The 67,209-nt window shown below is 37.0% G+C and overlaps 3 protein-coding genes across 8 annotated transcripts in view; all 3 read right to left on the bottom strand.

Annotated features, from left to right (window-relative positions):
- LOC306843079 (mortality factor 4-like protein 1) overlaps window positions 1–3,109 on the bottom strand; it is a 5,424-nt gene extending 2,315 nt beyond the window's left edge. For 2 of the 4 annotated variants that reach the window (XM_079374333.1, XM_079374334.1), the window contains exons 1-8: window positions 2,955–3,109; window positions 1,911–1,957; window positions 1,533–1,600; window positions 1,282–1,368; window positions 1,035–1,115; window positions 842–867; window positions 489–577; window positions 277–378 (exon numbers count right to left, since the gene is read on the bottom strand). In XM_079374333.1, coding sequence (XP_079230459.1) covers window positions 277–378; window positions 489–577; window positions 842–867; window positions 1,035–1,115; window positions 1,282–1,368; window positions 1,533–1,600; window positions 1,911–1,957; window positions 2,955–2,994 — 540 coding nt within the window. In that variant the 5' untranslated portion in view covers window positions 2,995–3,109. Of the gene's footprint in view, window positions 1–276; window positions 379–488; window positions 578–841; window positions 868–1,034; window positions 1,116–1,281; window positions 1,369–1,532; window positions 1,601–1,910; window positions 1,958–2,303; window positions 2,879–2,954 lie in introns of those variants that run through there. The other 2 variants (XM_079374336.1, XM_079374335.1) reach the window with 2 other exon arrangements.
- A 4,010-nt stretch (window positions 3,110–7,119) lies between these two features.
- Window positions 7,120–31,584, bottom strand: LOC306842854 (E3 SUMO-protein ligase PIAS1-like). 3 transcript variants are annotated; one of them, XM_079373995.1, is made up of 14 exons: window positions 31,545–31,584; window positions 20,584–21,028; window positions 15,243–15,327; window positions 14,865–14,912; window positions 14,439–14,529; window positions 13,979–14,113; window positions 13,776–13,881; window positions 13,435–13,508; window positions 12,991–13,151; window positions 12,505–12,635; window positions 12,162–12,342; window positions 11,199–11,338; window positions 9,756–9,796; window positions 7,120–9,555 (listed from the first exon to the last, which is right to left on the bottom strand). In XM_079373995.1, exons 1-14 carry the CDS (start codon window positions 31,566–31,568, stop codon window positions 9,238–9,240), a joined length of 1,980 nt encoding a protein of 659 aa, XP_079230121.1. In that variant the 5' UTR covers window positions 31,569–31,584; the 3' UTR covers window positions 7,120–9,237. The 3 variants fall into 3 exon arrangements, with proteins under 3 accessions (XP_079230121.1, XP_079230120.1, XP_079230122.1); XM_079373994.1 differs by having other exon boundaries at window positions 13,970–14,113; XM_079373996.1 differs by having other exon boundaries at window positions 7,131–9,555; window positions 11,199–11,316.
- Window positions 31,585–33,841: 2,257 nt separating this feature from the next.
- LOC306842532 (SKI family transcriptional corepressor 1 homolog-B) lies at window positions 33,842–39,719 on the bottom strand. Its single transcript, XM_079373462.1, has 8 exons — window positions 39,642–39,719; window positions 37,057–38,803; window positions 36,340–36,427; window positions 36,132–36,242; window positions 35,978–36,052; window positions 35,710–35,784; window positions 34,876–34,950; window positions 33,842–34,207 (listed from the first exon to the last, which is right to left on the bottom strand). The coding sequence occupies exons 2-8, from the start codon at window positions 38,791–38,793 to the stop codon at window positions 34,110–34,112; spliced, it is 2,259 nt and encodes a 752-aa protein (XP_079229588.1). The 5' UTR covers window positions 38,794–38,803; window positions 39,642–39,719; the 3' UTR covers window positions 33,842–34,109.
- Window positions 39,720–67,209: the final 27,490 nt, after the last annotated feature.

A 67,209-nucleotide genomic window follows, 5' to 3' on the forward strand; every position in this document is an offset into this window, starting at 1 on the left:
CACAGATTGTCATCTAGCAATTACGCTAATTACGACATGGTGTGAAGTTGAACTTACCATTATATTTCAAAACTCAATTTAATTGTACGACCAATTTATGCAGATATCCAGGAAATTTTCTGCAAATGTGCAGTTGGAAAAATTGTTCATTATCATATAACTGTCTAGTTGCTGCTTTAGACAGCATTCTGTAGTTTAATTATTACGCAATATAGTTGAATGAAGCGAAATGCAGGAGTTGGATTAGGTTGAGCATGGGAGGATGTTTGTCGTTACCTGCTTCTGTCTAGTGATCAGGTCCCAGTCATCTACCAGCCACGGTTTTAACTCTTCAGGAATTTTTACCTTCACTTCTACTCTGTTAATGAAAGTCTCCTCCTGCATACAAAACCAGTTTGGGAGTCAAAAACAGCCTCACTTTTAACTTCTGTTAAAACACCAACTCAGAGAAACTCTAAATAATTTAAATGGGCTTTGAACTGACATACACTCTCCACAGTTGGGTCAACACGTGCCCTCTTCTTGCGTGGGGGGTGAGGCATGTCCCCAGTGCTAGTGCCCTCTCCACCACCTGGTGCTGAGGAGCAAACAAGACAAGAGATTGTTATCAATTAATAATCAATGACCCCTATCCACAATGTATAATAAGGTATGAATTTTATTGCATCTGCAACTACTTAAACGTTTTGACAAATACAACTTTGAGAACAACATGACATGTGTAAACTAACTGTGACACTCTTTAAATGGTTATTTAAATACATCTATACTCAGAAGGTTCAATCAAACTGCTTTGGCAGGTCAAAATACATCAGTATTTGCATAGCGAATAGGAACTTACTCTTTTGCTTGTTCTTCTTTGTTTTTCTAGAGAAATGAATAGAAAGCCTGTGGTTAACTACGCACCAGTAAACATGAGTTTGCAGTTTTGACAGTTCATTTAAAAAAAAAAAAAAAAAAAATCTAGGTGAGGCAAGAAGCAGAATTCATTTGAGGGCACTTCAAACAGTAAAAGCTGACAAAGTAACACTCACACATCTACATTTTTTTGCTGCACAGCAGCGATTTTCTTGCTCGGTGCGACACCCCTCATCCTTCCCTCAACATAATGGTCTCTGAAAAACAATATTTTGCATTAAAACCTCTCTCATCAAAAGATAAACATACATCACATTTCTTGATAAAATATAATAGGGACATAGAAGCGTTGTGCATTAATGAATTGATTTCTTTGAAAGATCTGTTTTATGCCACGTGTTCTTTCTAAACTTTATTACTCACTGATTTGCCTTCTGAAGCTCTTTCTGTTTCTGCAGGTTACTGTCCACATATTTGAGCACACGGCTTTCAGGAACCCATTCGTCCCAACTAGAAAGACATTGTCCACGCATTCTTAGAATTAGGTGATCAAATCACATAGTAATTGGCAGAAAATACATTGTAACTTATATAACATGGGGATTTTAAAATGTGTCCTAACTACCACGGCATTTTCATCCATTCAAAACAGCATCTAGAATACATAGACTTACTTCTTATTCCATCCACTGTAATGAATAAAGTATTTCACTTGTTTGTCCTTGATATTGATTCTTACACACTGTGAGGAAAGACAAAATACGTATAAACATCCAAATAATTAAATCTAAACAGCCCATTCACATGAAAATAAATGAGGATGACAAAACATCTTATGCTCTGAGATTTAAAAAAAAAAAAAAAAGTTAAATGGTTGCTGAGCCTATTATATTCAACTTAATACAGAAAACAATATCAAAGGCATAAATCCTTATCCACAAAATGACAACATTTACACTAAAAAACGAAATTCCCTTCATGTCATTGCTACCAAAAAATATCAAACAGGCCTTTGAAGGATGCAAAATGACATGGATGATTCAGACAGATACCTTAGCTTCGTATAGCAATGGCCCATGAAAGCACAGCACTCGTTCACCTGAAATACATCAGAAACATTAAGGTGTACTGACGACCACAGGTAGATAGGTAAATAAAGAGCATTTAATTACATGAAAACGTGTATAAGCAGATTAAGCACATGATCACATGTGCACGAAATAAGTCATAACACACAAAAATTCATTTAAAAATACATAAATATAAAGGTTTATGCTATTTTCCCAATTTCTGCCTGCATATTTAAAATCGAAACATAATTTGCATTTCTATTAAATAATTCCAAATGAAGTCTTATCTTAAAATGTTTCCGCAAGTTTTAATAAAATGCTATTTAGTCAACTAAACAGGTTTCCTGTGTGTATATAAAAAAAAAAAAATCGTACAATCAAGTTTGATTTGTTCACATTTTAGCTAATAAACTCGCCCCATCAGTCAAATCCGCGTTACACATCGAAAGACTCGGTCCTTTGTTCAATGAATCGAAGCAATTAATTCATAAACTAATCATTTTAGACGGTCACTGTATTCCGTTCAGTAACCGGACCTCTCTAGTGGTTGTTTAATGAGTTGAAGCCTGACTCCATAGTCTCATTAGCAACATAAATCATTTAAAACCGCTCTAAGCTGACATGCCTAGCATTATGTTATGAATGGCAATATATAACCATTCCCGCCAGGACTTCAATGTTATAACGTGAGCTTCCTGTAAACAAGGCCTGCTACAAGCTAATGGGCTACATAGACAACAGCTAATGTTTTGTTCCAGAAACACGCAGCTGTGCGCATGCATAAAGACTGCTACGTATAACAGAAAACACTAACGTGCAGTCGTGCGTGCGCTTGACTGCTGATAAACAAATCTGCACAATTTATAGCAAGCAATTAGCACTGCTCGGCTAAAACTGCTTTTCTATACACATCTTGCTGTGTACACGCGCCATTGTGCGGTGGCAGCGCCCGCTTCCTTTGCGCGGCTGAATGAGAGGATACGCCGAACAACCGAGGAGACAAAGCTTCCCTATAGCGAATCTCACCTTCTTGAAATTTAGGTTTAGGGTCCTGTTTAGGCGCCATTCACAGATTAAACAATAAAAATAGCTGGAAAATCAAATCCAGGCATTGCCAGCTCCGATTTAATTCACACAGGGTGAAGGCGCCGCGCTGCGTTTCTATGACGCACTTTTTTGGCGCCCCTGTCAGGTGACTCCCATCTATGACTCCCATAATAAACGCTGTTTAACCAGCAGACCCTGTCGCAGCGTCACAAATTTTGTACACTGCTCACGGAAAATCATTTAGAGCAGTAGCCTGTCAAATTTAAAGCAGTATTTTTCGGATACTTATTTGTGTGTTGAATCCCATCTCTTACAGTCTTACATGTGCAATGTAAAATATAAATGTAAAATAATTTTTTTTATTGTAGGCTATATTTTTGGGCCATTTTATACATATAAAAAAGTTGTTTTAATTAGTAAAAAATGGGCATGAATGTTTTTGAGTGTCTGTGTGTGGTGCAATGAATTTATATTATTACAAAATTATTTAAACATCCCTTTGAATTTAGTTAATAGGTCCATATTCATAAATCTGTTCCATTTTATCTGATGGTCTTTCAACAAAATAGTCTTATATAGCTTGGTTTTATAATTATTAGGACAATTATTAGGCACTATAAAAAGTCTAAACTTTTTAAAACTTTAAACCTTACAAATGAAAAGTTGAATTAATTTTTTTTTTCTGTCCATCCTCTTTAAAATTATTTGCTATGTTTTGCACATGGCGTCTCCAAACGGCCAGCTGAAATCCAGAGCGGTATCCACCGCCCAAAACGGCAAAGTCAGGATGAACCGGAGGTCTGTGACAGCTAAATTAATGATGAAAGCATTAATGGTGGTGCTCTGTCTGCAGTGTTTCACTATCATGATGAAAAGGACGAGCGAATTCCCAACTAAGCCTATTGCGCATACGAGAATGTACACCACTGAGATCATGATCCTCAGGACCGGGCTCCCCTGATAGCACACGTACATCTTGGAGACGTCTATATGATGTCTGCATTTACATCTGCAAGACATATTTTTTAGGATGTTTGCTCATCTCCAATACGTCTGTAGGACATCTTTTAGATGTCAAATAGACGTCTATTAGATGTCTTTAAGATGTTTATGATTTAGAATGCATGTAAAACTGACATCTTACAGACGCCAGATGTTTGTAGACAGCAGATGCTTTCCAGATCAAGAGATCTTTAACAGACGTCTTGCAGACGTACGTGTGCTATCTGAGCCTGTCCGCGGTCAAGTCTATGTCCTCCAGATTTACAAATGTGACATGACCCTGAGGGGTTCGGTTAAACACCCTGCTGCTGCTGTAAGGGTCACCCATGGTTAAGCATCCAATAGCGCGTTCAGCAGTGTTGAACAGGCTTTCTCAGCGGTTTGCCCACCAGCCGTGCGCTTCTACATATATATTCATACATACACACGTTTTGGTATTACCCGCCCTTGCAGAGCAAAGATTGGTTTGGAGAGTTTTGACATGTATGTCAGCTGGTGGGAATTGTGGGGATTTAAACCCTTGGAATTCTTCTTCTTCTTCCGCCGGAAAATGAATGGCAGCCCATAGAACCGATTGCGGGGAAGTTGTCAAATTTGGCACACTGATAGTTGATAGTGTCAATAGTAACCACAGCAAATTTGGAGTCTCTAACTCAAACTCTCTAGCGCCACCACTTGTCCAAAAATTAAATTTTGAAATGCTAATAACTTTTGAACCGTAAGCCACAAAATGAAAATTCTTCTTTCCTCTCAATCCTTGGCTCAAGCCGAGTTCAAAAATCGTAAGGTTTAGTTTTTTCGCTATCTTCAATTGTTTGTAAAACCTACTTTGTCGAACTTGTCCTAGACGGTTCGTCCGATTCTCACCAAAATTGGTTCAGATCATCTACAGACCATGCTGGCAAAAAGTTATGGAATTCAAGTCGATTCGTCCAAGCATTCTCGAATACTACACGCAAAAATGGATGTGAGGCTATATCTCCGCAAGGGTTTGACGGATTGACACGAAACTTGGTGTGTCTTATAACAAGCATGACCTGAGGTGACCTGAAGTGTTTCGGCGCTGTGCCACCTAGTGCTCAGGAGATATGAAAAATGCATATTTTTGCTTATAACTTGTGAATGGTTTTAAAAATGGTCTCTTTAGATTCGGTACATCACGCCGAGTCCAACCATATCCAATTTTCCCACGTCAGCCATTTTGGGCGTCAGCCATGTTGAATTTTGTAGTAAAATGCTATATTTCACGAACGCATTAACGTATCGTTACGAAACTTGGTATGTGTCATCAGCACGATGCCCTGAAGGAGCCTGAGAAGTTTCGAAACAGCGCCACCTAGTGGTACAGTCAAATATTCAAATGCTTATAACTTTGGGTGGGGTTGACTTATTTTCACAAGAGTGACCTTTTTAGACTCCTGAATCCTTGCCGAGTCCAGGGATACCAAACTTGCCCGATTTTGCCTTATGGCTTGTGCTAAGTTGCATTTTAGCGCTTAAAAACATTTGCCAATATCTTAGAAACCGTTACTCTGATCGACACGAAACCACCGTGGGACGTTCGGAAACACAGCGTCCCGGCTACACACCAATGCCCAATTGCCAAAATTAGTAAGTGGATAGTAAGTGGCACAAAAATGCAAACAAAGTCAACAAGTAAAATTTAAGTATGGAATTAAGTAAATCTTCTCAACTAAGTTATGTAAAGTTAAAGGAAATAAGTAAATGTAACCTGGCCAGTTAGAGTTTGATGAGTAATTTTTTCTTAGTTATAAGTGTACTCTGTCTGCAATACTCAAGTACATTTCACATTGTCACGGTTAACGCTACTCAAATAATGTAGCACTGCAAAAACATATTATTGCAGCATGTGGTTCAGTTACAAACATGCAAGTAAGCAAGTAGACAGCTTATTATCCTTTTGAAGATAATATATCTATTCAATAGAGTAATTACCCAAATAAACACGGAGACCTCATTACTTTCTACACAATACACAATGATGCTAACAATCAGTGGGTAGTGTTTGAGTATGAATGGGTCATTCTGAATGGAGTCACAAAGCAGCACTAAACCTAACAACAAAATCAACCTTAAAACAGGGTAAATTCAACTTGAAAAACCTTAATTATTCATGCCCCAGTGCATGATGGGAACAACGGGATGATAACTTTGATATTTATTTAAAGATTAAACAAACATTTCCAAATAAAATTTACTTATGTTCAAATTTTATTTCTACAAGCTTAAATTGAGTACTAATATAGAATTTACTATTTTTGTTTTATTCTTGGCTGAACTAAATTATTTAATAGAAATTACATTTGTTTTTCCATAGTATTTACTTCACTACAAAATAATTTTTATCAGTGTAGCACAAATATATAACACAAAACTGAAACATAACAAAACATATTCTGCATTTATTCTTTACCTAAACTCAGATGAAACTCAACAGTACCCCGAAAATATAGAAATAATAGAATATCAGAAAAATACGCTGTTAAAAAACCCTCTAAAACGCAATGCACTACAAAATTCAAATTACAAGTAAAACATCTGCCCTATTTTTATGGATTTCTTTCAACTGAAAAATACACAGTATAACCTTGTATGACTTTGACAATATTGTCATATTTATTTGTTTGAAAGTAGTTTAGAAATCTACTGGTCCAGAAACTTTTTATAAAACATCAAATGTATTTCTATACATATAATTAAAAATATAAATTTAATTATTAGTAGAAATCAATATTATATGAATACATAATACATAATATAAATATATCAAAAAGTGACCGTGCTCACTGTAGTTGTAACATTTTGCATTTCGTGATGAACAAATACTCATAATTAATATCAAATGAATCAAGAAAATCTGCTGATTTAAATACCAGCTTTTCACAAATCAAATTATAACCCACAAGTGAAAAGTAATTTTAAACACAGGCTACTTTTCATTTCTGTGTGTTAGCGATTTAGCACTTGTAACATTTCTAACAGTTTAAAATATTTAATAACTCACCCCATGCACACCTGAGAAATAACCCTTTTTTCTCATTGTTAGAGCTGATTTCATTACACCCTGAAAATAACCTTCATTCTGCAACCAGAGGTCAAACAAAAAGACCAAAATACAGATAAGACAGAAATAGAAAAGATTTAATGTATTTGTTTTATTACAGCTAAACCGCTCTCTACATAAACAAGTAACATTCATTAAGTAAACAATGTATCCCAATTCAAATAATAAATAATTCATATATTTTGTACAAACTGGTATTGGTTTCCTGTACATTATGATTTCTCTCATAGCGTACCATACAGTAAGAGAAGAACTTAAGGCAGAGAGTTCATACTTGCCAGTTACTGGTACAGCTATAACAGACTGACTGTCTAGTGGTATATTTCAAGGATGTAGCGGATCAGTGGGCACATGAAATGTATGATTTCAGTGCAATGTTGAATGGGAGATTTATGTAGAATGACGGCGGTCTAAATTTTGTGTGCTATCAAGTAACTCAGTGCAAAGGTAAAAATATATAAATTAAACAAGCATGGGTTCGAATCAATCCAATTGTTAATTTGCAACACTGAAGACAAAAATCACTCATTTAGAAAGGTTAGTGGACTCTTTTGTGTACTGGCTGTCATCAAGAGATTAAAAGTGTGCTAACTTTCATCCAGGCCTAACATTAAGCTGTTCCACAACCTTTTTTTTCCTAATGCACGAAAACAGCTGTCACATTACAATGCAGCCAGAGGATGTGCACAGGCAGCTGGCTTTTATCCTGTTTAAATTTCAACCAAAGTTGAATGTGACACAGCAAGTATGATTGTGGAATTAATGCCTCAGATGTCTCATATAGTACAAATATGAGAGAAAGAGAGACAAGGACATGTAATTAGCTACTTTTACAATGCAAAGCAAGTGTTAAGAGCTCTTGAAAGAATTACCAAATAAATGCATGAAAGTAATGCGTGATCAAACGAATAGTAAAAATATAATAGATCAAATAAATAAATTCAATTTTAAACAGACGAAAACAGACAGCACAGATTATGTTGCAATAAGGTCACCTTCCAAGCACTTTGAAAATCTATAAATCGTAGCCCACCTAAAGCCCAAACCACACAGACCTCAAGAAAATGACACTTCGTACATGCCGTTCTCGACATTTAAAATGGAATAACGACATTCACTGGAGGAGACACCAAATTGAAATGGCAAGTGCGTTTAGCCATTTTTACACAAAGCTGTCAACTGCCGTTCGATAGCTGGAATCTTGGGACCAAATTTGGATCCTAAGGTCTGCTGGCGAGGGATATTACACTTCTGTAAGGTTCCTGTCTTGAGGAAATAATTAACATCTGCACTACGGCTACTGCAACATCGTTCTGGTTATTTTTCTGTCATATCTGCAACAAACTAAATGAGGTATGCTATAGCGTCTGATACCCTCAGCACTGTTTTTGCGAACCACACCTCGTCTTTTGAGGTTTAGTTCAGACAAACAACATCAAAGGATATGAGATCGTGAAAAAAGTACAAGAGTTTACCTCAGGTACTGACCAGCAAATCTGGGCACTGAAAGCGAACTCCACTTCTTACATACTTAATGTGGTGATAGATGAGAAAGAATGTGCAACTGGAATAAGACGTGACCTCTGTCGACTCTTCAAGCATGTTGTGGCTAGATTCTGTATTGGCATAAGGGAATGCTTCTGTACAGCATACATCCTACATAACTTAAAAGCAATAATAAATTACCTGCACAGGATAATGGCATTAAATAACTTGATGCTCCCTCGCTGATCAAACAATGGCTGAGGGAAAGAGTCTTAGAAAATAAAATGATAACAATGACTGCCAATTCTATTACTTTGACTGAAATAATTATTGGAAGTGAAATAAAATAGCAAAAAGTATAAAAGGTACAGAATAAGATAATCAAGGAACAACACACAGAGCAGTGAAAAACATCTTCAGTATCCATGGAGAAAATACCAACTGAAGTCACTCACTGGGTAGGCAGCGTCCTATTGTTTATATACAAAAGTAAAACTGAAAATAGATTTTTCTTCTCTGTACACAGCAATTTTATTCTTCTCTTTACAAAAGTCTTTGTTCTCTTTTTTTTTTTCTCCCCACCTTCCATCTCATTCACATCTAAATCCGATCACGAGTGCACAAAGCTCCTTCAGTGTCCTCCTGTTGTTTGTGATAAAGGCTTGTCCGTTTGAGGGACCCCCGGCGTGGTCAGTCCAGTGAAATAACGTCGGGGATGGAGCCGTATATTACGGATGCAGCAGCGTCGGAGCGCGAGCGGGACACGTTGCTGTGTGGGTGGCTGTCTCTCAGACTGCTGGAGGACACCAGACTGCTGCTGCTTCCGCTGCTGCTGCCCCCGCTGCCATTGGCTGGCACTAGCGAGCTGCTCGCCGGCGTCCCCGACTGCTCCAGGAAGAGCTGAGAGGAACCGTAGGGCATGAAGCGGTTCAGCAGCAGCTCGTGGTCTTCTGACGCTGATGCAGAAGCTGAGGCAGCGGCGGCAGCGGCCATGACCATGTTATAATGCTGCGGAGAGGTAGAGATGAACAACTTAAGGCTATGCTGATGTTTAATTAAAATACATTTTTTTAAAAAAGTTCTCTCTCAGTCAGATAGAGGCCCTAGTGTATCTAATCCATTTAGTTTGGCACCAGATGTGGTTAAACATAGACGTTTGTTTGAGCACAATGCTGCCCTCTAGCTGCTGTTTCAGAGACTAAACGTACCTGGTGATTGTCCCCTTGTAAAAATGAGAAGAAATTCAGATCTGTAGAACAAGGAAAAAAATAGTTTGCCATAAAAATTTTTTTTTACATTTTTAAAATCACAATATATTTTAAAATCCTTAAACTTTGAAATAACAGATTGGATATATAAAGATTACATGAACAAATTGTCTTTTTAAATTATGCAAAGCAAATATTGGATTACAATCAATGACAACTACACTATCTTTCAAAAGTTTGGGGTTAGTCATTTTTTTAAAGAAATACATACTTTTATTTAGCAAGAATGTATTAAATGCAGACGTAAAGCCTTTTATAACTTTCCAAAAGATTTCCATTTCAAATACATGCTGTTCTTCTGAACGTTTTATTCAAAGAATCCTGAAAAAGTAATGTATCAGTTTCCACAAAGACATTAAGCAGCACGACTGTTTTCAACACTGATAATAAGAAATGTTTCTTGAGTACCAAATCAACATATTAAAATGACTTCTGCCATCACAGAAGTATATTCCATTTTAAAGTATATTTAAATAGAATATTATTTCAAACTACGGTGTTTACTGTTTTTGTGATTTTAAAAAAGCAGCCTTGGAAGCATAAAAGAAATTTGAAATTCTTACAAAATGTTACAGACCCCAAGCTTTTGAACGGTAGTGACAATGCACAGTTACGTCACAGCGCTAGCTGGAGGCAAAACAAAGGGAAAACTGGAGGCAGTCAATTCAAAACAGCGCAGATTCCGCTACACAAAGAGCTTAAAATATCATCTTGTTGTGATGTTGGGTGTCAGAATCGATGTAGTAGAGCCTTCAATTGGAAATTTTAACGCATACCTGCTGCCTCTGCCAGGCCAAAAAAAAAAAAAAAACGACAACATCTGTGGTTAAACGAGATCAAATGAACGGACTGGACAGAAACGATCGTCAAAAATACTCACGTTTGCAGTACACTTCTTATCAGAAAAGGTTAAATAAAGAATTGTCTTTTATTGTTATGGGCGCATCTAAAAATTTCTTATGCATCTCACCACTATGTCGAGTATGAAATAATGTCTGTGTGCATGTGTGTAAAACAAAAAACAACAAACTTAATCATTTGCAATTGTATTCATTCTTGTGATTAATTGTAGCTGAAATAATAGCTGTAAAATATATACATACATATACACACACACACACATCTTCATGACTAGATAGACACGGTGAGTTTGTCTTAACTATACAGGTTAGATGTGAGTCACTCAACCAGAGGGAATCCTGTCAGAAAACAAGCTAACAAACTCCATAGCTAGCATTAGTGAAGCAGTCAGGGGACTCTTTTTGCCTCCAGCTAAGCTCCGCCCACAGAAAAACATGTCACAATGTTTACTAACAGAAAAAGGGTCTATACATAATATTATCCATACATAATAATATTTTAGTACTGAAATGATGACCGTACCTGAGAGGTCATTGGTTGTGTGGTAATAGTGACGGTAGTCCTGGATGAGAGGAGGCGGCGGAGGGATATAGTTTGTCTCCATTGCTGGCATGCTGGGAGCTCGTGCCAGTGGAGACGCCTGATGATGCAGATTTAACACCCTATAATAAAATAATATTTTAGGTAACAAATACAATGGCTCCAAATATTATCAAAACAAATATAAATTTACATGTACAAGTGTGGTTTTATAAGACAAAAATATAAATCAAACTGGCATTTATAATAACTCATTCACAAATACACTTAACCTCTTGAGACCCTGCGTCCTCATATGAGGACATTATATTTTAGTGAATTTCTCTGAGACTATATATGCCACAGTTTTAAGTCTGGATCTGCTGTACAGAGCACATTCAGAGCTTTTCAGAGATACTAAATGTTTGGATGTTTCACCATGACTACTCCCCTCTCCTTGGTTTTCAAAAATGACTGATATTAATTTAGTGACACTCTTATGGAAATATGATAATATTCTGTAATTATAATTTAAATCGGTCTAATTTTAAAACGGTGTGTCATAAACCAACATCTCAGGAAAATGTTATGGGGTTTCAAATCAAAATATGACTTTCTGTTGATTGATTTCACACGTCCTCATATGAGGACACAGGGACTAAAAGCATGTTTATTACGCATTTTGGGAGACACAACAAATGAATAGGGAAATAAATTATACTTCAATATTCTATGAAAAATTATATATGAAAATCTTGTCAATTATTACTCCATTATTATACTTCTTTTTTCATTACATGTTGCCCCCAAAACACATTAATATGCATATTAGATTTAGTTTATAGATACGCTGTATATAATGAGAAAACCATTTCACAAGCAAGCATTTCACAAAAACATTTGTTGGGTTTTAAATGTTAAAACAATAGACATGCTATTCAAAATAAAAGAAAAATAAATTTTCACCCTTTGTTGACAGGCGGGGAGGTTGGTGATAGAGATGGACAGGCTCTTTTAGGTGGAGGCTCGTCATCATCTTCCTCATCTGAGGAGCTGTCCAGCGTCAGGTCAATCACCTCCACTTTCTTACCGCTACTGCTGTGGGACGAACTGTTTCTGTGGTCTGACATAACTGACCGACACGAGTCTTAAAGACAGAAGCATAAAAAACAAACCTTGAATCACTATGTACTTTACTATGTTTAATACTGTGCCATGCAAATGTGTACAATTTTTACTACAGGACTGAGACACAACTGTCTATTGTCTCCATAACTCACAACAAATATAACAGTCTTTGTTGTAATACCTTCAATGCCATTTGACGAGGCTGATACTTCCTGTACCACCTTCTTGGATCTCATAGGAGCCCAACTACCATCTTCTTTAAACTGAATCTCATCACAGTCCACACAACTGCTCAGGATCTCCATGAACAACCTATACAGAAACACACATACATTTAAAAAAACCAAAAAAACACAACTTTCCCAAGACTATTCCAACTTTGCCAGCATACACTAACGCAAGGTTTTTTTTTCTTAAAGAAAATAATACTTTTTTCCAGTAAGGATGCATTAAATTGATTGTGAATTGATATTGAAGATGTTTATGAAAAAATTATAATTTTACCAGCTCCAAACTTTTGAATGATAGTGATAAATGCTCATACACATTAGGAAATAACTGGTACTTCAAAAGAAAAAAACAACAACAACAAAAAACAATAACAGAAGTGTTTGTAGATTTCAGATGGCCCACAATCACAGGTATAAAGGGCGAGAGCAGCACTGACCCATCAATAATTAGGTGCTCATATGGCGCTTTCTTGTCGCAGACCGGACACACCCAGGTGGGTTTCTTCTCATTCATTTGGATGTAGAGCGTAGCATCAAAGCACTGCAGGTGTGAGCAGGTGAGCGCTCGACAGGGAATCATCAACCGCATCTTTCCGAGCTGTTCATTTACACACAGATGGACACACAGGTCAGCATACATTATATGGCCACATACTGCTCTCAAATTTTATAACTGAATGACGATTATACGGTAGTATCTTATTTCTAAACTGCTAGCTTGTGGTTTATTCTCCATCGCTTAAAATGATTAAACTGACAAAGAACACAATATGGGAAGTCGGAGAGCAAAAAATGATTGATGCAATTGTAACCGAAGGAACATTAAAAGGTTTAACAGAACCCTTTGAAGAGAATAAAAGGGTTGAGGGTCCATTACACACCGGACAGAGCAAGGAGACTCGCAGACTGGTGGTTGCAATCTCACTGTCAGGGTCGGCGGTAAGCTTTTCTTTAACTGAAGAGAAAACACAGAACACGGAATCAATCAGCTCACTTGATTTACAACATTGAATATCTCTCATCATATCCACACACACAGCGAACAGGTAGCTCAAGATAGATCCGTAACTTTGCAGGTTATTGGAAAAACATTTTATTTTGATAATCACTTCATTAAACAAAATAGCGAAAATGTTCCAAAATACTTGAAATTCAAGTATGCAAGAAATTCAGCTATATAAAAGGCTCAATTCAACTGTTTATAAGTCCAGAGTTAACTTACTGAGTGCTCTTGAGTGGTCTGGGTTTCTAATGCCTTTTGACCGTAGTCTCTGTAGCAAAACTGAGGAGGACTGCTGTCGGACGAGGTACACTGCCATGGAGTAACTCTGTATGGACAACACGGTATTTAAAACACATTCTGATGATGGTTTTCAATTTTAAACCCATCAAGTAATAGATTTCAAACGGATTTACATTCATTACCCTTCCGATTTCTGACGTCCATGACACAACAATGGTGTTGGCAACTGTTGTAGACAACCTAACCAGGGAGGTAATGTTGATGGGTCTGCTTGGCCGCTTTGGCTCCACTCCATTTTTGGTTGGGGGAAGATATCCCTGAGGACAACCACAAAAAGTTATTGAGTTCTGCACATAAAACAACAAACTACAGATGAATGTTTGTATCTGAAATATTTTTTATTATAATAGTCAAAGAAATCCTTTAAGAGTCTAGATCAATTGGCAAACACATGTTTGCGTCGGTTTCATAAAAAAAAAAAAAAAAAAATCATATGACAAAAAAAAAAATGAAATAAAATATCTTCCTTACAACATAAATGAGTATGCATGTGTTTATCATTGTTTAAACAATTTGTCTGTCATTTGCAGATGGACTGAAAGATTCCTGGTGATTTGTGACCAAAAATAAAGTCAGACTCACAGGGAGGTTACAGGGTTTTCCATTCACTTTCACACAAAGGTTGGGTGGGAAATGATCTTCCTGAGGACAACTTGTCTCTGATAAGCAAAACCTGAAAAATGTGTTGAGATTCCTTTAGGAATGTGTGGGAAAGATTTCCAAGACTCTCTCAGAAACCCAAACAAAAGAAAGCTACGAAAACGGGGGTAGGTTAGCCTCAACACAGGAAATCAGAAAATAGACAACACATTCAAATACACATTATTCAACCAAAGAATTTGCTATATGTTAAACTTTAACTTTTACATTACCATAAGATTTTGTGATCACACAAAACAATAAACAATGGTGGCAAGTAAAAAAATAAAATCTCTTCAAATAATTATTTGAACTATTACTACTATTTTCATGTTCAAGAATCTTTTGTGGGAAACTGTTGTCTTATACCTTAGCTGTACTTGCACGGTGAAGTCACATTTGGTCCCAGAGATGTCCCTGTCGAGACAAGAGGGTGGGAGTAAAGGAATGTGTGATAGAGCGTAGGAGAGAAAAGCATACCAGACATTCTACAGGATCGCTCGCTTGGGCACGTTTGATTAGCACTATTGTCTGCTATGTAAGAAAACGAGGAAGATATCTAAAAAGGCAAGATAAAATGCTAAACAGCTGTTTTAAATTCAGCAGGTTTTCAGTTCTGGCTGAAATAGCTTTTTTTAGTTCAAATTTATTACAAGCTCAAAATTAGTTAGGGTATTTCAAGCACTTGAACCATGTTACCTTGTCCAACTATGTAATTTAATACCCCCCCCACACACACACACTTACATTGAACTGCTGATCTGTTGAACTTGCTGAGGCGTTAGTGCAAACGCAAAACATGTTTCCTGAAACCTCTGACTGCTGTCTGAGGCTGTGAAAAAAAAAAAGAGAGGAGACTATTATAAAAGATGGGGAACCCATCGATCTATTGATATAATGACAGCGATGAGACTTGAAGAACTCTGTGAAGGAAAGGTCAGCCAAGCTAGTGAGTCATTTTCATTGCTACAATCATTTTACACGGATACAAATAAGGAATTCAATGCGTTTACCATTTAAATGTGAGTGTCTTACAAAAAAAAGCACAGTTCATGGAGCTTACCAACTAGTCATTTATGTAGCAATTTCGAAAATATGTGCATACTTTGTGCTGCCAACTTTGTAGCAAAAGTTTGGAGACATGCTTTTCTGTTCCTTACAGTCCTAATGAAATGCTTTAGTATGTCTGGTGTTTACTGAAGAGGAAACTGTTAGGGAGGACCAACTTCCTTGTAATGTAAATAGTTTCTGCTGGTCCACATACTTTTGGTTATATAGTATATATGTTTGCATATTTCTTGACAGTATCCTTTACCAAGTAAAGTTATTATCTCAAACCAATAATCTGAACCAATAATAAGCATCATCTCAGTTACAGACACAAGGTTGCTGGTCCTTTTCTGTGGAACTACTTTAAACGCTTGTGCAGTTTAGTTCAAAGCCAACTCTACAACATGGCTAAAAATAACTTGGGGTTACATAAACCAATCTTCGTAAATGAAGCAAGGGTTTCAGGAGCAAGAGTGTGAGAGAGATAAGAGGAAGCTCTATCTGCAGCTCTATAGGTGCTCCACACCGCACACACAGGTGGCTGAACGCAATGAAAGAGACTGAAATGAGAGGTGCGTTTTCTGCAAACTGACCACTTGAGTAGTCATGTGAAGAGGAAAATCTATTCCCGTTGAAGTGGAGAGAGTTTATCAGTGAGAAGCTGGCAGATGATTAATCTGTACTCATGAGGAAGGAGAGGACGTGAGCCAATTCTCTGGTGCGCAAAAGATCCATCAACACTGGTTGCTCTCTCAGCTCAAACAACTCAAAATTCACCAATCATTTTCATCACATTGACCTAGAAAGAATGTTCAATCTGAGGGGCTTCAACTCAATATGGGAGAAGGACCATTGTGTTTCCATAAAGTTTGCTGTTACAGGGTTCTTTGCCTTGCATTGCAAAAAACGCTTATTATATAGCAATCTTATAATTTTAACCAAAGAAGGTTACACTTTTTATAAAAAAGTTTAAGTATTACAGTTGTTTTGAAGCTAAAAGGCTAAACTATTCTATGTTTGACTCAAATTGAAAGAATAAAGTTTAATTTCTATTTATAGGGATTTTAAGATGTAGCCTAATTCAAATTAGCTATTTGAATAATTAAGTTACTTATTGAGTAACTAAGTTACTTTTCAGACAGAGTAATTAGTAAAGTAATTTAAATACAATATTGAAGTAATTAGTAACTAATTAATTACTTTTTGAAAGTAACTTACCCAACACAGCATACATATATTCTGAGTATTTACTTTGGCATTCATTTTCTTTTAAAGAATAAAATGACAGGCTTAACTTAACCCTTGTGCATCAATAAAAGTAAAAAGTTACACTTAGGTCCATAGTGGACAAAATGTCCATGTCAAAAAAACGGTCATAAAAATTGGAAGCTTGGGAGCAGAGACTTACGTGTGGTCTCATTTTAAAGAAGACCCATGGCAGATTATTGTTGAAGTAAAAAAAGTTTAAAAAGTGAAAAAAAAAAAAAAAAAAAGTTATACAGTTTTAGGTTTATGAAAATGATTTATGAACAATATTTTATATTTTATTTTATGAATATTTTATATATGAAACATGTTGAACTCTAAACCTGCTAGAAAATCAAAGCCATAAATCTAAACAGGTTGTGTTCCAAATTTGAGGTTGATATCTCAAAAAATGAGCTTTCAGTCAAATTTTGTTTGGGCGCAGTACCAAATTTTCCCCATTAGATGCCAACAAAACTCTGCTGGTGCACACAGTGGTTGGATTTAGGGATGCACGATATGAAAAATTTTAACCGATAACCGATAATTAAGTCCTTCTCATGCCCGATACCGAGAAGTTCATATTTTTATATTAAAAATTTCATATAATCTGCAGTTTGTGCACCCAGGAGAATACAAAATGTAAGATTCACTAATTAAACTGATATTTTAGTAGCTCTGGCCTAACTATAGCAAACATCAGTCCTGACTCTTCAAATGTTTTTTATTTTTTGTGTAAGGCACCACAATACCTTGTAACAGAAATGGTTTAACAGAATTATGACAGAACTATGGTTTATCTGCAATTAACAACTCATTAACAACAAATTTATATTCAAATATTTCATGCATAAAGAAATGCATCTATTCAACGTTTTTAGTGCACGAGGATGAGAAAGTTATATAGTCTTTAAGCAGTGTTGGGAGTAAGGCGTTGCAAAAGTAATGCATTACAGTAACGTATTACTTTTTGCTGTAATGCAGTAGTGTAAGGCATTACTAATCAATTTTCTGTAATATTTTACTCAGTACATGTTCAGTAGCGCTTGCATTACAACACACTTTTAGCCCCCAATTATTATTATTATTTTTTTAAATTTAATTTAAAGTCGGGCTCCTACTTTTTTTATGTCCCTAGGCCCGGGCTTCAGGCCAATATTCACGTCATAGTTCAGATGCGGGCCGGTCGAATTGCTGTTAATTTAAAAGTGAAAATAAAATACGCACGGTGCTTTTACAAGCTATTTAAGCAAAGGAAAGTGAGAAAACTCAAGCAAACTAAAAACAAACAACTGCTTGATGCCGAATTGCCACTAATTTAAAAGTGAAAAAACACGCACAGAGCTTACAAGCTATTTAAAACCGCAGGAAAGCGAGGAAAAGAGAGAAGACTCAAACGACGTCCACCTGCCATCCACCGAGGGGTAAGGTGTTGATACACGTCGATTAACCAGTGGGAAAATGTCCTTACTATCACAACCCTACTTGATGCCTTTTTTCCTCCTTTTGGAATACTTGCTGAACACGCGTTGGAAATAGCAATGGCATTGTCCTCTTCTGCCACAGAGAAAAACTTCCAGACCGGCGAAGACATGTTCGCAAATGAAATGATGACGTAATGAGCACAACAGTTTAAAGCTGCAATCACTTGCACTCGGAAAGAAGATGAATCTCAGATAAATCAGACTGATTGATTTACCAGCAAGCATACTTTATCGGATCTAGTTATCGGATTTAATTTATTTATCGGAGCAATAAAAATGACGTAATTTTCTCTCATATCGGTCGATAATTTATCGGTCCGATAAATATCGTGCATCCCTAGCTGGATTTGTGATTTACAGTAGAGTTTTCCTTTCTCAAATATTACAAGCACACACAGTTTTTTTTATGACACACATACAAACCACACTCTGACATCTATACCAACACACCTACACAATTATAGCTGCATTATTTATCCAATTGGCTCTAAAATACGCACAAGCAGAAAATGGGAATAAAGCGAGTATTTGCTTTATTGACCCTTTATAGACCAAACCTGAAAAAAAATAGCACCATCTGGTAAAAAAAAAAAAAAAAAGTTAAAAATTTAATTTTGAAGCCTTGCCAACAGAATGAAAGCCTATTAACAAAATTTGCATAATTTTACAGTTAAACGGCACTGCGATTAAAAATAGCAGTTTTAATGGGTTTCAATGGGGACATTTTTGTCCTTAAGTTCCTGAGTGTTAGTATTTTTTGTACGGAGGGTAAAATTTATTTTTTGAAGGAAATGAGGGTGAAATATTAAAATTCCAATAAAAATAAACACCTGAGCCAAAATTTATGCAGTTGGCATTAACACAGGCACAATTATAACAAAAACAAAACTGGAATGGACAAAAATGTCCATAAGGTCGCACAAGGGTTAAAAGAAATCCACATAATAATCATAAATGCCCTGAAGTGAGAACACGAAGGCTAGTTATGTGAACATCCCGCAGACCAAAATCAGAAAAAACAAATTAACACTTAAACCTGCTGACAAGCAAAAAAGGCTTTAACACAGCCTCCGTGCTTAATGACACATCCTTTCCATTGATATTGGCCTTTTATTCTTAGCAGGAGCTGGACGACTAAATATAGCACAGGTGGCCCTTGTCCAATCTGATAAGCCATAAATCACTTGAAGAGCACCTTTATGTTTGTATAGGTGGGGGAGGTGAAGTCTTCATAAGATGCCTACATTGCTTTTAAAGGATGTACAAAAATACAGATTTAAAAAAATCGACTAGTCAGTGGGTTGTACTATGAATGTCTAGTTAGTGTAGTTAGCTTATGTCCACAAGCTCCCGATCAGATGCATTTCCAAGCAATATATGGAAGCTTAGTGAAACTTTTAAATACAGTAAAGAAGTTAAATCAGGAGTTTTCAAACCGGAGTCTGTAAAATCTTTTAGCATACAAGATGTATTTTTGGACCATCAAAGTTAAAATGTTTATTAAAAAAACATTTTTTCAACATATATTTATTATTTATAAATAATATTTATTGTGAAAAGCACATAATTTTGAACATGTTTCTTTAGGTTTATACAGCTAACGTTACACTAGTAGTGTAATAGTGTAAAATAAATTAAACCTAATACATAAATATATAAAAAAAATAAAATCCAGAAAATATTTTAATATTTTGCCATGAATATAAATATACAACAAATATAAAAATGAAATATTTAATCAAATCAATGTTGCTGTTGATTTATTTAATAAAGTAACACACTTTCTATAGAAACAGTAAATTATGCGTAATTACAAGAAACTAAGCTGAAACAAAACCCTAAGCTTAACCTTAACCCTATACTATATACATGTAGTTAATTAGTATTAATTAATATCTATTTGTGTAATTACACTGTAATGACATCACCTGTAACCATAATTATTTCTCTCAGTATAAATAGACAAAAATATGGCGATAACTTTACATTTTAGGGTTTGACCATATTTGGGGGTCCTCTTTCGTAAGGGCACAGCAGTACTCTATAGTCTGAAAATCCCTGGCGAACTTTTATTTCAACTACTGTACAGAAAGACTGCAATACAGAGTGGCACAAAACTGCTAATGTTCATCCAGGACAAAGAATGATACTTCAAAAGGAGATGACTTTAGAGACTAAACTTCTTGGAAATGGCTTTACCATGCTATACGCTCTCTGAAAAGCTGCATTTATAAATTCATTACTGTAGAAGCACTATTCAACCCTAATAATCAAATAGTCAGCTGTTAGAGATCATTCCTATTACTCACCTAAACTGGTGGGCTTGATAAGCTCATCAAGTACATCGTAGAATGGCAGCCTTTGGAGCTTGACGTCTGGATGGACTGGGTGAAGGGTGGAGGCCAGATGGGGCAGGCCCAGCTCGTGCTTCGGCCCAAGCAGTGCGACAGGTAGTAGAGACGGTGAGCCATGCCCATCGAATCCCAGCTGTGTCAGGCTGGCAGGCAGGCCTGCGGGAGCCCCTCCAGTGGTGGAGTGTATGCCAGGGAGGGAGAGGTCTGTCGGGGACACCATCTTTGTGGGGAAGCGGCGGCGGTAGAGCTCCTTGATCTTCATCTGCACGGCAGGGCTGCAGCCAGCTTTCAACAAATGTAGCGCTTTGGTCAAGAGTTCGTGCTTCCTTCCATGTTTGTTACGGCCGGCATATCCCAGAAGAACCTGTAGCTCTGAGACACGGAGGCTCATCACCATTTGCTGTTGTAAAAAAAATAATAGAAGAAAGAGGAGTTAAATTATGCAATTGTCAATTTTTGTTCCATAGAGGAAAAAATAAATAAATAATAATAAAAAAAAAATTATATATATACACACTGCATAGGAACAAGCTATGGTTGAGTAACAGTAAATTCGTTTTTTTTTTGTTTTTGTAAAAATAGCAATAAATAGTAACAACATAGACAACACCATTCAAAAGTTTGGGTTGGTAAGACTTTTAAAAATGTTTTTGAAAGAAGTCTCTTATGCTCACCAAGGTTACATTTATATTAATTAAAACACACCAAGTTGGTAATATTGTGAAAATTACAATTTGGAATAACAGTTGTCTATTTTAATATATTTTAAAATTCAATTTATTCCAGTGATGGAAAAACCTGAATTTTCAGCAGCCATTACTCCAGTCTTCAGTTTCACATAATCCTTCAGAAATCATTCAAAAATGTCGATTTGGTGAAACATTTATTAGTATTATCCATGTTACAAATGGTTGTGCTGATTACTTCTTTGTGGAAACAATAAAACATTCTACTTTGATAAATAGGATTCTTTGATAAATAGAAAATTCAAAGGGAAGCATTTATTTGGAATACAAATCTTTTGAAGCATTATAACTTCACTGTCACTTTTAATCAATTTAATGCATCTTTACTGAATACTGAATCACCCAACTTCACCCAACAGATAGACATCTTCAAGATGAAATAACAGAGACATTGTTTCATTTCTATTTAATCATTTGTCAACCTAACATGGGATTTTTAATGATGGTGATTTAATATGAAGTTGTCCAATCTGTTTGATAGGACCTATGATTAATATGATGCAAATGTAGGCAACGTAGACAAAATTGGCATCAAGTTCTCTCATGGATGAGTTCATTATAAGCCATTATTAAAAAAAAAAAAAAAACATTATAACTTCACTGTCACTTTTGATCAATTTAATGCATCTTTACGGAATTAAAATATACATCGTTTAAAAACAAATACCCCAAACTTCTAAACAGTAGTGTATTTTTAATAGATTTTGCAACCCATTTCTACATGTTGCAACTACAGACAGATAGACATCCCCAAGGTGAAAACATAGAGTCATCGTTTCTACTTTAACATTAGTCAACCCAACTCATGGTAACTAGTGTCTAGGTGCCTCATTTTTAATGATCAGGGGTAGACAATAAGGGAAATTTGCCACTGGCCCTCCGGGCCAGTGTCTTTTGAAGTTCACTGGCCCAGGTCAACGCGTCGGGTATTGATCCCAATAATCACGAAAAAGAACAGTTTGCTTGAACAACATGAATAACATTTTTTTTTTTTTAAGGTAGGTTTAGTGCAAAGTGCAGCAAAACTGTGCAAAAACATGAAAAGAGTGCAAATAAACCTATTGCATAGGATTCATTCTCCGTAGTCACACAGCAATTCATTATATTATGTTCATACCATAGGTTTCATACACGTTAACTTTTCTCTAACTTACTTGTCTGCATATGTGGGGATTGATCTGCAGAGCTCACAGTAAACCTCTTTTTTTTCTTGATCGTAGCCCAGCTCGGGGTGGGCGATATGGGAAAAATATCATAGCACGATTTGTTTTAGAAATATCACGATTCACGATTTTATCACGATTCTTTGTCATGTTGGTTTTACAAGTTGTCTGAGCATTACAGCCAAACTAGAAAGACAAAGCCTTTCAAGGTAACAAAAAACAAACAAAAAGACATGGCAGATATTTAGGCCAAAGTGGGCGAAGATAAAAATCTTTGTCATCATTCTCTTTTTCTTATTAAAAAATAAGAACAAAGATACACATTACAAATACACATAATATACAAAACAAACAAACAGTGCTTTATTTTCAGGTACAATAGGTGTATTTAGCAGAGCATTCAATGAAATTGAATGAACAAATATAGAAAGAAAACACTAGACAGACTGAATCCTAAAGCAACTGTATTTAAGTTTTTCAGTCAAGAATAGTGAGTGATTTTTCTCTCTGCGTTTTGTTGTTTTGTTAACGTTAAATGAATAGTTCCCCCAAAAATAAATATTCTGTCATCTGTCTGTCAATTCTGTCATAATGTTGTATTTTTATACCATCATTTTCTCAAAAGTTGTTTTAAACCTGAATGAGTTTCTTTCTTCTGCTGAACATAAATGCTATTTTGAAGAAGGTGGAAAACCAAACAGTTGCTGGTCCTCAGTGACTTCCACAGGATTTTTCTTTCCTGCTATCAAAGTCAATGTGGACCAGCAACTGTTTGGTTACCCTCATTCTTCAAAATATCTTATTTTGGGTTCAGCACAAGGAATTAATAGAGGTTTGGGACAACATGTGAGTGAGTAAATAATGACAGAAATTAAATTTTAGGGTGAACTATCCCTTTAATGACAGTCGACAGCATGTTTAGTGTCCTGTCCCTTTAAGAGCTGCACGCATCTAATATACAGGCACGCATCCGTTTCTCTCTTAACTATTTACTTTCATTTTTAGAGATAACCAACCGAGTCTGTATGTAAACCTTGTGTTTTGACAGTATTAGCGCAAAAGATAAGTTAGTTGAGTAATCAGGCGCTGTTAGACAGGCTTTTTAGTGCGCGTGCTTCAGGTGAATGCGCTCAGAAAAAGGGCACCTCAGACCAGCGCGCGAATGAAACATTTAACCAGCAAGGCTTGTGTGCAAATAATGTACTTTTGCGATCGCGAATCAGTGCAGTGTCCTGTCAGAGTAACTCTACTGCTGTATGTGGTGTTGTACAGTATATAGAGACGGAGGCACCAGAACTGTATTTGATATAATGTGCTGTAGCACGATACTACGATATTTCTTCAAAAGCAGATCGTGGAGACATTTGTATCGTCCATGATCTAAAATCGTCATATCGCACACCCCTAAGCCCAGCCAATTCCAGCGGTCTCGCCACTGGGGCTGAAACTTTCTCTGCCTTTTCTTTTCGTATTCCCTTTCGCTTTCCCTCAATTCCTCTGGTGATTTTCTCTTCCTTGCCTTCTCTTTTTTACCCGGCGTTTGGCCGGGTGATGGGGGTTTCAGAAACATGTAGCCTAGCTTAATAGTAGCTATAGGTAGGTGCTGAGCAGCAGTGTGCAGTTTGCGCGCGTAACCGCGGGAGCGAGCAAGGCGGTGTAGACGTCACGGAGCGCATAAACCGCTGCATCTGTAACTGTCGGGATCACGTAACGTGTTAGCGGTGGTTACCGAGACTATTTAACAGAAATCAAAACACAGAACCACAGGTAATTAATGTGAAATTAGACTTTTTTTTAATCGAGGCATTATTTTTACTGGCCCCACCGGGCTAGTGGTTGGAGCGATCTGGTGGCCCTGACGGTTTTAAAAGCACGTCCGGGCCACCGGGCCAATTATATTGTCGACCCCAGATGATGGTGAGTTAATGTGAGTCAGAGATGTTCACAAGTCTTTAACTTGGAGTCTACGCCAAGTCTCGAGTCCGAGTCAAGTTTATAGGCTATAGAAAAAATATATGTATAAATATATCTATGATTAGCTGTTTCTGTAATCAAATTCTATAATAAGAGTCTGATCTACCATGACACACAATGAAATATTTGACACAGATATTACAAAAACCATTAAAATTAAGCATTTCTTTATGATATAAGTCAGGGATATTCAATTAAAGTTCCAAGAGGCGCAACCTCTGTATTTTCTTCCAAGAAAAGGTTCTGAAAAATAAATAAATAATTTTTAATTTTAGATTCATGCAAGGTTATATGACAACCCCACCCCCACCCCCCCACCCCCCCCCCACCCCACCCCAAAAAACAACAAAAAAACAAAACTGTTTCTGTTCAGGTTTGTCCTCCTGAAATCTAAAAACAATGTAGCTACAATAATCAAAACGTTCTCATCTTGAGCAGAAAAGAAAAATAACTAACAGTTCCAAAGTTTAAGTTCCATCCTAGCCATCTAACAGCAATTTTCCCAATTATAATTTGGCCTACATTTTTTTTTTTAAATGTTCTTAGCCTGCAGATTAATAATGCTAAATGTAGATCAGAAACGTCTTGTCACATCTTGTTTGTAAATAGTCAGAATCATAGGTCATAGATAGATAAATAGTAAGAAAAATAACAATTTGCAGCATTGTTGTTTTCTGCTGTGTTTTAGTGAAAGTTACCTATAATTATGCTGCTCTCTGTGTTTCTGTTGCTGTTAAAATAACCGCGTCATCTGCGCCAGCACGCGTCCGGAGAGACGCGTACCGGCATTTGGATTCTATTAAAATCTATGGGCAAGTAGAGAGGTGAAGAGGGTGCGATAGTGGGGGAAGGGAAGATCAAGCCTGAGCCTGGGCCAGTGAGCTTTCATAACAAAAGCAGTGGAGCACAGCTCCAGGGAAAACAAGAGAACCGCAGACCAGCAGTGGCTCATATTTCTCCACCTCGGAGAGACCAAAGTTCCCTCCCCAGTTTACTGCCAAGTGCCAACTGGACTGTTCACACAAATACTGACACAAACACTCTTTATTAATTTCCACCCACCCCACCTCCCAACACAAATAAATGGCTTCACTGCCGGTGCACACAAATGATGAGACTCTTGCTCTCCTCCTATTGTAGTGAGGAACGGCCCTCCAGTGTAAACCTAGAAGAGATCAAGAAGTTTGCTGATTCAAGAAGAATCCATGGGAAAGCCTGATCTTTCTGGTAAATCACAGCCAGCATAGTTTCAGAATGTTTTTCTTTCATACTTATAAAAGCAAATGAATATCCCACAACCTGTCTAAAAGTCTGGACTCTTGGTCAACAGTTGAAGTCCCTATTCAACAGGGAGCTGAGAGATCAGGGAGAAAGGAGCAAACACTCGTAAGAAAACAGTTTATTAGGATGAGCTCATTCTCTTAATGAGGGCCCAATAAACCTATGAAGACAAAAGGAACAGGAAGTGGACCCTGAGTTGTGCAAAAACCTTCCTGATGATTAAGCAAGCAGGCATCTTCATGTGATTCTAAGGAATCCTAAACCTCATGAAGTTTCACAGCTACAGGCTGAGTCCACCTGCACAACGTTCAATAGTTTGAGGTCGGTAGGATTTTTCAAATGTATTTGGAAAAAAAAAAAGGCTCTTATTTTCAAAGGCAGTAATCTTGTGTTATTATTATTATTATTATTATAATAACTATTATTACAATTTAATACAATAGTTTATTACAATTTAAAATAACTTTTATATTTTTTATTTTTTGAAAATGCAATTTAATTCTGTGATGGCAAAGCTGAATTTTCAGCATCATTACTCCAGTCCATAGTATCACATGATCCTTCAGAAATCATTCTAATATGCTGATTTGGTGCTCAAGAAACACTTTTATTATTAATGTTAAAACAGTTATCCTGGTTAATACTTTTGTGTAAATTGTGACATACTTTCCTGATTCTTTGACTAATAATAATTAAAAACAGAGCACCAGTTACTTGAAATACAAATCTTTTGTAACTTTTGTAAATATCTTTACGGTCACTTTTGATCAAATTAATACAAATTTGCTGAATAAAAATCTCAACAAAAAAAACTAACCCCAAACTTCTGAAATAAATTACACTCTGATGTCATCTGTCAATGATACAGATACCCTATGGGAAATGGGCTCTGTAAACACACGTCTAAATATACCTCAACAAACAGCAGGATGCTGAAGAAAAGGTTTCTACACAAGCTAAGTCCATTAGGACAGTGGTGGCTTAATGGTTAGATGGACTTGTAACCCAAAGGTTGCAGGTTCGAGTCTCAGGTCCGGCAGGAATTGTCGGTGAGGGGAGTGAATAACCAGCGCTCTCGGCTCTCCTCACCATACTTGGCCACAGGTCACTTCACTTTCACTAAAGCCCGATTCGGACGGTAATGGTTTCTCATATGGACGTCTGTAAAAATAAATTTACATATCACCTCAGTGATAAAACTCATGGATTCAGATAGTGATTTATTCACAGTGGAGGAGAGAGTTCTGTGATCTTGTAATTGTATTGCATACCTGCTTCTGCCATAATAAAGACCCATTTCGAATGTTTACGTGCTTTTCTTCTTTTTCTGCTCCTAGTCGCTGTGGTGGAGCGGTTATGAAGTATTGTTCTTTTAAATACTTTACAGCGATTTTTTCTTGTAAACTCAGAGATGTGGATTCAGATGGCAATTAAATTACCACACAACCTTGGTGTTTGTTAAAAAAACAGTAGGTAATTCGGCCGGGGATTTTTACAGGGGTGGTGAGAGGAAAACACTGTCATCCTGGATTTGGACGGCATTAAAATCACCAACTACCCCCTGTAAATGGTGAAAATCACTTGCGTCCCCCTGAGAAACAATTAACGTCCGAATAGGGCTTAACTCAACTAGCAGCTAGAAAACAAGTACCACAGGTCATGAAAAAAGCTCTTCTAAAAAGCCACATAGAGAGATTATACATTTATAAAGAAAAAGACACTTTGAAGAAAATATTACAACAGGGTTGGGCAACGTCGGTCCTGGAGAGTCAGAGTCCTGCTTCAATCTTGATAAAAACTCACCTGCTTTCAGCTTACTAGTAAGGCAAAAGCCCTATTCGGACGTTAATTGTTTCTCAGGGGGACGCAAGTGATTTTCACCATTTACAGGGGGTAGTTGGTGATTTTAATGCCGTCCAAATCCAGGATGACAGTGTTTTCCTCTCACCACCCCTGTAAAAATCCTCGGCTGAATTACCTACTGTTTTTTTAACAAACACCAAGGTTGTGTGGTAATTTAATTGCCATCTGAATCCACATCTCTGAGTTTACAAGAAAAAAACGATTTAAAATTCAGTATTTAAACCCTTTTTGAGCACTCCCGAACACCTTAAGGTAACGTTGTACTTCGGTGTAATTTTCATACATATTTACTTCTGAAACGCTGGAAAGTATTTAAAAGAACAATACTTCATAACCGCTCCACCACAGCGACTAGGAGCAGAAAAAGAAGAAAAGCACGTAAACATTCGAAATGGGTCTTTATTATGGCAGAAGCAGGTATGCAATACAATTACAAAATGTGCATTATAAACGGATATATAGATCGTGTATAATTATATAAAATTATAGCACGTCTATTTTCTTATTTTTAAACAGGAGATTTAAATAATCAAATAAGAAATAGGATTATATATTATAAAATATGCTTGGAATAATAAGAATGCATTTTACATAATTATTTTTAAATACTTTTTACACAATAAGAATAAATTTGTAAATTAAATTAATTTTATTTACAGCAGACAATCATGTGACTGGCCACGTGAGCAGCGCATTCTCGGGTTCGTAAGATCACAGAACTCTCTCTGTGAATAAATCGCCATCCGAATCCATGAGGTGATATGTAAATTTATTTTTACAGACGTCCATATGAGAAACAATTACCGTCCGAATCGGGCTTTAGACCTTGATTAGCTTGTTCAGGTGTGTTTGATTAGGGTTGGATCAAAATTCTGTAGGACTGTGGCTCTACAGGACCAATGTTGGGCACCCCGTATTAGAAAAAAAAGACTGCATTTAACTAACGAATTGAAAGGGCCCTCAAATTAATAATTTCACATCCTCTAGATAGATCTGCTTTATAGTTGAACTGAGTTTATTTCATGACTAATGAACTTCGCAACATTGACAGTTATTGAACTAAACTGAATCAACTTTGGAAAAAAAGGAGAAGAATAATGACACTATTGTCTTTTCAGATATGCTTTGCGGCTGAAATAGTATTAATTTCATAAATGAATAACTTTGTACCGTGTTATTTTCCTGTTTATCATCATGGAACTATCAATATTGTGTAAAATGCTATAAAGGTGACTTGACTTATATAAATTTACATGACTTTAGATTTTATTACATTTCCAAGCATTTCCTGTTATTTCATGGTTTCAACCTGCAGGTTGCTATACTACTTTAATACATGATCCACCGTTTAATAGCCATTACAATAATTTGTGCTCAGACAGAAATATTCTTAGAAAACAGGTACATTCTTCCAAGTTATATATGTTTTGGCATTTTTAGTGTGTTTTTTGTTTCCACAGGTTCGGGAATGGTCTACATGCCAGGACTCAAACTCCGGCTGTCCGAAGCTCTGCTGCGCTACAAATGTTTATAGAACTTTGAGAGAAAAAACAAACAAACAGAAATTTAATCTAGAAAGCTAGTACCCATTCACTATGAAGAGTGAGTGACTAGCACAGACTTCAGAATTTCTCTTTTGTGCACCATAAAAGACAAACAGCATACACGTTTAGAACAACATGAGGGTGAGTAAATGATGACAGAATCTCTCTTTAGCCCCCTCGGATAATTCCAGCACTACTTCCAAAAACATCGAAGCAAAACAATAGCTGGCTCTGTTATATGGTCTGATCATCTTTACTTAAAATAGTACACTTCTTCTCAGAAAAGGTGCATTTAATAAAACAACTGCTTGAATCAACAGTAAGGTTACTGATTTAGTTTCAATGAGTTTGGTTATCATAAACCTTGACTCAGTTATGATCAAGACATAACCTAACCCTAGGAAGCACTTCTCTGAAAGGATGTAATTTTGGTACCTGCATAAAGCAGGCTTCCTTCCTGCATAACCCACAAATGCGCTGATGCTCAATAACAATGAAATAAATCAAACTATAACTGATAATTAATTAAAATTAGGCTGAAGTATTGATAATGAACGACCTTCACATCCCCAACAATATACAAAATGATAAGAGAAAATTACTTTTTAATTCATGATTAAAATCACCACTGTTTCATTAAGCACAAGGAAACGGGTTAAACTATTAGATTTTTGTTTTGACTAATACATCAAAAAAATTTGGATACAGGTTTGCAATGCAACTGTAAAAGCTAGTATTATTAAAATTTCACAATAACATACTATAACTAGAAGTACTACAACAGGTGTACATTTGATCATCATCTTAAGATAGGATTTTATTAGAGGAGTTATTTCAGACAATGGTGGGTCAAAAGATTCTGTCACTGAACATAAAAAAAAAAAAACCCATTCCTGATTCTGGAGTCAAAAGGTGAAAATGTGTCATCTGAGAATGTAAATATTTGATCATTTTACACTTTCATATTAATTTAAGTGAAATTCAAATTTAAAGACAACTATTTTCGGTCTGTAATGCCAATGCTGTCTGTTAGCATACCAAATATTTTATATTTACATTCTGGCAAAATGTCCTTGTTCCTATGTAGCAAGTTGGTACTCCAACTAAATCTTTGGCTCATTGTTTGTGTCATTGTTTGCAAAAACAACAGGAAATGCCTCCTATAATGACAAACCCAAAATGCACCGGTTAAAACATAACCGCAGTTTTACAAAAAAAAGAGGTTCTTTGGATTATCAGCAGCAAAGGTCATTTTGCTCTCTGCAAGATATATGTTTTGTTACTGCCCACAAGAGTATCATGGTACAATGTGTCATTGCCAAATAAAGCTATTAATTCTGTGAAAAAGAAAAATGTACTACATAAGGGGGCATGTTATCATGCCTCGTCTTCTCTTTTTGGAAAAGATTGTTGCTAAATGGTCTGATCCATAACTCTTTAAAATTAACTAACAACTACTTTTGACAGTATACTGTCTAAGTGACAGAATCAGAGCCAGTAGAGGTCTACATGTTCCTCTCCAGAAGTAGTAACCTTATAGTACAACAACAAATAGCTGACCAAATGAATTTTAATATCACTAGCAAACACAGGTGTCACGTCAAAATAAACAACAACAATGACAGAAGTCTTCATATACTGTCTCAATGCAGGACAAACAATCTCACAGCATCACCCATGTAAACACCAGCGAAACATACAGCAACTTTAAGCGAACTTCCTACTAAATCACAGTGAAACTAAAAGAAACAGGCCGTGGTCGATTGTATGCATCAAAATCTGGTGTTGTGTAAACAGACAGCATTTTTTGGACGTCACATACTCGATTCAAAGGTTCAAACGTGTCTATGATGGCCAAAATTGACTCTTGGTTGTCAGATATCTAGGTCATGAGACTGAGCAGTTGTCTGTTTTTATAATGCATCAGTTTAACAGAAGTCATAACTGTCATAGTACCGAATCTCCAGGCTGTTAGCAGCCTACGCACCACCCACATGCTGCTTCACACTAACGACCGACTCCGCTGACTCTGACCATGTAATCACTTCATTTAAACGTTAAAAGAACAATTAGCAATATTGATATCTTAATTCAGACGGAAGAGAGCTAATTTCACACGAGCAGGCAGACAGCTGTGCGGGTTAGCTGGCAGCTAGCTGGATCCATCACAACAATAACACTGTTCCTTTAACCGGGCTCTAAACTGCTCATAAAGCGCGTTTAAATCAAATACGGAACGGCGCCTCGTTCAAAAGTAAATCACAGGAACAGGTCGGACGAAAAACATTGCCGAACAGGTCTTGTATAAAGGCTGTATTGGAAGTAATTTACGGGTTACACTTTACCTTCAATTCAGCACTCTCCGCCATCTTGTTTCTCTGGCGCAAGCGTGATCTGAGCCTTGGCACGTGACCAGGACAACTGTTATTTCAAATGTGCAGGAATCCCTCTCAAAAATTAGCGCGCGGATTACGTGTTTCACACGGTCTGAATGGAATGCACGTCATCACACATCAGCGACAAGATCTCCTGTAACCAGACTAGATTGATCAGTTTATACCATTGATAAACGTGTTGTTGCATTGATTAAACAAAAAGGTAACTTTGTCATTTCCGCAAATCGGTTCTTTCGAACGGATCGTTAAAAAGAACAGGTATTAAATAAATAAATAAAAGTTTGGGGATCATGCCATGTTGTGATTTTGTAACCACGTGCATTTTTTACAACCATGGTCCATCTTTCAAAACCAAATACAATTTGCATTTACATTAAACAATGCTATTAAAATCCTTTAGCCTACATCTTTTGTCTGGTTTTGATGAATAAAAATAAACACCGATATGTGAGTTGATAACTGACCTCAAATCAAATCGTAAACATAGTAAGTTTTATTTGTACATTACATTTTACATTTGTACATACATTTTAAGTCCATATTTGTGTAAAGTGAATCAAACACTCTTTCTGTTAAAGGGCCGAGCATAGCCTACTTGATTTTCAGCTTTATAAAATATTTCAGAGAGTAATAATCACGAACAAAAATTATTTTGAATCCTATTTCGAGTCTATGAAAAAGATGTCCACTAGATGGCAGACGCACACTTTTTATTGTAATTCCGTCTTTTAATGGACGCTTTCTTTCCTTTTTCTTGTAGCCTAGTACAGTGCAGTCAAACTCAGGACAGGAGGGCACAAGGATTTATTTCATCCAGTTTCTTTTAGTTGTATTATCATCAAATAGTTTTATTTTGTTTTTTCATTGTGTCAGAACAAAGTCATTTTGATGATAATTCTGCATCTAATTATTCTGCTTATTTGTGCTGGATGATTGCAAAGACTTAAATTGCTTATTTTTGGGGGGAAACAGCTTGTTGAATATACAGTAGAGTCAGAGATACAGTCTTCCTAACCCTAATCATTTCTACAAGCAGAAATCAGCAATATAGATATGCATAATTGCCTAATTCAATTTATGTGACCTAGCAAATAAGATTCTAAAACAGCAAGGTTCTACAAACCTATATACAGCTGACGACATAATAGCAGTAATTATGAAGACAGAACATTTATTTTTAGCCCAAGTTTCAGGAGTTGGTAAGAGTAGGGTCTCGTTACTTGTGATGTTGTCCATGAATAGCTCTGTGAAAGCTGATGGGCTAAGAAAGAGCCAAACAGTACCTTCTCATCTTCAAAGTTGTTGTCGTGAACCAGCTGAAACAATACACGGGGATAGAAACTAAATTAGCAGTAAAATCACAACAAATGTGTTAGTGGATACGTGTAGTCATGAACCTTTGTGACCCATATGGCCTTTAGATTTAGGGACACCACGACTGCTTATATAAGGATAAAAAAACTAAATTATGAGAACTAAAAAACTATGTCTGGTTTACAAGTAATACTTCATTATTTTCAATATATAAAAATCAATAAATGAAGAACAGCATTTGAGTACGAGTATCACAATCATATTTCAGATGATAAATATAAGCTCAAAAGACATAATAAATGTAAAAAATAGATTATTGATTATATAATAATAATTGTTAGTAAATCTATTCAGCTCACCAATAAACCAAAAAGGAATGTCTAATAAAGGGGTGAGGATCATACGTCCACCTTATCAATATGCTAAACTACAGTATATACAAAATAAAGCAAACTACAGTAGGAAATTTCTTCAACACCCTGAATTTAAGACTATATTTTTAATAACCTTCTTGGATTTTTGCAATGATCAAAACTGTCATAATGATAGTTATTTTCATGGAAATATGCACAGGTATATTCAAAGTCAGATTTTGAAATCAATGTCATGTTTTTCTTTGGGACTTACACAGATGCAAATGTTATGCAAATTGATTAAATGAAGACCGACTCAAACAGGATCATTTAATCCACATTTCAGTAGTTAGGGCTGCCAATTTAAAGTGCTTTACATCCATAATATACAAATATGCAGATGAGAATAAACAACCAACATGGACATGGAGCGAATAAATAAAATATACAAAAACATTCATTGTTGATGCATCTAATTTAACAAAATGTCCTAACCTATCACTAACAAAAAGGGTATCACAGGATACATAAATATATGCATTGCACATAGCCACTTAATACCAGTGATTTCTACAGCTGATGATAATCTTTTTAAGTGGGACGTCAACATTTTTATAATGCAGTTTTCTAGAACTTTATATAAATTATACAGTACATACAGTGACTCTGAAAACACTCTTTTGCAAATGAAAATGACTTCCTTACAGTGTAAGAGCTAAAATACTACAGTACACACTTGCTTATTCCAGGTCTAAAGGTAGACAGTGTTTTGCAGAGGAAAAAAAGGAAAGTTTTATTTGACACAGCAGTATTTCTAAAGAACACTTATGTCTTCAATAGGTGTCCATCAAGGCGGTAGAAGAGGAGGTTTGAAGGTGCAGGTCCCAGCGCAGTGACGGGGAGTCAGCATCTTACACGAGAAATGGTGTAGTGCGTCGTGAGCTTCTGGGAAAAAAGTGAATTAATCATTTAAAACAAAAGCGGCATATGATTGTCTGTGTTTGTATGTGTATAGAGAGAAACAGAGTGCAAGAAACAATATGTTCTAGGACAATAACTGCTGTAATAAACTGGTGTGGCTCAAGTCTGTTTCTAAAATAATATATAAACTGTCTACAAATGAACATCTAGCTGGCATGGGTTAACAAAAAATATTCAAGGTCACACTTTTGAATACTGTCATACTGTGCCTTAGTTATCCTGAACGCTAATATTTGCTTGCCCTTGCTAGAATCAGTTACCTTTCAACTTCTGCTGAATAGCATAACGTGTCTCTCTCTCATGGTCCAACTCGCTGCACAAAGTGTCTGCGCAGGAGACACAAAGGATATCTCAGGTGTGGAAAACTAATTTTTCCCCTCAACTAAACTGGTTCAGTTTTGTGCATGGGATTTTATTCAAGTGTACATTTTTCAGAAGTTGATCAGATTCCTGTCTATGCTAGTCCCTTACTGCAGCAATGTAATTGCATAAACCTAATGCTTATAGCATATAAAACAGCCATGAGGACTGAACAAACTCCAGAAAAAGTCCTAAAAGGATGTGATCAGTTCTGATTAGTGTATTGTTGTTCTATTAAATAGAAAACTTGTCGTGTGAAGTCAAACGCTTACCTCGAACAATCTGGAGTTGCTGCACCATTTCCTCTCTGTATGAGAGCTCTCTTTTCATTTGGTCTTGAAAACTGTCTAAGAAAAAAATGTGAAGTAAATTAAATATCAAAGCACATTTATGTTTATCATTATATACAAAATAAAAAGCTATATAGTGCTTTGCAAAATTATTCAGACCCTAATTAATTCTTTCGACTGCTTTTAAGTTTAAAGCACTGAAACTTAACAAGATTTGTTTGTTATGTATATGTTTATGTATGCGTCTAAAAATTAACACAGAAATATACCATTTACAATACATTTTAAAATCGTGTAGTCATGACAGAATCAGTTTTCATCAGCCTCTCCAATATTCGTTTTTCCTGTGTTTAAATGCTAAATTTTATCATGTGCTTCAGTATTTTGTTTCTTTTGCAATAGTTCACTATTTTCTGTACTATTCATTCTCAATTTAAAAAAGATCCATCCAATTGTATCTATCCATAGGGAGCATAACGTTCAACCAAATTACCGCTAAATCTTTTCACTTTCATGAATTTTGGCAGATTTTTTATGTGGTGCCCATCTTTTCCAGCTACCGATCTTTGTGGATAGTTGGACTCTTTGTTGTATCTCTTGACTCCCTCCTGTTTACACAGGACAATATCATTTTTAACTGTAATTATTTTTATGTAGCTATTAGTATTTATTAGTATATAATATACTATATATATTAGTATATATAGTATTAGTATTCTATAAATAAACATCAGAGCATTCATTATTGATCTGATATTTTTGTATATGTTTAGTAAATGTAAATAATACATTAGAAAGCATTTTAACATAACCTACCTTTTAGATTCTGGAATTCACGCTCCAACTTTTTTCTAAGCTCAACTTGTTCCACAAGTTGTTTCTGCAATTCCTCTGTTAAAATAAATAAAAGAAGCTCATGCAAATGTTTTAAAATGACTTTGAATTGCAAAATGATTAACTATTTTATTACCAACATAAATTAAATTGTTATACTATTGCTGTGGAAACCATGATTTCTTAAAATCAATTGCAACTAATCATTTTCTTTTCAGCTCTTAAATGCAGCACATCTGGTTTAGTTTACCTTTGGCCATGTTCTCTATGTTTTTCTCAATTAAGGAGACCCTGCTGCCAGTGTCCTTGCGCATTGATTCCTCATCTGCACACACAACAAATACATATGAAGCAAATCAAAAGACTAGTGTTGAATATTAGGAGGTCCAGTTAAAGGTAAGCACCATCATTTGGTTCCTTCAGGCGCTCCTCATTGATGTTGGTTTGATCCTGATTATTTTTGGGTTCCATTTCTTCCACAGTAGATGATGGTTCTTCTTCATGCACGTCTTTAACTATAAGCATATTTATGTTACAAATGCGATATGATAATAAGGACTTTGTTCTAAAAAATGAAGAAAGAAAAATCCATATGAGTGAAAATAGGCCTACCACTCGGTTCGCGTTGGTAAGTGGTCGTTGAACCAAAATAAGATGTGCTCATCTGATGCACGTGCTCGTCTCTTTCACGCGCATAGACCTGTAAAATTGAGAAGACCGTTATTCGCAATTATCCAATTTTGCATTTTCTATTCGAATGCTATTATGAGCGGAATGCCCGCTATTTTGATCTAATTGCATTTTCAGAGAACTAAGATTATGAAGTGCCATATCCACTCACAACAAATTTTCTGAATTAATCAGTAAGCTTTAAAAGCAGAGCGACAATTATCTCAATAATCTGGATGCATTCACCTTACTTGTTCATTTTAAAACATTAACAATAATTAGCCGAATTATATAAATTAGATTAGAATAAAACACGTAATAAAATGAAAAATAAATCGAAAAGATTTACTTCTAGTTGTAGGGAAAAAGAAAAACATAAAAATTATTATTTTTAAATAAAAAAAATAAATTTTCTTAATTTATGACGGGTTTTTTTTTACTATAACGGGCAACTTTACATAGATATTTATATTTATTTATATTTTTAAATAATAGAGAATAAATATAATGTTTAGAATAAATATAATAATGAATAATTTCATAAAAATCAAGCCGTTTAATAGGCTACCTAACCCTGTTTTTTTGTTTGTTTTTGGTTTTAAATAATGAGAAAAGAATCTTAGCTATTAATACAAAATTGCAAGAATTTTAGTTACTCACTTCAAAGCGCGTCGTGTGTTTATTGCCGTGACTCTCCAAATCAGACGACCGCGTTTCACTTGAATTCGTCGTGTGTAGATCACTCATGGTGTGCATTTGGCTATTGTCTTGGTCTTGACCTTTAACCCCGTCACTTTGAGCTATGGTCAAACCGTGAGGACTCCGCCGGTCATCCACAGTCAGCTGCAAACACTCCTCGTCCTCGTGCCCTTTATGTGACTCCACATCCACATCCGGATCGTCCACGCTGTCCACGTCCGGAGACACCGATCTATAACTAGAACTTTCACTCAAGAAATCTGGTGACATATAACCAGATCGAGGACCAGAATACGGACCCCTGTTTCCGTATAGTTTCGCGATACTCTCAACATCTTTAACAACCGGCCTGAATGCAGATATGTAGCTTATTTTTCTTGGGGTGGCTGGCAAGCCTTCTATAGACCTGCTCTCATCCCCAGATTTATCCTCCTCGTTTCTGGTAGACTGAGTGCTGGAACACCGTTCGTTATCAAGTACACTGTCTTTAGGGGTGCTCGTGCTTCGGTCACTTTGCTCTGACACGTCTAGCTCACTATGTCTGGTGCACAACACGTCAGGTGGAGGTTTAGGCTGGGCATGGTGGTATGTTGGCATGGCCAAGCTGCCTGTTGTAGGCCAAAACATCGGAAAGGAGGGATATGCACTGTCCTTCGCGCTCGGCCAGAACACACCTGACAGGTTTGTTTTGTTTGGCTCTCCCATCACCGCACCGTCATCCTTCTTCTGACACAATCCAAAGGCTGGGAAACCGTATGGATGTGGAAAAAGCGGTGGCGGAATTTTCTGTAACATCCCAAAACTCTTGCTGGGAACCGGAATAACGGGGTAACTGCGTATGCTGCTCGGCATCGTCACGTTCCCCCTGTCATTCTCACATCGGAGAGTTTTGTGGGGCACCTCAGACGGTTCCCCCTGGGTCTGACCTCTCGGTCCTTGCGTACTAAGCGAGGACGAACTATCAGGCCCACAGATTGGCAGCGTCCTCTTGCGGCTGCCACCGTTAAACATGGCTTTGACGTCTTCCCAGGCGTGGGACACGTCGTCCGGTGAGTTTTTATCGCTTAGTTTTAAGTGTCTTCTCCACGAATTGAAGTTTGCTGCGTCGGGTTGCGTGTATTTGGACTCCGGCGTGCGATGAGAGTGAAAGATGAACTTGTTTGGAGAGAAATACATGTTGCAGAACGAACACTTAATGCACTTCGCTCTCGAGCTGTTGTATCTGGCCGGGATGAAATTGCCCCGGCTGCCCCACGCGCATTCGTGCGACACGTCAAAAGCGAAATTTTCTGGTAATTTCGGCGGGCTGTGGGCGCCCAGAAACGACTTGCAGAGCCTCTCGGCCTCTCGCTTTGTAATCATCCCGCAGCGTCTCGAGGAAATAGGCATAGCCCCTGCGCGCCTGAGAATCTCCAGCTGGACCGGAGTGCACTGCACACAAGTGATGCCCAGGGCCACGCGCCGGTTGTGGATTTCGTTATAGCTGTAGCTCTTCAGGAGAGTGTTGGATATTTGGGCTAGGCAAAGTCTCTCTTGACCGTCTATGACTAGTGAAACGATCGGTATTCCATATAAAGAGGTCTCACTGACTTGGTTCGGCTTAAGTGTTGGCCCAGAGTAAGACTGCAAGTCTTGTTTAGAGTTCGGCGAACAGCTGGAGTCTCTTCCAGCCGGCAGCTGATTTGGGATGGATTCCATTCCTGGAAATCTGCGAATATGGATAGAAGGAATATTTTCAAGCACACTACACTGATTTACAAACTGAAACATAAAACGACGTAGCCTATTTTTGTCTTATTTTACAGAATTATAAAAAGATTAAATGTAATAATAAGGCCTAATAATAGCCTAATGTGAAGAAGCAGAAAACAATATTTCATGCCTCGATGGCCACCATGGTTACATTTATCTATTTAAAAAATATTTTTTCCGTTTAAAGATCTTTGTAAATATAGGCTACCGAGATGGCCGTATAGGCTATTAACTTCTACGAAATTCCACTTTAATTTATTTACGGTTTGTTTACAAGTTTACTTTTTGTGTCGAACAAAAGACAGTTTAGAAAAGGCAAACAAGTGTTGTGTCAACACCAGGGATTATAGAGTTTTCCGGAAGGAAATTATTCCTTGAGCCTTGCCAAATAGCTTAACAAAGTAAACTGTAATTACTAAAGATGTGCTTTACATCTTTGATCTGTTGATAAACCAAATTAATAATAATTAAGATTACAACTCATTTTTCTATTTTCAATTTAATTAAAACTTTAAATGCGCATCTAGTACAATTGATTTTTATAGCTAGCCTATATGTATAGACATTGTAAAAAGGCTTTATATTCAAATAGATTGCACATATTTATAACCCGTGTTTTAATACGGGCGTAACTTATTAATGTTTAAAACAAAGCAGTAGGCTATGCTTTTGGACAAATTATGGATAAAGATGCAGACAGTGTTTGGTTATTATCGCAGCTCCTCGCGATTAATCTTTTTTTTTTTTGTCTCTGTACAGTTAAATAGCTAAACAAAAATGTACACAAATCTCACCTTTTTTCAGAAGAAAGCGAAGTGCCTTTTATCTGTGGAGGAAAACGCGTATTCGAAACCTTCGAGTCCTTTGGATAAATGCGCTCTATCTGTCCTCTATTAGAGCGTTCTGGTAATCAGACGCCTTGGAATCGTGCCGATCTGATATCAAATGTCCACGAGCGCTTGTTTAGCGGTTTTCTCTCAGGCCTGTCAGAGCGCGAGGACTTGCATCGTACTCTGCTCTCCGGCGACTAGTGTTGAGGTGCGCGCGGAGGGTGACCACATGCTAGTGCGGACCTCAACGACACAACCACTGAAGACATTCGACAGCGCTCAAGTGACAGCTAAACTAATGGCGAGGCACTCCCACTTAGCGCCAGCATATTTACATTAACTATTTGCCTTCGGGACCAATGGGGACGACCGTCAGTGCTGTCATTGAGGCCTGGAGACGTTTAAAGTTCACCACGTGATCTTTTAACACATGAAAGTGATTGCTTGTCTGCCAGTGTGTGCGGGGGCGTGCGTGGTATTTAGGAAGACTTTAGATTAGCCAACCTAGTTGTAGTAAACTAAATGCTGTATGTAGCCTAGGCTACTAAAAGGGTTGTTTAATGTGAAATACCACTTTTCGAGATTGAACGTGGGAATTAGGCTGGTGCTTACTGAGGAAAACGGGTGTTGCTGAATAGCCTACTTTTAATAGCTACAATAAAATGTTTTCTCAGCATAACGGTGAATGTTTTGTTGCATGTTTTTTTTTTTTAAATCGAACCAAAACCTAATGTATACAAATACCAACAACTTTAATATAAAGATAAATAAAAATAACGAAAATAAAGCAAAATAATATATTTTAAAAAAATCAGTAATCTGATTAAGTCTCTTGAACCAAACCTAATGTTTACAAACCGAAGAGAAGAAATGATCTAGGTCAAGTCGTTTAGGTAAACGTTTATAATGTTAAGTATTTACAAACCGGTCAAAGACCACCGTCATACAACGAGCTCGTGCACGAATGTCAACGTCTGACTGGACCACTGTGTCAAAACCTATAGAGATTCACTCATGCATTTACCAAAGAAAAAGTAAGTAGTTAAAACAGATTATTTTTGTGCACAATTTACCATTTATTTTGTTTTGAAAGGGAACATTTTATGGAAATCATAAGAAATAGCATAAATTAAAAGAGTGCATAAACAGAAACGGAAAAAGGGAATGGCCTCGAGCCTTTTCATCTATATTCGGTGTCTGTTTAAAAATAAACTATAGTGTTATTGAAACTGCATGGTGCCGGGGGACTTATAGGCTAAGCAATGATTGTCTCCGGGGGCTATTTGGATCGGCGTGGGTTAGGGGTGTGCTGTTGCCCGCATATGTTTTAGTTCCCACGGGTTAGTTTAACTTTTAGGAGCAATCATTCTTATGAAGTCTAAGCGTAATTTACAACGTTACGCCTTAAACGCAACTGAAAAACCACGTCTGCATTAAATATTTCAGATACAACGCACAAAAAAGTGGATTCCATCTTGAAGGGAATATGGGATGTAGGAGCAATAATTAATAATAATATTAATAATAAAAAGGATTATTAAAAAAAGTGGTTACAAAAATCGTTATTTTGCTTAAATGGTGTGTGATGGACCATCACGAAAACAAAATCAAATGGAACAAACACATATCAATGCATTTAAAGCAATACCAAAATGTATTTCATGATTAAAGTGAAGAGTGAACTTGCTTATTAACTTGCTGAATATTTTCTTGCTTTTATCCTCGCTGTTTAACTGTTCATGATAGTCTCCAGAACGCTTGTGATGTGAAAACGAGCGCTTTCTGCAATATTGATAGAGGGAGGACCTGGGGAGGGAGTTTGGAGTAATGCGACCCAGCCCATTGCTATTGACTTTCACAGGCAAGAGACTTTCTTTCTCGCCAACAATAATTACCATTTTGGACTGTAATTATTCACTTCTTTTAAATTATTCAGGGACCGAGCTGAATGCCATATTGTTATCCATCATTTCTTTTACCTACCCATCATGGTTGGATTCGGGGCAGGTACGGGAATCCGACACCTCACACGATATTTAATTTAGCCCCTTTGTTGATCCTTAAGAAATAAGAGACCCCATTCTACAAAGAACACTCAACGATGTGACAATATACCTTGGTTGTTATACTGATGATAATAATAATAATAGGCTAATAATAATAATAATAAGAAGAACATAGGCCTAAAATAATGAACAATAACAATTAACTACAACACCATCAATAATGTATTATTATTATTTCAAATGGAAAATAACTGTAAAGTTATGTAGTAGTAGTTTATTAAATGTCATCAACTGGACGTTAATTGGACGGGAGATTCATTAGTCTATAGTTTCTCTATTCAACATTTCTACATAAAAGCTGCAGTCAATTTCAACAGTACACTGACAGACAGAGACGCATGCTACATGCGTGAATCCTAAGTAGCCCATTAAAAGCATTAAACACGCAAATTTGAGTCCTTGTTAAAAATTGCGATCTAAATGAAAAAATGGCCTATAAACGTCCTCATAAATTCAATTTAGTGTTTGAATAAATATAGCCTACTGTATTAATGTTTATTACTTTAGTTATTTATTTAGCCTATTTATTTATTACTTAAGTCAAAACACACCGATTAAAAACTTTTTTTTATTTTTTTATTCATTGCGTCGCTTTGGTGATCACATCGTGAATATAAAAATAGCCTACTGCAAGTAATACATTACTGGCTGAACTTTGAGAGCAGCCTAACACTCATTACGACGGACATTTCTGCAAGGCATCAAGATGATCAATTAAGAATGAATTTATGAAGTCATAAGAATTTGTTTACCCTTAGGCTAAATAGGCCTACTCAGATGATAATACCCTTATAGGCCAAATATAGGCTACCTATTGTGTTTTACGAAATTAAAACTTATATGTTTTTTTCTTTTCAAAATATAGGAGTAGGCCTGTTGAAAAACGTAACAAGCCTGACCAAATGCAATATTTCAAGCTTAATTACTATTGGATTGCACGTGCTGGCATATCGACAGATTAGAACAAGAACACTGTAGAAACCGTGTTGTGTTGTTGTAAAGCGTCAGGGAGGTTCCAGTGACCCCTATTCATTCCTGTTAGACAGCTCGTTTGGACAAGTTTAATGGTCTTTGAAGAAAGAGCAGACTAAATGTAACTTTCTTTAAAAGTTACAAGCCAAAACCTATAAATATGAACATTAAATAACCCCTTACAAATTCTCCTTAGAATGGAGCTTGAGAGTAAACACTATTTCTACGAGCTATCAGCATAAAACCATGACCCCAATAAATTAAATTTTAGGGACAAATCAATCCTCTTCTCCTTTATCGACCCCCAGCTAGCTCGCCACACTTGGGCCGCGTTGCAACGCCTTTTTTTGTTTCACTTCGAAATAGCATTTCGATTAGATCCTTTATTAAGAGCGGATTGCTCCAAAAGGATCGGTGTGGCCAGAACATTAAACGGTGACAATTTAATTACTGGACATTGATAAAGGCGTCCCGGTAATAGTTGTGTATGAGGGTTGGCACACTGTGTCAACCCAGGTGGATTGAAAACTGAAGGCTGTGCAGCACACACTGCACAATACAAACGAGAAAAGGCGCAACAGCTGCACTACAAATGAGCGACTGAAAGGATGCGTGCTTGTGAATGGCGAAGCAGTCAGAGAATCACACCGGGTTAATTATTTATGATCATTTATAAAATGGATGTTTTAAAAATTTACAAAAAGCGTTTATATGTTTTGGCAACATTTCAGTAAGCAACAATTCTATTACAAGAGTGTTCTAAATGTATAGGCTACCCTTCGCGAATAGAGTTCGACTTTTCGGTTACCATAACAAAATTTTACCAGACTAAAATATATATTCAAACATATCCAAATAATTATAAAAAAATATTTGCGCAAGATTTGAAAGGTTAACCACTGAATGTGTACAAGAAAACTGGTGGAATTTTGCTGCCGAATATACAATGAAAAGTGATCTGCAATGCTTTGTGCTGCTGTTAAAGCAGGTTGAGAAACTAATGAGTAAGATCAGTTTTGAGAGATGGCATAAACCCTTTTCTTGGCTCCCATATCCTTGGCCCCTGTATTATTGATATGAGTGCACACATGTCTCTGTCCTCCAGCGTGTCTATAAGGATCAGGGTAGGGTCACCTGATGAGGTAGTGAGGCTGCCCATTTGTGACTGGCAGCTACGGTAATTTTACTTGTCAACTCAGAAAATTAGGTACAAAACAAACAAGGCTTTTAAAACGAACTTGTCACTCTTGGTTCCCTTGACACAGGGCCACTGTGCATAGACTCCACTAGAAGATTTTAAATCGCAGAGACTAAACAAAAACAAAACAAACAGCTAGGTTAATAGCAATAGGTCAATCCTTGATATTATCAAAACAGAAATACAAATGAAGACTCAAGTGGAGTCATTCCTAAAATAAGGCAAATCGCAGTCACACTACGGTTCATTTATGAACATTAAAGCAGACTCATTTTAACAACAGAAGAGATGATCAAAAGCTTTTCGGACAGAAAACAGAATGGACATTATAAACGGTTTTAAAAGAAGCTGCAGAAAAGTCAGCCTCTGTTATTACACAATGACAACAAGAAAAAGAGAACGTTATTAAGAGATGAATCAGGAGGGTCATTATGTGGATCATGCTTACCTTTACAAGACTGAAGGAAAGAAAAACTCATTTAAGTGTTCCTACATTAATCACAGCCTGCACATCAAACTGAGATAATCACCTGAACACTCCATTAAAATAAAACTGCCAGCCCTAGGGAAATCTCACCTTACTCTTTAATTGTTTTGAGGCTTTGATCGGCTTTTTAATCCAAGATTAATTTATGCATTTTTAAATAACTCTACATATGATTAATAAGATTGAAAATTAAAAAGAGTCTAAAGCAATTATAACAAGTGGTTGGTCATCACCTCATTAGATGGTGTTGGGAGATGCAGTATGTCTGTGTGCGGCAGAGAAAAGCGTGTTTGTGTGTGTGCGTCTGAAATAGAGAGGCACGTAGATTTACATAAGACTGTCCGTACTCATACATTACAAACAGGAAGAATAGCTATGCAGCTGTTTATGTGCATTGCATAATGCATAACGGGGCTGTATGAGTTATGATATGACATGCACTCGATGAAAGGCACAAGTGGTGCTAAGTGGGGAAATAGGAGAGAGTAGATTGGCAGAATGAGAGTGGTAGCTAAAAGGGTCAGTATAATAATGGAGACTTTACAGATTTACATACTAATAGTTTTATTCCCATGAAAGTAAAACGCAGCTCCCAGACTGCCGGCCATGGCCAATTTCAGTTCCACAGCACTGGCTCTATTATTTTGGGAATAATGTCTCTTTTTAACTAATCGTGCTATGGAGTAGCACATCAGCTGTGTAGATTTGTAGATTTACACCAGCCTTTCAAAAGCCATATAGTCTGTCAAGGTCAAACAGGAGAGCAATGGAGCTTCGGCCATGTGTGTATGTGTTTATGTCATGCTTGAAAGAAACAGCAGCAGGCAGGGATGTTAGGTAAATCTCTGGAGTGAGGCGGTGAGAGAGTATTGAAAGTAAAAGCAGAGGTTCCTTCAACCTGCTAATGTGTAAACAAGACATCACTCCACTCATAGTCTGATGCTCATCGCCCTCCTTAAAAACCTTCCTTGCACTTTGGCCCGTCAACTTCAACGTCTTTCAAACACTCGTATTTACACAAACACCATCTGCAAGCGCTGAGTAGTAACTGATTATACATAATCTGGATTACAGAATAAAATTCAAAATATTAAGTACTAGTAATTAGATGACATTACATTTTAAAATTTGATTAATTAAATGATTACACATTATTCACACAATGGCAGAAAATTATTGTATTAATCAATGTATTAATTATTTGATGCTGAGCAATGACATGCATGTAAACAAATAAAATATATTTTATTTATAAATACTTTTTTTTTTTTTTTACTTTTCAAGTGTTTTATTTGTTATTTATTTTTTCATTATTATTTCCATTTGATCTTTTTGATTTTTTTTTCCAGAATTAAGTAATCTAAAAGTAATCGGATTAAATTACTTAAAAATGTGTAATCTAATAGATTACATACTAACTACAGTATGTAGTTGTTCACTGTTTTCTATAAAGCCCATCACTTTATCTCACTGTGGGAGGTCTGTGTGTTTGAAATAGACTTATATCATGTTTAAAAATGCATTTGTAGCATGCATTTATCTCGCCAAATTTGAACTGATTTTTGAATTTATACCACGCATAAAAGTGTAAGGCATTATAGAGGTTATCTGCGACGTGCGTATGCGTGTCTGAGTCTGTTCACAACAGCCAAGAGCACAAGATCCCTTTTGTCACAAACGGAGCCTCATCTGTCACTGTGGAGACCTGCTCTCAGGAGAGAAGATGGGAACAAAGGTGCTAAAAGGCAGTGTGACAGTGAGGGCATCCTGAGGAAAGGGGAACCCTTTCACACACAACCAGAGCTGTCAATCATTCTTCAAATCACAAACATGCGCACAGCACACTCTCGGCACACGCTAACATATAGAGTCCAGATTGACTGACAAAGCTCCTTTATACTTAAAAGAAGCATTTTACAACAGCTACACTCTTAAAAATAGAGGCTGGTTTGAGGCCAATGCTAGAAGAACCATTTTGGGTTCTTCAAAGAACCTTTCAGTGAACAGTTATTAAAAAGAAGCATTTCTTTCTTATTGTGAAGAACTAATAAAGAAGCTTTGTGCAATGGAAATGTTCCATGGATGTTAAAGATTCTTTAAAGATTACCAATTATTTTTAACAGTGTCACAAACACTTTGATTTGTTGCAAAGTTAAAGAGGTAAGAATGTACCGCTTGACCTCATTTCAACCGATTTTTACAGGCCACAAGAAAACGCATATTAAATCTGAAAAAGAGCATCACCTCAAAAAGGCAGTTCCATCACCTCAGCGTGCTGGCCAACAGTGCCAATCACAGAACGAGCCTCAGCCCGCGATAATGGGAATTATAGTAATGAAATCCGGTGCCTGGGCCCATGTGCCACCCGAGGCGCTGGTATACTATAGCGGGGCATTAACATAAAGATGCGACTTGCTTGTTTTGCGAGGTCTATCAGAGGGGTAGTCCACAGAGATAATAACTATTAGTAAAAGGACAGTGCTTTGCTGGATTCCAGCTGTGGAGGCTACATTTCCATACAGATGGAAAGGCTCTAGAGGGGTTATATGTATGCAGAGAGGAGCAACTGTGTGGGGTGACGCCATCGGCTATCTTCACCAAGAGCCCTGATCTGATCTTCATCCTCCTCATCATCTTTCCCTGTAGGAGTAGCAGTGAATTAACTCCTGCTATTAGAATACTAAAAGTTCTTTGCTGCAAGAGGTGAGATTGAAGGTGTGCGTGTGTAAATTTGGGGCTCTTTATGGGACCATTGTCCCAATGTGCGGAAATCGGTACTCTCAAAGGTACCAAGTGCAAACAGCTTGAGCGGGTCTAGGTGTGACCATCTGCTTGACATCTCTAACAGGTTGGAAATGTGAGAAAGTGTGCAAAAATCAGTCAAAGTCTTTTTTAACTTGCATTAAAGGGACAGTTCACAAAAAGTAAAATTCCACCATCATTCACATTCACTCATCCTTCACATCGTTCCAAACTTGCATGACTGTCTTTCTTCTGAGGAACACAATACGATATATTATGAAGAATGTTTGTCAAAATATCATATTTTGTGATCCACAACAACATGAGGGTGTTCCATATGTGCTTAGCCAGTATTTGGTGTAATCAGTACAAAAAAAAGTTCATAGTAACAGTTCATGAAACAGAAAACGCTGATTGTGGTATGCATGTATATTTATAATTTTTGTATCAGTGGCCCTGATAAAAGGATTATGTGATATGAGGAAGAAGAGAGAGGATGGGATTTTAGGGTATAGCCTGTTAGCATTTGATTAATTATGCATGTGAGGGCTACACTATAAATAGCTATGGAGAGATGGGTATTGGCCCTCTAATGACCAGGCCAATGTCATGCTTAAGGCAACTAGTTTGTGTAAATAAGGCCAGCGGTCTACAAACAGCAGCTGTCACACACACACACACACACACACACACACACACCTTCTCTGGTGTCTCACATTCCCTTGATATCACTAGTCAAAAATGAATAAATAAATACATTTTTATAACATTGTGATATTTGCATCAATCCATATTAATAAACCAATTTTTCTAAACCATACATTCAGTCTCAATTCTCTATATTCACTAGATCAATATTAATCTCTTAACAGGTGGGTAACAGAAAGGAATAATGACAGTGCTTAGATTTGCCCTTGATTAAGATCTTAGAGTTAGTCAGAAACCATTATGTGGCTTCTGGTTTATAATCACAGTCTACATAATGTTTTTTTTTCCAGCACCTGAACCCCCTTTGTTACTTGCAGACAATGGACATAAAGTGTGCTACTGTAGAGAACAGAGGACAGCCAGACACACTCCATCAGGAATATTCTGTGTTTAAGAGGTATCTCCTCAATAATTAAGCAGTATTACACAAGTAAGTGTGCTGCTGTAGTCTGTTTGTGATTGAAGAATGATCAACAGCTGTGGAGGTGTGTAAAAGGTTCCCTTAAGCTCAGATTCAACTGCAAGTGTGATATTTGCTCTTAAAGGGATAGTTCGCCCCAAAAATTACAATTCTATCATTAATTACTCACCCTCGTGTCATTCCAAACCCGTAAGACCTTCACTCATCTTCAGAACACAAAATAAGATATTTTTGATGAAATCCGAGAGCTTTCTGACCCTCCATAGACAGCAAGGGAACTACCACAATAGAAAGTATAGAAATATAGTAAGGACATTGTGTGTGTCATGGTTTTCTCGTGAATGGCGGTGGACCTGGAGGACAAGAAATTGTTGAATAAAGCCATTATTTTAGTTTTCTTTGCACAGAAAACGTATTCTTGTAGCTTCATACAATTATGGTTAATCCACTGATGGATCCTTACTACCTTTCTGGGCCTTGAACGTGGTAGTTCCATTCCTGTCTAAGGAGGGTCAGAAAGCTCTTGGATTGCATCAAAAATATCTTATTTTTTTCCGAAGATGTGAGTAATTAATGACAATTTTAATTTTTGGGGTAAACTAACACTTTAATTTCATGTAACTTAAATTTTAGACTATGGGGTAGAGTCTGGAGCAACTTTACCACTCATACGCTGCATGAGAACAACTAAATACAGGAATGTGAGGAAAAATTCCAGCACTACTTGTGATAAGGAGATATTTATTATAAATAACAGTACCAATGCGTTTCGGCCTAAGAGCCTTCCTCAGGGTATTATACACACATTCAATCCTATTCAATCCTTTCAAACTTAAATTTTAGACACGATATGGTGATATTTTAATGTAATTTTGTCCACCAAGGAGAACCATTCCAAACAAAGCCAAAGCAGGGTCAACTATTGCATAATGTACAACTCCAAAACATAAGCCAGATGTTTCTGTAAAAGCCTTCAAGTGATGATAGTATAATTAAAATTCAGTATCATTTAATAATTGTCATGTCATTCCAAACATGGAAGTGTGACTTTTTATTTAAGGTCCACACAATGAAAGTCAATAGACCTTGGTCGTGGTATAGCGCCATATATACATTTTAACAGAAAAGAAAACAAGGCTGTAAGAGATAGAAATACAGTGTGTTCAGTGTACTATGCTGTTTAACAACATACCAATTATTCAGCTGCAACTCACAAAAACTCCATAAAACAGTTTTAAAAGTTGTGAGTTGTGACAATTCATTGTGTGCCATTGTAAGGATTATAAGTCTATTCTTACGGCTTTGATTTCATTCGCGTTAAAATCAATATGGCATCTAACCTGATTAAGGTTTATAGGGTCCAATGTTGTTTGGACCCCAATGTTCTTCAAAAAAAAAAAAAAAAAAAACCTTTGCATTCTACAGAAAAAAGAAACTAAGGCCGTGTTCACACTTGGCGTCTTTTTTGAATAGAAAAAGTTGACAAGAGCATTTTTTTAATGAAAAACAAAGCTGGCAGCGTCTGTTACAAATAGCAGCCGAGAGCGTCTTTTGTTGCCATAGCAACAGCTGCAACAGTAGCCTAGCCTGTGTACTGCAGAAATGTCAAGAAAGAGTAAAAAGTTGGCTCTTGCGTTGGCTTTTGAAGTTAACGGGAAAGAAAATGTCGATTCACAACGACGTTTGTGGGGGCACGACATTATTCGGGGAAGGAACTAGTACAATCAGTCTATCTACCGGCACCTTCTCCATTTTTCTTCTTGTTGTTATGAAAATGACAGATCTCGCTACTCGCTTGTCATTGGTCAGCTGTCAAAAAGGCGCTTGACGTAAGGCGTTTTTTTCAGAAAAGTTGAATTTTTTTCAACTCGAAAAAACGCTCTGAGCTGCAGAAAAAGACGCCGGCGGTGCCGTTTTAAAAAGCGCTCAGGACTTTTTTGAAAACACGGTTTACTCCATAGGATTATAATGTAAAACAGACGCCGGCAGCTTCGAAAAAGACGCCAAGTGTGAACACGGCCTAATACAGGTTTGTTATGACATGATTCACTTTTGAGTGTTAAGATCTGCAAAGTTCTAACTGAAATCACCATGGTTACCAAACAGACAAGATTCCAGATCAAGGATGTTTCTGTACTATGACTTCCAAATGAAAGATATTTTCATTAACATGTTAATGATAGCTGAAAATCTAAAGATTCAAAAATCTCAGCAATGCAATGCACTCAGGCTGCCACGAACACAATGCTTAGTAATTAAAACAAAGATATGATCTTATTAGGTCACCAGGAGTGAACAACACCAGACCTTCCAATTCAAAGCGAATTACAATCACAGCAGAGAGAGCTGTTCAATTCTGTAGCGAATACGGTGAGAACTCACCCGTGACATCAATCTCATTCATGTTACATACCAAAACAGTCCAGGAGATGCTGTGAACATAGCAACAATCACAACAACACAAACAAAACACAGGGGCAATAAGTGCAAGCTATCAACCCTCACAAGCCCAATCTAATTGAAGCTCACAGAAACACCTCTTGGCTGCTTTGCCTCAGCCCCAGTAACCTGCCATAATGCATTCGGCCATTTAAATTAACTCACAACATTTCCCCCCACTTTTTTTTTTTAGGTGAGAGGGGGTGGAAAAGCTGTGGCTGCTCAGATGAGCAATGTATCATTATCCAGAGTCCTGCATCCCCTCCTAACTGCAGCACCGCAGGCTAGGCAGCCTTGCGTGAGCTCCATCTACTGAGCCAGGCAATCTGGCCAGCAGACATGCATGTATTCATAATGGCTGTAGCCTTTCATGTAGGAGAGAAAGAGAGAGAGGGATGAAAGCTCTTTTGGAGGACACTAATGCTCATCATTACTAAATGCTACTCACATAACAGCTTATCCCACCCACAGAATGTGACTAGTAAATACATATTACTACAGCGGTTCAATTGGATTTAAAGCAAAGAGGCTGAGTGGTAATTACTGTAAAGATGGTTAAATGCAAGATACTTGTAATGTTGCTTGATTATTTTTGCCTCTTCTGTGTCATTTCAAACAGAAGAAGGAGTGGATAAATGCAGACGGATCTACAATAATAATAAAAAAGTTTTTGGTTGAGCTTAATTCAGTTGTGGAAAACTCTCTCATATCAGTTTTCATAATATTTATAATACATATAACATACCCCCGGTTTCACAGACAAGGCTTAAGCCTAGTCCCAGACTAAAGTGCAAGTCTGAGCTGTTTTAACTGAAAGAAACTTGCACTGACTGATCTTAAAATATATCAGTGCCTTTGTTTTGTCTTAAGATGCACACCAGTGCATGTTAATAAAAATTACTTAAACTTCCTAATTGAACAATGTTCAATTAGGAAATTTAAGTAATTTTTATTAACATGCCTTAGAAAAAAACATTACTGGTGTGCATCTTAAGACAAAACAAAGGCACTGATATATTTTAAGATAATTTCTTATTAAATATCTTGTTTTCCAGTACTGACATTTTTAAGTCAAGATGCATTTACTTGAGAAGCAAAATGACTGAAAAAGTAATCAAAATTAAGTGAGTTTATGCTTAAAAAAATAATAAATATATATCAGCCAATGCAGTAGAAATACATGTACTTCAAAGAGGAAAAAAAAAAAAATTCTTACTCTATATTTTTCCTTGCAATAACTCAAATTTGATAAAACATTCTTTCAGAAAACAAGATTTATTATCTTTGGGCATTTTATCAAGTAAATCAAGTATCTTATTTTAGGAATGATTAGATATTTGCACTGGAAAAAAGTTAAAACACTATTTTGCAGTGTGCTGTGTTGGGGAAAGTTACTTTTAAAAGTAATGCAATTACAATATTGCTCCCTAAAAAAGTAACTAATTACGTTACTTAGCTACTTTTTATGGAAAGTAATGCGTTACATTACTTTTGAGTTACTTTTGAAATATGTGCAGAGCTTGATTGTTTTTAATACAAGACGTTCTATTTATAGCAAATATAAAAGCCCTTTCACACCAAAAAGTGTAATAAATAAACCTCAGGCTGAAGGAAAAGTAAATTCACGTCTGTATAGTAGAATGCAGGAGAAGAAGGTTCAACACTTTTCAGCAATAAAAAAACTAAACAATGAAGCACAATTGTTAGTTTATCAAGTCATTTTTGCTTATTAGTATGGTTGGACTGGATCATCAAATGTCAGCATTGGACATTTGATGACATTGGTTAATAAAATAGGATTAGAATAATTTGTGCTGTTTAACATATTTAATAATTGCAGGTTTGCATCATATTCTGAGTTTGCATTTCACTGTTTTAATTCATTTTGATGAATACTAAATCAGTTTTTTTGCGAGTGGGATGAATTAATGCACATTCACATTTAGCATTGGACTACAGTAACAGCATGTTCACACAGCGCACTGTCAGTCAATAAATGGGAAAAAAGTATCTTGTAAATTAAAAAGTAATGCGTTACTTTACTAGGTACTTGAAAAAAGTAATATTATTACGTAACTTGCATTACTTGTAATGCGTTACCCCCAACACTGGCAGTGTGTGTGTGTATAGCAAAAAACAAACCAAATTTCTGTCACAATAAATCAAATGGAATCCCAGCATAAAACAGTAAACCACAAATTTCTACCATTTCTCATCTTGCTAAAAAATACATTAAATAATTGAAATGTTTACTACCCCTTCCAGTCCCATGCAAAAAACATGCGGGGAAATGGAAATTCCTTGTCCAGTTTCTGCAAAACTATGTTAAATGTCAACAAGAATGGATCAGGGATGCGCAATATGTTGGTACCCTATAACAATACTAATAATTTAATAACACAGTTAAATGTAGCAAATCTCAGAACAAATTAATATTTTCATACTTATATTTTACAATCTTAATGGACATCATTAATTATGACTTTTGGGTTACATTAGCTCCTCGTAAGTAAATCAAGCAAGCTACAAAAATCATTTAGTTTAAGTGTAACTGCTCTTACATTCACCTCACAGTATCAGGCTTATATTTTCCTCTTTTGTCTTTCTCATCCCCGTCTTCGTGCCAGAGAGTAAAAACTGAACGGGATTACGACAGGAAGCTGTTCGGTGGGATTTAGAGGCTTTTCATCCTCAGAGGAACTGAGAGTTTTAATTCAGTCCAGACCCATATTAGGCCGCTGGTCAGCTGAATATAGATGCTGAAATAGGTGTTCTCTAGCTAAGGGGGGAAAGAGAGGGGCGGCTCATTTTGAATGATGCCTTTGCCGTCTGAGTAATGAACAGGTCAGAAAGGTCAACCCATTACAACTGCAGCTACTTAATTATTAATTACACACTTCTATAAAGCAAAGGACAACTTCACTATGTTGTGTGTGTGTGTGTGTGAGTGAGAGAGAGACGTGGAACCTCAAACACACATGCAGTGGGTACAAATGTCTAAAAAATCTGGGATAGCCTAATAGGATTTGGAACATTTAAAATGACATTATGACATACAGTGAGATATTTAAATTATATGCTATTTATAGGCCACTAATTACATATGCAAATTAGCAACACTGATCATTTGACTCTTTGTACAGAAGATTAGATGTATTTGCTTTCACCGAAACACAAGATGCTCTTAGGGTTTGACAAAATGTGACATTCTGAAATGTGTTAATTAAACTATTTAAAGCTCAAATTGTTATTCTGAGAAATATTTACACACACACACACACATATATATATATATATATATATACACACACACACAGTTTATAAAATATACAATATATTTAATAATAAATAAAAAATGGCAAAATATAAGTATTTTCACTAGTGGTCTAATGGACTTTCAGACCCCAATGTAAATGCATGCAAAAGTGTCCACAAAGTTTTCTGGTTTGTTTTTCTCTCTCTCACACACATGCATGCACAGAAAATAACAGCAGATGCAAATAGTTTAGAGTGTAGAAATGTTCCATGTTCAACAAGAGCTACATGAGATGAGATGGATTTAACTTAATAATTACACGTGGTGACAGAAAACCACACTTGGCTCACACAGTTACTGTATGCAATTAAAATATTATTCATTACCTTTTAAATACAACACTGGTGCCGAAATCCCATTAAATGTGGGATAATTGAGTGTGTTTAATTATCAGCTGTGGCATGAAGTTAGTTTAGGAGAAAGTCAGTGTGAGAGAGAGAGTGAGAGAGAGCAATGCGAGTGAATGGTGACCTAGTTAATATCAGAAACATAGTGTTTTAAAAATGACCTTGCTCTTGAAGCTGGGCTCAGAATAACTCTTCTCTTAGACACCCAGGGCATATGAGAGTAATAATGTTCAAATGCTGTATCTTTTTCCTCTCACCTAGCAAAATTATGTGTATTCCAAAAATATTACCATTTTAGGGCAGGCCACGGACCGTCTTTTCTGTAAGTGATGCACTGCATGAAATGTCTTTTTGTCTTGTAACTGAGAATGATTTGTTATGGAGATGACTTATGATCCGTAAACTATGCTTTAAGCCAGTGATTCTCAACTGGGGGGGGGGGGGGGTTCACAATCCAAGAAAGTGGGCCGCAGGTCTGTTCTGACAGGGATAGCAATGAAAAAACAATGTTAAATGCAAATAATTAAACATATTGTTAACTTCTTATCTTTTATTGTAAAACTACAGTATTCAGCACAAATTCATGTTCCCATATCGTTTGTTGTAAAGCTACAATATTTTGGCACAAATTTAGTTCCTTACTGATTGATTGATTGTCAAACTTTACAGTATTTTGGCACAAATTCATATTCCTGTATATTTTGTTGTCAACCTCTGCACAAATTCATATTCCTTCATCTTTTGTTGTCAAATTATGCAGTATTCTTTGCACAAATTCATGCTCCTATATCCTTGACTGTCAAACTCTACAATATTTTGGCACAAATTCGTGTTCCTTTATCTTTTGCAGTCAAAACTACGGTATTTTGGCACAAATTTGAATTCCTTTTGTTGTCAAACTTCAGTATTTGGGACATATTCATGTTCCTATATCCTTGATTGTCAAACAATATTCTTACAAAAATTCATGTTCCTTTATATTTTGTTGTCAAACTTCAGTTTTTGGCACAAATTCATGTTCCTTTATCTTTTGTTGTCAAACTACAGTATTTTGGCACAAACTCATGCCATGTGGAAGAAGCCAACCAAATCCAGCAGATGCCAATATGGACAGGTTGCATGACATCCTTGAAAAACATGAACAAAATATACAATTACACAATATTAAAATAAATATGACTTGGATTACATTATCGGATTACATTAAGCACTTGCAAACTGTTTGGTCTATACTGGTCCTAAAGCAAAACCAGTTGAGAACCACCGTTGCTTTAAATGTCCAATTCACAAAACAAGCTGTTTAATATTTATGTTGAAAAGCCACAAATTAAAGCGTCTACCTGTTTGTCTGCACGTTTTATCTTGTCTGAAACGGACTCGTCATAATAACCCTCTGGTAACATGCTGCATACTGCCCCCCGAGCTCCTCTTCTCCTTAGGCCGGCTGTGCGGTTCTGCCTGGCCTGCCCGGTTCAAGCTCAGAGCAGGATGGCTGGGGGCAGTTGAGTCTGGTGTTACTGAGCGAGATGGAGTCGCTCTGCTTGCAACTCCACCGTGCTTCATTAGGAAACAAAATATAAGCTTTCCACTCCATTACCAATGACTTTAGGAGTGAAAGCACATAAGACGGCGACTCACCTCATCAGCAATGCATTGCAATAAACGTGCAGGCTTGAACAGGCTACAGAGACCGAGAGAGAGAGAGGAGGGAGAGTGGGGGCAGAAAACAGCATTAGCCTACATATGATGTCTTTACAGTGGAACAGCGAGGAAAAATCATTAATGCAATAAAATGTGCCCAGATTAATCAAACGCATCAAACTCTTATGAAAATATCACAGGGGTAGAAATGTTCTATTACGTCTAATGGTGTCTAATCTAATACAGGCAGTTAAGGGCTTGGGTATTTCTTCATTGTGAAATGCAATTTGGGAAGTTTAAAGGGAGCCAGTGAAGCGTGGGTCTCACACTGCCGACAGGAACATGGGGCATGATGATATATATATATATTTTTCTCTCTCTCTCTCTCTCTCTCTCCCCTTTCCTTCAAACTCGTAAAAGCTCACTATTAAAGATCCCTGGATGGAGTGCATTTGAAAAGCTGAAAAAAAAAAAAAACAGAGACAAAGATGAGAGGCAATATGTAATTAGCATGTCATAATCAAAACGACTCATTCGGACACATTATGATCACAGGGAGGAAATTATTGCATCGCTAGTGGCAATCTGTGGGCATGTGTTAACACCATTTCCATAATGAAAATACACAAATGTTAATAGCCCGCGCCTTGATTTGGAGGGGGAATACGGAAAAGAACGTTAATTTCACACTGCACTTTCACTAGCCCTTAGGTTGTTGGAGAATTGCAGGGTTGAAGAAACACATATATAGGCTCAACCCGTTCGCAAATGTTGTTTTTCCGATTTCTCTCATTCGACGACGTTCTTCTCAGGCTGGAAAAAAAACCCAGCATCGCTCCCATGCCACTCTTTTCCAGAGAGGCCCCACACAAAAATTCTCATTTTCAATTAAAATCTCATTTAATTTGAAGTTGACATCAAACCATAAATGGGAATTAGCATATCTGGGTGCATGCCAAAGTGTATGTTGTGTATTTTTTACTTTAAAAATTGATTTCAGCTTCATCCATTTAGTTCAGAATGGCAATGATTGATGAGAAAGCAGCTTTCTTTCTCAACACAAACAAAAAGTAACAAGTCCTGGCAAGTTCTTTTCTCCTTAAGGATTATACAACTCTTTTTAAATTCACAACAAACAATCATTTGCACGTCCAATGATCATACTCAAATGGAGTATTAAGGCAACATGAGACAGACAGAAGAAAGAGTGCAAACGCAATAACACAACGACATGTTTCCTTAGGGTTTAAAGACAGAAAAAAATGAGAAGACTATATCCAATTTGTTTTTGCCCATAGAACAGATATGGTTAAATAGATATGGTTTGTGCATGCTGAATTACCCTCTCCTCTGCCCTTTACTTTAGGCTTTACACATTACTTTTCAGAACATTTTAGCAACAACAACAATAATACAATTGTAAATTATAAAAAGGAAAAAATCATTATTTCCACAAAGAACTACACATCAGAAGACAGATCTAGTGTCTGGTGACATTTCTGTAAAATTGTAAATAAAACAAAAAATACCAAAATACATTTTACAAGAAGATTTCCTATTAAAATATCCTTTGTATGTAAAAAAAAAAAAAAAAAAAAAAAAAAACTGAAACCCTCTACAGATTGTTGTCCTGCGATTCACAACCAAACTGACATTCAAACCTTTGACTACCGTAGAATTAAAATTTGCCATTAAGAACACAGAAAGCAACTTTCAAACGAGCTATAAAGGTGGGAATTCAGAAACTTGTTGTATCTTGAGTCGATCAATCAAAGGACAGGCCTGAGACACCCCCCCCCCCCCCTTGTGGATTTCTTCAATGCCCTATTTCCTGGATGGGACGTAGTAAATTACTTCTTCATTTTACAGGGCCTCTTTGACAAAGCCACAATGCATTTATTGATTCATTCTCTAAATCAAATAAGGCTTTTTTCCCCCTCTGTGTTAATACCTTGAGACCCCCTACCTGACACAATATCCATTCTGCTGCTGGAAAATGAAGTATCAGTCGATGTGGATAATGAATTCATCCTGCATTGCTAAAATAACTCTAATTGCCAACCACATGCCGGAGCAATTGGAAAATAATATTAATGCGCATTTGCTAGGTGTATTATCCATTTGTCCAAGTCAATAAGAACTGTCATTAAAAGCGGCAATAAAACTCACATTTCGCCTGCTTATTTATCTCACAGAATTCAAACTTGCATTTAGCACATTCTGCAGACTGATTACTTATCACATTACAATGCTTTTTCATGTTAAAATTCAAATGGGATGTTTCTGGAATGAATGGTACAGTTTAATTTGCATATTTATTATCTTTATGGGTAAGGTTCCAGAGTAGAGTTTGAAAGTAATCATAAAAGCGCATATTTCCTCTTCATCGCATCATTTCTCATCAGCCATATTGGCCCATTTCAACACTTTGGTTCTAATAAATGATTTTTTGCATTATTTTTTGTGTGCCGCATGTAAAAAGTTATAAATATGTCAAGTTTACCAACTCTACAATGTGTGTCAGGCCAAAGTTGAAAAAACATCACATTCTCTTGGTTCCCTTTGAAATGATCCAAAAGCAGCCGTCCAAAATGGACAAAATCAACCTCAAGGCCCATGAAAGCACAGCTCTAATTGACAGACCTTGGAGTTTCTGAAAAAAAGGGTGACTACCTGTGATCAACAGCTGCTTTTGAGCCCCTAATTCACTTCAGAAGAGAATAAGCGGAGGGTGGAGGGAGGACGTTGGGTGCTGAGCAAGGGCATTTGGCTTTGGTCTCCATGGAGATAAGAGTAAAGGAGAAAGTAAGATGAGAGAGGGAGAGAGGAAAGCCCTCTGTGTCTCTCTTCACTCTGCCCCATTGTTATCAAAATGACAGTCCTGTGGGTGAAATGAAATCCAGGCGAGTTAGCTCCGTCAGGACAGAGGTTAGCACTCTGTTCATCTGTGTGGGAATTATGGGCCAGCCAGGCGCCCGCGGCACATGGGTTTAGCTGTGACCTCAGACATGGCCTCTCTCAGCAGCGGACAAATTTTTATCACGCCCACTTTCAAAGAACCCTACCCAAAACCCCAGCCTCTGGCACACAGTTAAATGCCAAGACACTCACACACACACACACACACACACACACACACACACACACACCAGTATCGACAACTGCTGTCTAGTAGTTCTTAATAGTAGTAGTGTCTAGTAGTACTGAATGTAATTGTAACCACAAAATTAACTGTTCTTTCACGACGAAATATTCCCATCAACAAATATGTGTTAAAATGAAAATTTTGGTAACAGAGGTCTTTACAAAATAAATGAACTCAGAATAGATGATAATATGGAAGTGTCCCTGAGAGAAAGTACACTGCATTTGCACGGTAAAAAGGTCTTGCTAAAACGATTCACACATTTTAATTAAGACAAGCAGTCTTTATATGCTGAATATAACTTAGCAGAGGCTTCATTACTAAGTGTAACTATTAAATGAAAAAATGAGGGGCCCTCTATAGTGATAAACATAAGGATATAAAATAATGATTTAATTTGATATTATTAACAAATATAGAGAATTATATAGTGGTTGCCTGAGACAACAATTAATTAAAACAATTTTACAAAATATCTGACTGCAGAAATGCGACTGACCAATAAGAATAAACCACCCCATAGAGTCATCTGATAGGAAGAACAGGATAGTTGTCACATGGGGATGTTGATACAAGAACTATCTCACACAAATACATTTAATTTAAAATTAATTACGATTTTATCCAGCAAAGGAGCATTACATTGATACTTTCAGACATTTAAATTGTTACAAAATATTTATTTTTAAAATAAATGCTGTTCGATTGAACTTTCTATAAAGAATCCTGAAAAATATGACAGTTTCCACAAAAATATTAAGCAGCACAACTGTTTTTAACATCTATAATTAGAAAAGTTATTTGAGAATGAAATCAAAATATTAGAATGATTTGATTTCTAAAACATTATGTGACCCTGAGGACCGGAGTAATGGCTGATATACATTTAGCTTGCCATTACAGGATTCATGAATAAATTACATATTTTAATGTATATATAAAATAGAAAACAGTTATTTTAAATTGTTATAATATTTCACGAGATTACAGATTTGACTGTATTTTTGATCAAATAAATGCAGCCTTGGTGAGCATGAGAGACTTGTAGTGCTCTGTAAAGCACTGTAGTGTTTGTACAGTCACATACATACATACATACATACATACATACATACATACATACAATATATATAATTTTAGCGCTCCAGCTACAGACAAGAGCTAAACTTCCTGTTCTCAACTCATCCAGATGATTTACATACAACATATGCAAAGGTGTCACTCTTTCTAAACACATCTTCTTATTTGTACATCATATGCAACATCAAAACAATATTGGTATATGCAGATAGCATAAGCATAACGCTCTCAAAGTTGTATCATACTATGACAAAAAAATGAGGGAGAAGAGGAAAAGCAAAGAGAGAGAGAGCGAAAGAAACAATCAATCAGAAGGCAATTCACTGGCGGCTGCATATGCATCAGATCATGTCTCATGTCTTCAAGGATTTTCAGAGCGAATCGTAAAACAAAACTCCATTACCTCCTGCCAGAGCATGCAAATGAATCACACCATGGGGTGAGAGGGAATTAAAGAGCCTTCTCTAATCAATGACAAGCCAGGATGAAACCCTCCCATCCATTCCTCTACTCTCCAGTAACAAAGAAAAGCTTCCCACATCTTCCCTATGTATCCATCCCTCTGCCACAGGGCACACAAACACACTCTTAGCCTCAGAGCCTGCACGATGCTAGTGTCAAATGCCAAACGGAGTGGACACCCCAAACAGGGACAACATAGCTCAACATAGCCTCTCTCCTGACCCCTGACCCCCTCTGAAACACGCGCTCGGAATCTGCTGTACTCAGTTTGTGGCACGTGCGAGTATGTTTGCGCACAGGGGAGGCCGGTCGGTTCGCACACAGATGCACAGGGCTGCGTAAATGACAGGCTGGGCCCGAGGACGTCTGTTGGCGTTTCCCGCTCCAGCCTGCCTCTCCTCTCTTTTCCGGTCCTCTCCACCCGCTTCCCACTGCCAGCCTGCTACAGCCTGCAGGTGAGGAGTCTGTGGCGCCATATGGAGCGAGGAAAATTAACAACGAGGAGAAAATCTCCACAGCAGCGGGAGGCCTCTATACCCTCTCTCACGCTTTGGCTCTCTGCTCTATCTCTCCTCCAAACAAAATTCAAAGATGTAGAGAGAGAGAGAGGAGGGGGGTGATAAAATTAATGGGGTTCAACACTTTAACACAACACCGGCGGCAATATTTGCACAGAATGAAAAAAAAAAAACGAGAGAGAGATTTCTTCTTACAGTTCGGTCATATTGTGGCATTATAAATCAGACCCTGGCTTAAGTATTTTACGCCCCTGTTTTATAAATGTACATTAACCCCATTTGCCCCCCCTCTACCTCCGGTAGATAGTCTTGAACGCAGGCAGATCATGCTGGGGGAGATTCCATTGTCCCTGGTGTGTCCTCATGTTTGATTCCATCATGGAGGAAAAGTCCCCCATGGAGCCACTCCCGGTCTGGGTCATTGATTACAAAGAGCCTCCTGGTTTTGTCTGACAGATGTGAATCTGTGCTATTTAATTTGGAGCGTTCCCCTCAAAGGGAGACCATTAGCCCATCCAATAGGAGCACAAATAGGATTCCATTAACAACTAGTGTTTCCGTAGAGCCAAGAAATGGGGAAAAAGCTGCACTTTATGCTCCCAGATAGAGGAGGAGGCCATTTGCGTGGGGCGACCTGCATAAAGTGCATAAACAATGTAAAGCATGATCTGCGTAAAGCGCGACTGACAATCGGCCTCTCCTCTCGGGGGTACGACTGCCACGTGTTGGTGGTGCGAGTGTCCTTGTTTGGCACCGGAGGAAGGTGGGGTTGCTAGTTAAAATGTTAATAAGTGTGATACAATTTTAATTTAACAGCCTTCTGCATTTCTAATTAGATCAGTGTCTGTGACTAAATGAGAAATAGAGAGAATCTGTGGCTTCTTACACTCAGGCTACAGTTTGTTATGCTTCTGTTTGTTGTTTACATTTTTAGTACATAATAAAGTTAAAACTCAAGTAAGAGCTGTAATGTAAGGCAGGTGTCTTCAAACTTTTTAATACCAAAAACCCATAAACATGATGATCCCCTTGTGAGGGACCCATTTAATATGCATGTTGCTTCCAAAATTATTAACTTATTTGTAATACTTGAGCCACAATGATTACTTGAAACATATTTCCTTAAGGTAAAGGAGTACTTTTTATGTGAAACACTTTAATGCACATATTTAGAAAACATTTTTTTAAATGAATAAATACTTAAAATATAATGATTAATTATTTTAATTAATAAATATTAATTCATAATAATTAAATATGTATACATTACATTTATCTATTAAATATATTAAAATAAAATAAATATATAATAAACATATTTGAAGTTTTTGAAAACCCTGATGTACGGCATACGATAATATTTAAATCATACAGCAAGCAAGAGCAGGCTCTTAGATTTCACAGCACAAAATAATATACTTTAACATTTAAGTTAGCTCCATCCACAATTAAACTGAGTGTTGAGTGAACTGGGTGATAAAAAGACGTGGACAGCAAACAGAGGCACTTTACAACATGTTTCTGTAGAAGCTTCTCTGTGTGTAGCCTTGCAATAAAAGTGTGAATAAATTACTTTATGTAATCATACAATGTAGATTAGCATGATAATGGCAGTGTTAATAGATGCTGGGAAGCAGGGAGTGACAGCACTCCGAAACGAGACATGCCGGGGGCAGAGCGCCACGTACACACACGCACACGCATGCAGACACACCGCAACTGGGAATAGCCAGTCGCACAGGCCTCAGTGCCATCACTATGACTATGAGTGACAGAGTGTGGAGCCACTTCATCCGTTTTCCCTGAGGCGGACACAGTGCTTTCACTCTTCCACAGGCTATGGGCCGCAGGGGAGATGATGTTAATGTGGGCGAGTCAACAACTATCACTTATACATTCATGATGGGAGGTGTTCTGTAGCAACAGTGTGATTTGCCACTGATTTTTCTAAGGTAGAAAACCAAGACCTCATCCTGGTTATATTTGCATGCTTGATGATTTCAGGATTATGATAAACCAAGGTACATTTTCTCTGCTCTTTGAAAGATTTAAAGGAATAATTCACCTGAAAATGCACTCGTCCAAGATGTAGATGAGTTTGTTTCCTCATTGGAAAAGATTTGGTGTGTCACAAATTTAGCGTCACACCAGCTCTGCAGTGAATGGGTGCCGTCAGAATGAAAGCGTTCAAACAGCTGATAAAAGCATCACAACAATCCACAAATAATCCACATGACTCCAGTCCATTAATTAATGTCTTGTGAAGTGAAAAGCTGCATGTTGGTTAGAAACAAATCCATCATTAAGGTGTTTTATCTTTAAACTGTTGCTTCTGGCCAAAATATCAAATATCAAGCTTCCTCCAGTAAAGTCCATCCCCTGTTATCCTCTAACTTCAAAATCCACAAACATATTTGTTTAGAGCTATTCTGGCCTCTTTCATGTGTAAATGGTGTATGATCTATGCATATTTCTCTCCTTATTGAGACGAGACATCTTTTTCACTGGAGCAATATTATGGATAGAGGACTTGTATTTTAGCCAGAAACAACATTTTGAAGTAAAAAAAATGCAGCCTGTCACTTCGCAAGACATTATCTGATGGACTTTGGATTATTGTGATGTTTCTATCAGCTGTTTGGACTTTCATTCTGACGCACCCATTCACGGCAGAAGACTGTAGAAGTAATGCTTGTAAACATTGACAAACTTGGCAAGTGAATGATGCCTAGTGTTTTAAAATCTGTTCAGATTTTAAATTCCATATATTCCAGCGTTTACTCAGCTCTGATTATTTTGTGAGGTCACATGTCAATTTCCCAATCTGGGAGGTGTGATGCGTTGCTGACCGTTCTTAATTTGGTGTCAGGCTACCTGCTGCTGGCCAGGCTGGCTCAGAGGCATGAAGAAGGGCAGCTGGTTTAATCTCCTAATAGGCGTCCAGCGGCTTTGAAGGGACCTCTGCTCTCCCGACCGGATTTCTCTTCTTAAAACACCACCACCATTAGTTAATCACCTCCTTATGGCCTCCTGCGGTGTGACTCAACACAGCGACTACAATGAGCATCGGTTGAGCACTAGATATATTAAAGCTATCATGAGCAACGGACCACTTCAGAGACAACATACAGTTCAAGCCCTGTTTCATCCTACAAAATCCCAGCAGGCCATTTCAGTCCATCAAACACCCAAACAGCATGAAGGACAAAAGACTTACTCACCAAGAGGATCCACTTCCTCCTGGGGCTTAATCTGAGTCGGGCAAAGTTCAAGACCACGGCAATTTTATAAGTCTGGTGATCGGGCTTATCCACAGATGTCTGGGAATCAAAGCGGGTGCAAATGTGGCCAAAAGCAATGCAGTTTAATCAGCGGAGTGAGCGGCTGCAAAATCAAACTGTGTGGAATTTCTCTCAAATGGTTCTATCAATTACCAATAAAATCAAGATTATGTTTCAAACTATCAATAAAACGGCAGAGGGAGGCATGCAGAGCCATTTGCCACCACCACAGGAAGTCAGTACAGAACAGATGTAGAATCAATAGTCTTAATCAGCTGAACACGGCTGCCATATTGAAGTGTAAAATGAGACCGTTATTTCAAAAAGTCATCTCGACTGCAGTGATTATCATGTACCTGCATAGAAACACACATTCACTCACGTTAAAGACAATACAGACTCTCAAGGGCCCGTTTTCTTGAAACGGAGTACCAGAAGCAGCCCTCCTGACAGCCGTGGATGGGTAGATGGCTCCATTCAGACTGAGATGTGGGGGTCAGCAGCACTGAAACACACAGGAGAGAGACGGATGAAAATGAATTAAAGTTGGTGCGTGTAGTGAATGACGTGTGGCTCGGGCAGCCCTCGTGCATTCAGAAAGAAGGCAGCTCTGCCCTGTGTCCCTGGTGCAAACAGCCCCCTATACGCCCAGGCTATTGTGTGCCAGCCCGCCACTTGCCCAGCCACCAACAGCATATCAATGAAGCTGCTCTCCTGTTTGTGCTAATGGTAATTACAACATGGGCAGTTTTGTGCTGAGAGACAATGGGTGGGTGGCCATGAGGGAAAGCAGGGTGATGCAGTGTGGAGTCTTAATGACTGCAGGACTGATGGGACCACAGAGGCCAGGGAACAGAATAGAGAGGAAGGTCTCTCGGTAAGCCAGAATGGGAGGATCTGCGGTAATGCTGCAAAAACAAGGCGTTACTAATCCCAACCCTACCAAATAAAACCTCAAACCTTGCTACACATTTGTAATTAAGCAATAATGTGGCGATACTATGAGTATAATCACAGCCTGCAACCCCTTCAGCTGTGAATACTTAAAATTGCTTTTATAAAATGGTTACGTAAATAAATATTATAATTAATAATAAATACTGCATGTATATAGCAGATCATAAAAAATTTACATATTTACATAATCATCATCATCAAATGTATATACTACTACTTCTACTGGTAATACCAATCAGACCAATGAGATGCGAGTACTGGAACTTTCCAGTTTATAATTTCCAACAGTATGAAAGTTCAATATGAAAAAGTGTATATTGTGACTACAGCTGTAAGAGCCAATAGTGTTAGTTTTACTCCACTACATTTAATGCAAATATAATATTCTATGGAAAGAAAGAGAGGTGTCAGGGGTCTTAAGCAGTCTTTATAGATGGAGAGCCAGTCAATGCATTAGTAAGGCAAAAAGGCAATTTGGTTGCACTCAAAAATGTGCAACTATTAAGTCACTGTCAGGAGCCACAGGGGACTAAATGATCCCAGCATTTCTCGATGTTAACTACTGCCATTCCCTTGGTTCCCCACTCATTAAAAGCAGACTGCATCTGCCCATGTAGCTTTTAACACATACAAACTGACCAACGGTACATCTAACAGCTCTTTACACAGACATGTTCAAACTGAGAGGTGTGAATGGATGGATGGCTGTGGATTTGTGAAACTGTTTCACATTTAGACCGACCTTATCCTTGCGCTAAAGGAAACTCCATTTACTAAAGTCAAACATCTCAGAAAAATATATTCAAAAAGGGAGACAGAAAAATTAAGCCCAAAAGCTGTCTGTTGGCTTGGCAACACCTTGACAAAAATATTAATAACTATAACATAGAAAAATATTTATTGATTGAGCTTGTGAAATACTTCTCCAGATGTCCTGTTTACCTGTTGTCTGTTACCATTCAAATATTTGGGGTCAGGATGACTTTTTAAATAATACTTTCTCAGTAAGGATGCATAACATTAATCAGAAGTGACAGTACATGTAAAAAAGCATGTCTTGAGTATTAAATCAGCACAAAATCAGCTTTGCCATCACATTTTAAAATATATTAAAATAGAGAGTTTAGCATGGTAATATACATGGCAATGTATCTGCTACGCTGCTGCTGCAGAACAAGACTTGCTATTGCCAATACATCCAGAGACATGCTGCTGTGAGCATGTAAGAAATACTGCTGCTGCACATATAACATACATGAAATACACCATAGTAGATCTATATTGGTGGAGCTGGGAATGGAGAGTTTCTGAAGCACGCTGCAACTGCTACAGCAAGCATTACCTGATTATTAAATGTTGAACAGCAAGCTCATTGGCTGCTGATGCAACAAAAACCAATCAGCTGCACCATGTGAATAATGATGTGACTATATCAGAGTGAATTAGAACCTATTGGCCTGTGCCATCATGACAGAACTTTGTATTTATCTTAAAATGCAATAATTTTCTGTAAATATTCACTGTTTTTACTTTATTTTGATCAAATCAATGCAGCCATGGTGAGCATAATATATTTCTTTAAAAAAACATCTATACCTATACACCTATACCCTAAACTTTTAAACAGTAATCATTATTGATTCACAGATTAAATAAATTAATAAGACTCTAATCATTATTGATATACATTTTTATGGGTTTGAAATGTAAGCATCTTAAAGTATATAAATACATTAATATAATACTGTATGC

The sequence above is a fragment of the Barbus barbus genome, assembly GCF_936440315.1.
Source record: "Barbus barbus genome assembly, chromosome: 23".
NCBI lineage: Eukaryota > Metazoa > Chordata > Actinopteri > Cypriniformes > Cyprinidae > Barbus > Barbus barbus.

Coding starts and splice junctions, on each gene's coding strand:
- LOC306842854 (XM_079373994.1), bottom strand. CDS start 31,568: ATGGCGGAGAGTGCTGAATTGAAG. Junction 14,530..14,864: donor ACCGTGCAAGTACAGCTAAG/GTATAAGACAAC, acceptor CACATTTTTCAG/GTTTTGCTTATCAGAGACAA. Junction 11,339..12,161: donor TCCCCGCCTGTCAACAAAGG/GTGAAAATTTAT, acceptor ATTTTATTATAG/GGTGTTAAATCTGCATCATC.
- LOC306842532 (XM_079373462.1), bottom strand. CDS start 38,793: ATGGAATCCATCCCAAATCAGCTGCCGGCTGGAAGAGACTCCAGCTGT. Junction 34,951..35,709: donor TGAATTCCAGAATCTAAAAG/GTAGGTTATGTT, acceptor TTTTTTTCTTAG/ACAGTTTTCAAGACCAAATG. Junction 34,208..34,875: donor GCAACTCCAGATTGTTCGAG/GTAAGCGTTTGA, acceptor CTTTTTTCCCAG/AAGCTCACGACGCACTACAC.